At 36.9% G+C, this 72,089-nt stretch overlaps 1 protein-coding gene across 1 annotated transcript; it reads right to left on the bottom strand.

Moving 5' to 3' along the window:
• Positions 1-51,281: 51,281 nt before the first annotated feature.
• LOC127127290 (WRKY DNA-binding transcription factor 70) lies at positions 51,282-53,207 on the bottom strand. Its single transcript, XM_051056443.1, has 3 exons — positions 52,742-53,207; positions 52,088-52,192; positions 51,282-51,979 (listed from the first exon to the last, which is right to left on the bottom strand). Exons 1-3 carry the CDS (start codon positions 53,056-53,058, stop codon positions 51,499-51,501), a joined length of 903 nt encoding a protein of 300 aa, XP_050912400.1. The 5' UTR covers positions 53,059-53,207; the 3' UTR covers positions 51,282-51,498.
• Positions 53,208-72,089: the final 18,882 nt, after the last annotated feature.

Below are 72,089 nucleotides of genomic sequence, written 5' to 3'. Positions count from 1 at the left end.
ATCCCGCTAGATTGAGTACCTCACCCTGGGGAAATCTAGGCAAAAATTAGGGATTTGGCAAGTAACTGCATCCTGACAAGACTTTGTTCTACAAGCTGTCATCTGTCAGAGATTTTTGCTCAGTCATCGTCAACTGAAGCTGCAAATACATGAGATTCAGAGTTGGTGGAGAAATGGTCATTATGTTCAATGTATCCCTTTTCCAATATATATCACCAATTTCAAATTTGTAAAGATCTATGGAGTCTTGCCATTTGCAGACTACCATCCCATCAAATAAATTTGAGCCTTTATCCAATTATTTGCATTCTTATTTGTTTTTATTCAACAAATGTTTTGCATGTTTTAATTGAGAAATATCATTGTTTAAATAAATAAATTTTTCCATAACTTGTTTTAAACAAAGTGAACATTCACAATGATGAAAGGATACTTGGGATGTCTTCAGTGCTCTCCCAAAGATGGTATGATTCCCATTAGGCTAAGACATTTGTTCATATTCCCAACATGCTTGTATCCTCTTCCTCCATAGCCTTTTGTGGTTTTTCTCCCGAGCAGAGTCGTTTGGTAAAGATATTCATCCCTCTTTCCTTCAGCAGAGTAGTGATCTTTCCTCCTCGGCAGATGTGATCTATTTGGTAGTGCAGTATTTAGTGGTGACCTTGGAAGCTTCTGATTGGTGGTCGTTCCCCACAGAGTTCCATTATCCCCTCTGATAATTTCCCTAGTAGAGTTTCTTCTACAACGGAGTTTATCTGCGTGATGATCTTGTCCCTGACTGGGATGACTGATGCTCTTTCCCCTACAAAGATCTGTGTTTCCTGGTATCTCTGGTCCCCATCAGATGGGATGTTCCCCAGTAGGCCTGGCTTTCTCTCTCGAGTTGTAGTCCCGGATGTTTGTCCATCGATCTTTGGACCTGTTTGTGTTAGATATGTCTGTTTGTCAGCATTCATCATACATAAACCATGCATATATGCATATAATTTTAACATTCAGATATTCATGTTGCATTCTTTGCCATATATCTTTGTTTGTCATCTCCTGCTGGTAATATATTTCCCCAAGCAGATGTTTGTGTCTGATCTCCCCATGTAGAGTCAGCCCTCATAAGCAGAAAGTGTTTATCCTTTCTTCCATACTCCCCACTGAGTTATGTCCTCATGGATGATTGTTACTTCTGTTCCTCCCAACACATATATTGGGATGGAGTCCCCCCTGAGTTATATCCTCATAGGGATGAGTTTTTGTTCATCGTGCCTCTCTAGTTTGTTCCTAGATTGGCTTTTTGCGTTTTTCCTTGCTCAGTAACCAGTAATTATCCATCTTTTCCTCGACGAAGTTTGTGGTTTTCTACCCCCATACCGGTAGTTGTAAACCCTATTTTATCCCTTTGCAGAGGTAACTTTGTTTTCGTTCATCCTAATCGATGACGGTTACTCTCCCGTGGTTTTCTACCCAGCATCTGGTAGATGTAATCCCCTCCTTGATGGTTATCTTTATCCAATATTCGGTATTGATAGTCTTTCACCTATCATGAGTATATCTCACAGTAGCTGGTGATATATCTCCCGGATCATTGCCTTTGTCAATGTATCCCCAGCGAGTCGTCTTTCATTTACCTTTTGTCGGGTAATGATTGTTTCTTTCCTTGATTTGGTCATCTCTATACCTAGTATTTGGTATCCCGATGCCCTTTTCCTTCGGTTGATTTATCCTTCATTAACCCAGTAGCCGATTGTGGATAATCTTCCATGCGAGTGTGTTATCTACGTTCTGACGGTAATAGATAATATATCTCATGCACTCTTTGGTCGAAGTCTGTTGCTCTTCCCCTGTCGAGTAAGATTCGTATCCCCTTTTGTGGAATCGAATGCCCATCCTGTAGTCGAGTCTGCTTTTTAGCCCTCTTTTGGATGATGAGTGTCTTGGAAATATTCCCCAATTCACGCTTGGTCGGTCACCTATTATATGCCCAGTAACCGGTATCCCTGGTGTTCCTTCCTCTCTGCTCCCTATTATGACTTTTTGTCCCATGTGGAGTCAGTTTTTCCTGAGTTGAAATATACCTTTTTAGGTCTTCCTCAGATGTTTTTGGATGTTTGATATCTCTCACCCTTATACTGGTCTTAGATATTCATTCTCCCCGAGCATGTTGTTCTTTCACCCTCATACTGGTGTTTTGATCACATGTCTCCTTGAGCTTATTACCCAGTAACTGGTAATACCTCATCCTGGTGTTTCCCCAGAGGAGTTCTGTTTGGACATTCCTCAGTGGAGTCCCTTGGTGGATTTTCCCCATCTGAGTCCGGATTTTCATCCGAAGTATTCTTTGTGGATAGTTCCGCTGTATTGGCATATTCCCCAATACATGCCTCTTTGAGTCAGCTCGAGTCTTTCCATTGATTTATTTTCATGGAATCCCTCTCGTGTCTCAGCAAGTTCTAAGTTGTGACCTGCTCACGCAATTTATCTCCTTTCTTATCCCCATAAGAGTCTCAAAGTCTTTGTCCCATGAAGTGAATTACTCATATGGATTGTCAGTTTCTCCGGATTTCTTTTCTTCTTTGTGGACACATATCCCCACAGAGTATTACCTTTTGCATGCATACATTTGCATCATGAGGTATCTTAGGGACCAAAATTCGTCTCTTTGTTATTATTTAAGCCCATTCTACCTCGTCGAGACGAAGATTTTAACCTTCACTTCTCCGACTAGAATGACCTTAAATAGGGGCATCTGTAAGACCCTAATTTTGACCCTAAGATCCCTCATGACATCATAACATTGCATTTGCATAGCCTCAAGGATCATAAGCATCTTGGTTCCCTTTGCCTTTAGGGTGAGATCTCTCTTGTGAGTGGTTTGAGATCACCAAGCATACTTGAATTGTATATTATTGCTTTTTTCATTTTATTCATTAACCAAAAGCACAAAAATATGTCACTAACATCTCTTGTTTGTAGCTTGAGCAGTCACAAGGTCAAAAGCTTCTAGGAGATCCTATGTGCATTGATATGGTCAAGAGAAGATGAAAGCAAGCATGGTAATGGTTCCCAAAGCTCTCACCCATCAAATATGCCTCCCAAGTATCTCAATTCATCATTTTGATTAAAGCAAATCAAAGGGGCTTGAGGTTTGTTTCCCAAGGAAACCCTAATTCAGCTATTCATCAATTGTGCCTTGCTCACGAAGTTGCCTCAACCCATGGTCAAATACAATCAAGGGAGTTCTTTAATTCATAATTTCATGGATATTTGAACTTATTTGAGTGTCCTCAATCATCAATTCATCAAGATATGAGGTGTAGACTTGAGAAGTTGATCAGTCAATTCATCTTACTATTTTGAAATGCACTGAGCCTAACTTTTTATGTGTTTGGAAAATGGAGATGACCCTAAGAGAAAACATGTTCTTAAGGATAATAGGAACAACTTTAATTTTCATAAAAAATTGATTTGAAGCTTTGAAGGTCATCATCCATTCCAAGACATTATAGGTCCTTTTGACTGAAACCCTAATTTTAGGTCAACTTTCCAAGAACATAACTCATTCATTTTTCATGATTTTGAGTTGGGACTTAATGCATTGGAAAGATTAAGATGTCTAATTCAAATGTTATGTTAAGCAAAATTGCAAAATCTCAAAATAAATACATGTGATAATGCAAAACATTATAGGTCACTTTGGACCAAATGCATTGAAATGTGAAAAAGTCCAACTTCAAGTGTCCATAACTTCTTCATCAAAAATCCAAATGATGCAAAATTTAAGTCCAAATTTATTGACTTGAAAATATATACAACTTTAATGTTAAAGATTTTGTCATTTGGAGCTTGCATCATTGAGACATAAGGGTTTGAACATTGGCCAATTTTGGAAATTTCACATATGCATGTTTTGCACCCTACACTTCAAGTTCAGTTTTCATTAATTTCCAAGGCCCAAATGAAGTTTTGATCAACATGAAATTTGTTCCTTATGCAATAATATTTCCAACCATTACTCATAAGGTTGCATTTTGATTTTGGACATGGCATTTTCGAAGGCTTCAATGTAATAGTGCATTTTGTGAAAATCATTTCAATTGCCATGCATGAGCTCATACAGTCCAATCTGCACGTCCATTTCATTCAATTGTGATCTCAGCTTGCCAAATCAAGTGGAATTGGGCCCTCCATGCGCCTGTACAGGCCCATGCATGGAGGCCCTTTCCATCCATGCAATGCTTTGTTCATGCTTCCATCTTGCCATTTGCTATATATAGGAGTGCTTGGCCTCTCATTTCTTCAACCTTAAGGCGCCCTACATGCTGTGCAACTGAAATCCCACCCTCACACCAAAGGAACTATTTCACTTTTCTCTCAAATTTCAGATCTGAATTTTGATTTCCTCGATTGAAATTTCAGATCTAAAGTTCCTTAGCCTTCTTCTCCTTCATCCATAGAGTGAACTGCAAGCTTTAGCACCAAGAAATTGTGAATCCAAGCTCTTCAAATCAGAGGTTTACTTCTGATTTTAAATTCTTCGAATCAACTCATATGTTGCTTGTTTCTTGTTGTTGTTGTGTTGTCTGAAGTCCTCTTCATAGAGGCAATCATTTCATGCTTTGAATTTTCAAAATCCAACAAGTTTCAGTTGAACTCCATGAAATTCAATCCCTGATTTCTCTCTCAATAGGAATCTAGAGTGAATTTGGTTGGTACAGGAGTGATGTACATCACTCCACCTTTCGTTTGATACCTGGATCTGCATTTTGGTTGACATTTTCTCCTCTGCAAATTTGGACCTTCGCTGGAGCTAGCCAGAGAAGACGGTGGCGCTGACCACCGTTCATTTTCCAGTTTTGATCTAGGTCGTTGATGATGATTCCCAGATTGAATCAGGGCTCTTGGATCTTATGACTTTTTTTAAATGTTTGTGTTATTCAGTTGACTGAGGATCATGATGCGCGCGCATGCCACAGCCGTCTGATGCTCCAGCTCAATTAATGAGCTTGGATCCAACGCGTGTGGATTTTCCATAATTTCTAATTTCTGATTTTATTTTCTTTTATTTTTTTAATTCCATTTCATTTCAAAAATTCATATCTCTCTCATTATTTGTCCAAAAATTATGGGATGAATTGCATTATTTCTCTTTTAATTTCTACTTTCTAAAAATGATTTTTAATATTTTTTATTTTATGATTTGATATTTTTTAGTAATTTTCTCTTTTCTGGTTATTTTTAATTCATTTTAAATAGCTTTTGATATTCAAAAAAATACAAAAATATTTTTCCAACCTCTTTGAATGATGATAGATCTATGAAAAATACTCTCATCAATTTATTAATTGATTTGAGATTTATTTGAGATTTTAGTTCAATTAGGTTATTTTATGCATTTTTAATTGATTTAAAATAGTTTCTGACTTTTAAAAATGCTAAAAAAAATTGTCAAACTTTGTTTGACCTTGTTGAACTTGGGATAATTCACTTGGACTTTTCAAAGTTGATTTGAAGTGAATTTGAAGTTTGACCTTTCTTTATTATTTTAATTCAAGTTTTATTTTAAATATTAAAAATGCCAAAAATATTTTGTTTATTTCTTGACTTCTAATCTTCATTTTGCTTATGTTTTCTATTGTTTGACCTTGATCTTCCCAATCTTTGGTCAACATTTGTTGATTAGTACATACCATTTCCATTTAATGTACTTTAGTATTCTTCATCTTCTTCTTCTTCTTCTTTTCTTTTTGATCAATGAGTTAAAGATTGGTGGTTAGCATTGATACATGGAGGTTTAATCTTCCTTGATTCAAATCTAATTCATCTTGATCATGGATCAAGTGAATGGCTTTGCATTAAGGATAAATTGCTTCCTAAATCATGCAAAGGACCTAAATCAATACAAGATCATTTCTCATCTTCCTTTTGGCATGGTAAGTTGTTGGAGCTTGATTCACTAATCAAGACCTCTAACTTGTGTTGTTTCCTACATTATTATTGACCGGCCTCAGATAGTTGTGACTTCTACATAAGTCCAATTACGATTGCTTAACATAGCGCTAAATTTGCCTTATGGCACACTAACTATTAACACTAACCATTAACCATTAACATTTACTTTTTGCACTTTACATTTATGCAATTTACTATTCTTATACATATTATTCATTTGCTTTTCCCTTTGCTCATTTGAGCACATGTTTATGTTAATGCAATTTGCCTTTTGCTCACTTGAGCACATAATTGTGTATATATTATTGTGCTTGTGTTTTGTTTTAATTATTATGGACCAAATGAAAAGAAATGGACAAATGAACTTAGTTTCTAGGACATTCCCTATGCAAATTGGAGTAAAAGGACCTTAATGTTGAAGATGGATTAGAAGGACCAAGCATCTAAACTCACTCTTGTCCATTCTTGATTGGCTTCATAAAACTTTTTGATGTGTGTGCTTTTGTGCTAGGGAATCCTATGAGAACTCAACTTGAAGAATCATTGCCATGTTCATCCAAAGTGAAAGATACAAGAGACATTGGGGATTTCTAAGAGCTTGTTTGATTATGTTGATTGCTTGAGCTTACACTTATTTTGCTTGCATATTCCAAAGGATGGGGGCTACTTGGATCATCAATATGATCTCAAGAGAGGAACTCCATTTGTGGTCTTGTTTCTTATCCCTTATCTTTTGTATGATTAGGACTTTAGCCATTCTTCTTCTTCCCTTCACTCTAACCTAAGCCAAAACTTTTGTGCAAACATTTAACACTTGTTTTCAAACATTAGAAACCTAAGCCTTATGCTTTTGATTTTCAAACTTTCTTTTTATAACACTCATTTTGAATTGAATCTTTAAATCAACTTTGACCATTTTGTAAATACTTTTCATTGGTAAATATAACTCATTCAAATGCTTTTGTGGTTTCAATGGCCACTTTCTTAATCAAAACTTTTCATAACCTTTAGCTATTAGGTTTGAGTTATCCTTGAGGTAGATGTAATACTCACCTATATCCTTAGTGATGGACAATGAGTCTCTCATGCTTATTATAGGGTTAACCCCTCACTAGCATGTTGAAGCTATCCTCACATGATGGATTTGTGGTTTTGGGTTAAGTTTTCTCCCTCGGATAACAAAAGACCTTAAGGCTTTTGAACCAATCAATTCACCAACTCATTTTGAGATTTTTACCCCGAACTACGAGGTTTTGATCCTAATCTTTTTTAAGATGGTACGTAGGCAATGGGCTTATCCATCCAAACAAAAAAATGTAAATAACTTGTATATTCTCTTCTCATCTCTTCAATCATGTTTGCACAAACATATTTTCACAAAATACCAACCTTACAACAAATGTGAAAAGGGCTCCATAGGACTACCTAGGATGTTTTGGGTGCTTAAAACCTTCCCATTGTATAACCAACCCCCTTACCCCGATCTCTGACATTTTTACTAGTTTTTTATTCGATAAAACTTTTAGGTTTTTGTTCATTTTATAACCATTCCTTTGGATAAATAGAAGTGCGGTGGCGACTCGACTTGTATGGTTTACCTTAGATTTAGTCAATATCTCTAATGGTAACGAATACCCCGCTAAAGGAGCCCTTTTCACACTTGTTGTAAGGTTGGTATTTTGTGAAAATTTGTTTGTGCAAACATGATTGAAGAGATGAAAGGAGAATATACAAGTTATTTACAATTTTTTGTTTGAATGGATAAACCCATTGCCTACGTACTATCTTAAAAAAGATTAGGATCAAAACCTCGTAGTTCGGGGTAAAAATCTCAAAACAAGTTGGTGAATTGATTGGTCCAAAAGCCTTAAGGTCTTTTGTTATCCAAGGGAGAAAACTCAACCTAAAACCACAAATCCACCATGTGAGGATAGCTTCAACATGCTAGTGAGGGGTTAACCCTATAATAAGCATGGAAGACTCATTGTCCATCACTAAGGGTATAGGTGAGTATTACATCTACCTCAAGGATAACTCAAACCTAATAGCTATTGGTTATGAAATGTTTTTGATAAGAAAGTGGCCATTGAAACCACAAAAGTACTTGAATGGGTTATATTTACCAATGAAAAGTAATTACAAAATATGGTCAAAATTGACTTAAAGATTCAATTCAAAATAAGTGTTAAGAAAAGAAAGTTTGAAAATCAAAAGCATAATGCTTAGGTTTCTAGTGTTTAAAAAGAAATGTTAATGTTTGCACAAAAGTTTTGGCTTGGGTTTGAGTGGAGGGAAGAAGAAGAATGGGTAAAGTCCTAATCATACAAGAGATGAAGGAGAAGAAATAAGACCACAAATGGAGTTCCTCTCTTGAGATCATATTGATGATCCAAGTAGCTCCCATCCTTTGGAATAAGCAAGCAAATAAGTGTAAGTTCAAGCAATCAAATCAATCAAGCAAGCTCTTAGAAGATCCCCAATGGCTCTTAGATATCTCTTTTTAGAAGCTCATGACAATGGTTCTTCACTTAGGCTTAACGTTGGAGTCCCTAGCACAAGAACACGACCATCAAAAAGTTCTATCAAGCAAACAAAGAATGAACAAGAAGGAGTTTAGAAATTGGTCTTTTCAAAGTTTTCTTCAACATTTATAGCACTCTAAAGGCCTAATGCCTAGTTGCTCTTTGACTTTTATAGCACTCTAAAGGCCCAATGCCTAGTTGCTCTTTTACTCCAATTTTGCATAGGGAATGTCCTAAAGCATAAGTCCTTTTTGTCCATTTTGGCATTTGGTTCACAACAATCAAACAAAACACAAGCACACAAGTATATACACAGTTATGTGCTCAAGTGAGCAAAAGGCAAATTGCATTAACATAAACATGTGCTGAAATAAGCAAAGGAAAAAGCAAATGAATAATATGTACAAGAATAGTAAATTGCATAAATGTAAAGTGCAAGAATTAAATGTTAATGGTTAATGGTTAGTGTTAGAGTTAGTGTGCCATAAGGCAATTTAGCGCTATGTTAAGCAATCATAATTGGACTTATGCAAAAGTCACAACTATCTGAGGTCGGTCAATAATAATGTAGGCAACAACACAAGTTAGAGATCTTGATTAGTGAATCAAGCTCCTACAACTTGTCATGCCAAAAGAATATGAGAAATGATCTTGTATTGATTTAGGTTCTTTGCTTGATTAGAAAGCAACCTATCCTTAATGGAAAGCCATTCACTTGATCCATGACCAAGTTGAATTAGATTTGAATCAAGAAAGGTTAAACCTCCCATGTATCAAGGCTAACCACCAATCTTTAACTCATTGATGAAAAAAGAAAAAGAAGAAGATGAATATTAAAGTACATTAATGGAAATGGAATGAAATAATCAACAAGCATTGACCAAAGATAGAGAAGATCAAGGTCAAACAATAGTAAACATAAGTAAGATGAAGATTAGGAGTCAAGAAACAAATAAAATATTTTTGGTATTTTTCAAAATTAAAATAATACTTGAATTAAAATAATAAAAGAAAGGTCAAACTTCAAACTCACTTCAAATCAACTTTGAAAAGTCCAAGTGAATTATCCTAAGTTCAACAAGGTCAAACAAAGTTTGACAAAAAATTTCAACATTTTTAGAAGTCAGAAACTATTTTTAATCAATTAAAAATGCATAAAAAATAACCTAATCGAATTAAAATCTCAAATCAATTAATAAATTGATGAGAATATTTTTCATAGATCTATCATTATTCAAAGAGGTAGGAAAAATATTTTTGTATTTTTTGATTATCAAAAACTATTTAAAATGAATTAAAGATAAGCAGAAAAGAGAAAATTCTTAAAAATTATCAAATGATAAAATAAAAAATATTAAAAATCATTTTTAGAAACTAGAAATTAAAAGAAGAAAAATGCAATTGGTCTCACATTTTTTGGACCAATAATGAAGGAGATATGAATTTTTAAAATGAAATGGAATTAAAAGGAATAAAAGAAAAAAAATCAGAATTTAAAAAAATGTGAAAAAGCGTGGAGCGTCTGATGTGATCTCATTAATTGATGTGGACCATCACGTGGCCAGGAAGCGCGCGCTCACCATACACACGAGTCAACTGAATCACACATGGCAAATAAATAAGTCATAACATTGAGTGGACGAGATTAAATCTGGAAAAGCAAATGGATGGTTCAGATTCAATCTGGAGGTTGGACAGTGACCTGCGCCACCGTCTTCTCCGGCCAGCTTCCGGTGAAGATCAAATTTGCAGAGAAATAAATGTGTACCAAATGCCACGATCTAGGTACCAATCGAAAGCTGGGGTGATGTACATCACCCCCGTACCAACCAAATCCATTCTAGATTTCTACATTGAGAGAAATCAGAGATGGAATTTCTATGGTGTTCAACTGAACTTGCTAGAATTTGACAATTCAAAGCTCAAATCAACTGCCTCTATGAAGAGGACTTTAGATCACACAACAATGACAAGAAACAATCAATATATGAGCAGATTCAAAGAAAATAAAGTTTGAAGTAAACCTCTGATTTGTAGAGTTTGAGAGCATAATTTCTTACTATGGATGCTTGCAGTATACTCTAGGGATCAAAGTGAGCAAGGCTAAGGAACTTTAGATCTAAAAAAACAATCAATAAAATTGAATTCTAGATCTGAAAATTGAGAGAAAATTGGTGAGTTCCTTTTGAGTGTGGTTGAGGGATCAGTCGTGCAGCATTTAGGGCGCCTCTAGGTTGCTGAAATGAGAGGCATGAGCATTGTATTTATAGCAAAAGCATGGCTGAAATGCATGATCAAAGTGTTGCATGAATGGAGAGGGCCTCCATGCATGGGCCTGTACAGCCGCATGGAGGGTCTAATTCCACTTGGATTTGGCAGCTAATCATCAGCATATGCAAACTGGACGTGCAAATGGTGTAGTATTGGCTCATGCAATGCAAATTTAAATGGTTTCCAAAATTGTACCAATATGTTCATGCCTTCGAAAATGCCATGTCCAAACTTGAAACACAACCTTATGAGTAATGGTTGGAAAGCTTTTTGCATGAGGATCATTTGTTATGTTGATCAAAACTTCATTTGAAACTTGGAAATTGATGAAAAGTGGTCATGAAGTGTAGGGTGCAAAACATGTACATGTGAGATTTTCAAAAATGGCCAAACTTTAAGCACCTATGTTTCAATGATGCAAGTTCCAAATGACAAAATCTTCAACATCAAAGTTGTATATATTTTCAATAAAATCACTTTGGACTTAAATTTTGCATCATTTGGATTTTTTATGAAGAAGTTATGGGCACTTGAAGTTGGACTTTTTCACATTTCAATGCTTTTGGTCCAAAGTGACCTATAATGTTTTGCCTTATCACATGTATTTATTTTAGGATTTTGAAATTTTGCTCAACATAACATTTGAAGTATAAATATTAAGCTTTCCAATTCATTTTATCCCACCTCAAAATCATGAAAAATGAAGGAGTTATGTTCTTGGGAAGTTGACCCAAAACTAGGGTTTCAGTCAAAATGACCTATAATGTCTTGAAGTGGATGATGACCTTCCAAGCTTCAAATCAATTTTTGATGAACACGAAAGTTGTTCATATGGTTCTTAAGAACATGTTTTCTCTTGGGTTCATCTCCATTTGACAAACACATTAAAAGTTAGGTCTCAGTGTAATTCAAAATAGTCAGATGAATTGACTGATCAACTTCTCAAGTCCACACTTCATATCTTGATGATTTGATGATTGAGGACACTCAAATAAGCTCAAATATGCATGAAATGATGATTGAAAGAAATTCCTTTGATTTCATTTGATCAAAAGTTGAGGTTGCTTCATGAGCAAGGCATAGTTGATTCACAGATGAATTAGGGTTTCCTTGGGAAACAAACCTCAAACCCTTTGGTTTGATTTGATCAAAATGATGAATTGAGATACTTGGGAGTCATATTTGATGGATTATAACTTTAGGAACCATTTCCATTCTTGCTTTCATCTTTACTTGGCCATATCAATGCACATAGGATCTCCTAGAAGCTTTGGATCTTGTGACTGCTCAATCTACAAACAAAAGATGTTAGTGACATATTTTTGTGCTTTTGGTTAGTGAATAAAAATAAGAAAAACAATAATATACAATTCAAGCATGCTTGGTGATCTCAAACCAACTCTCAAAAGATCCCACCCAAAGATAAGAGCCAAGATGCTTATGATCCTTGAGGCAAGATGCAAAATGCAATGTTATGATGCCATGAGGGATCTTAGGGTCAAAATTGGGGTCTTATACTCGTCATCGGTTAGGATGAACATATCAAGGATATACTTTCGGGGGACTCCATTGAGGAAAAAAAGGGTACTTTTGCCGGGTATTGGGCAAGAAGTAACAAACTGCAAACTAAGAAGAATATTACCAGTTACTGGGCAATAGACTCTTAGGGGACCAAAACATCTATCTAGGTAAGAGCTAGAGAGAAAACGGTCAATCAAGACTCAACCCAATGAGGACATAACTCAAGGGGAGTAATTCCATCCAGGAAATTCACTAGAAAGGAAATTGAAATAACAACCATCCACGAGGAAACAAACTTAGTGGGGAAACGGAGAAAGGTTAAAGTCTTTCTGCTTAAGGGGCTGACACTCTACAATTTGAAGGAGGACAGACACTAGATTTGGTATGGGGATAAAGTACCGCCATAACAGAGAATGAGAATCTCAAATAAATCAAATATGAAGATGCAGGATATCCAAATCATGAAATTATATTAATGCATATGTGTATGTATATATGATGATTATGCTGACAAAACGATCACAAAGGATACAGAGGTGTCACAAAGAAATTGAACCACCGGTACAATCCTCGGTCAATCCACAAAATATAGAGACTACTGCCGGAGAACAGAGAGATCAACATCCAAAGGGCTCAACCCTAGCTAAAGGACGGAGGAGATCTGTTGAGGATAGAACGTCCAATATGTGGGGAATTTTAGGTCAACACCATAAAAATGGGAGACAACCCTATAGAGAAAATAACCAACAAAAGATGCTCAGAAACCAGGAGGAAACTCTAACTGGGAGCAAAAATGCAATCTAATGGGGAAGATCAACCAACTCTGAAGATCAACCCTACTAAGGAGATACGAACTTCGCTAAGGATGCACAAACTCCGCTGGGGAAGGCCGAAACTCTTGTTGGGGATAGAGAAAGAAGCTCCACTGGGAATCAAACACTCCACCGGGGAACTGAATCTATCAGTTGGGGATAATGGCACTCCATTGAGGAAATGAATCAACACTAATGTCTAGGGATACCCAAAGAGTTACTGCTTGGGGAACCTCTGATGCTTCACACTTAAGGACTTGCTATTTATTGAAATGTTGTTGATATTCCTTTTACTTGCTTTGGAAAAGTTCTTGCTTTTATATTTTCAAGAAAACTTGATTTTGATTTAAAAATTAATTTCAAAATGATCATAAGAAAAATTTAAAACTATTGGCTGAAGTAAATAAGAGCAGAAACAATTTGGATAAAGGCTCAACTTTATTTAATAGAATGGTAGTCTGTAAATGACAAGACTCCATAGATTTTACAAAGTTGAAAATGGTAATTTACATGGAAAAGGGGTACATTGAATATAAATGATCCTTAATCCCTCTACTAACTCTTGATATCCACTGTGTTCTTGACTGATGCTGGATATGAACTGATGTCAACCCTTGTGCTCAAACAAGCCTTCAAATATATTGAGAGATATGTGGAGTAGAAATTTGAGGTACATGAACTGAGTTGCTTCGATTTGACCTCAAAGCAACTCAATCTTATTGCCTTCATTAGTAGGACTTCAGACAACCAAGGAATTAATTGAATTGAGCAAGAATTTGAGATAATCGAAGAGTTCAAAATTTCGGAAAAATACCTTCAATGAAGGTCTGGATTCAACTGGTCTTGATCTTGCTTGTGATTGGACTCACTCCACTTTCTTGCAGGAAGAGGATTGAATGGTTAAAAAGCTATGGTTTCCTGGAGAATTGAATTCCAAAATAGTGGATATTCAAGCTCAAATTCAAGAGAATTTTTCAGGCTTATCCTTTGAGAAGTGAGGGTTTGAAATAGGGGATCAAATCTGGCGCGATTGTCTGTCCATTTATGAGCAATTGAAGCTCTATTTATTGCTGGAATGGTTGATAATTGCACACTCTAATTCACTTTCCAATTTTGGCAAATGGTGATGCAATGGTGCATGGGCGCGCATAGTCCCATGAAATGATTGCTAGAGGTCCAAAAATGAACATCAGATGCTCTGAAGTAAGCTTGGATTGCAAGGCAAATACACATTGATGTTTGAAGTTTGATCCATGCCAAGTGATGTCACCTTGTTTAATCCATGCGCAACGTATGCATTTTTTATCCAAAATGAATGAATTTGATCTCTTTGGAAAGGTGAGATCAAGAGGAACAACTTTCATGTTCAACACTTTTTCATTTGGAGCTTGGAACTTGGAGAAATTTGAGGTGGAAGTTTGGAAATTTTTGACATATCAAAATTTTTCTAAGTGTCAAGCCATATGTCTCAATATTCCACCTTGCTTAACTTTTTATGGGAGCTTCAAATGAGAAACGTGTCTTCATAAAAGTTGTACCTCTCTCAAATACCTTTAAAAAGGTCACCCATTTCATGTCATTTGGATTTGAAATGATAGAGTTATGCATTTTTGAAGTTTGGAAAAATCACTTGATCAATGGTATAGGTCAAAAGTGACCTATGTAGCCTCATATCACATGCTCAAAAAAGTTGAATTAGCTCCCACTCCAAACATAAAAGTTTAAGTAGACACATTGAATTTGATTGTGCAACTTGGAAATCTTTATCTCATAAAAATTGAGCAAGTTATGGCCTTGGGAAGTTGACCTTCAAATTAGGGTTTAGACAAAATGACCTATAATGTCTCAACAAATAAAATGCTTTTCCAAGAAAAAATAGCTCTAGGTCTCAACATGAAAGTTGTTTGGAATGTCATTTGGAGTAAGTTTTCTCTTGGAATCATTTTCATATGGTGAAAATTGTAGGAGATAGGGTCTAGGGAGACCCAGTTTTAATCAGATGAATTCATCTAGTCAACCACCATCGACCAACTTGCTAATTTCCAGTTCTCTTGACTTTCTTGGCTCATGATAGATCATATATGCATAATATGATGAAATTTGAAGTGTCCCTTGATAAATTTGATCAATTGGTGAGATAGCTTGTTGGAGAAGTTACTCAAGATACCTTCTCAAACTAGGGTTTCTAAGGTAAATCACCCTCAAACTCTTGAGGAAAACTTGATCAATATAACATGTAGAGAACATTGGGACTCATATATGATTCTTATAACCATTCTTGAATCAATTCTTGGTTGTGCTCTTTGTTCATGAGGGTCTCAAACCCTAGATGTGATCTTGATGAATCAATGAGATCATGCCCTTCCTACAAAAGATTTAGGCAAATGCGAAGACATATTTTTAGTATTTTAGTTAGTAAAATGATAATATACAGGTATCATATAATCACAAAGTGCTTGGTGATCTCTCCCAAAACAAACCCAATGAAAGAGGGGTAAGAAGGATGCCAAGACATGATCCCAATGCTAATGCTTATGATGGAAATGCATGAGGGATCTTAGGGTCAAAATTGGGGTCTTACACTTTCTCTATCCCTAGCAGAGTTTTGACCTTCTCTAGTGGAGCTTCTTTCTCTGTCCCCAACAAAGTTTTGGCCTTCCCCAACGGAGTTTATACATCCCTAGCGAAGTTCATATCTCCCCAGAAGGGTTGATCTTCAGAAATGGTTGATCTTCCCCAATAGATTGCATTTGCTCCCAGTCAGAGTTTCCTCATGGTTTCTGAGCGGCTTTTGTTGATTACTTTCTCTGTAGGGTTGTCTCCCATTTTTACGGTGTAAGAATGGTTATAAGCATCATATAAGAGTTTGAAGGTGATTTTCCTTAGAAACCCTAGTTTGACAGGGTATCTTGAGTAACTTCTCCAATAAGCTATCTCACAAATTGATCAAATTTCTCAAGGGACACTTCAAAATTCATCATCTTATGCATATATGATCTACCATGAGCCAAGAAAGTCAAGAGAATTGGAAATTAGCAAGTTGGTTGATGGTGGTTGGCCAGATGAATTCATCTGATCAAAACTGGGTCTCCCTAGACCATATCTCCTACAATTTTCACCATATGAAAATGATTCCAAGATAAAAATTTCTCTAAATGACATTCTAAACAACTTTTATGTTGAGATATAGAGCTTGTTTTGCTTGGAAAATAATTTTCTATGTTGAAACATTATAGGTCATTTTGTCTAAACCCTAATTTGAAAGTCAACTTCCCAAGGCCATAACTTGCTCAATTTTTATGAGATAAAGATTTCCAAGTTGCACAATCAAATTCAATGTGTCTAATTCAACTTTTATGTTTGGAGTGGGAGCTAATTCAACCTTTTTGAGCATGTGATATGAGGCTACATTATAGGTCACTTTTGACCTATACCATTGATCAAGTGATTTTTCCAAACTTCAAAAATGCATAACTCTATCATTTCAAATCCAAATGACATGAAATGGGTGACCATTTTGAAGGTCTTTGAGAGAGATACAACTTTTATGAAGACACTTTTCTCATTTGAAGCTCCCATAAAAATTTAAGCAAGGTGGAATATTGAGACATATGGCTTGACACTTAAAAAAAATTTGATATGTCAAACATTTCCAAACTTCAACCTCAAATCTCTCCATGTTCCAAGCTCCAAACGAAAAAGTGTTGAACATGAAAGTTGTTCCTCTTGATCTCACCCGTCCAAACAGCTCAAATTCATTCATTTTGGATAAGAAATGCATACGCTGCGCATGGCTTAAACAAGGTGACATCACTTGGCATGGATCAAACTTCAAACATCAATGTGCATTTGCCTTGCAATCCAAGCTTACTTTAGAGCATCTGATGTTCATTTTTGGACCTCTAGAAATCATTTCATGGGCCTATGCACGCCCATGCACCATTGCATCACCATTTTCCAAAATTGGAAAGTGAATTAGAGTGTGCAATTATCAACCATTCCAACTATAAATAGAGCTTCAATTGCTCAGAAATGAGAAGACAACCGCGCCAACTTTGATCCCCCATTTCAAACCCTCATTTCTCAAAGGATAAGCCTGAAAAATTCTCTTGAGTTTGAGCTTGAATCTCCACTATTTTGGAATTCAATTCTCTAGGAATCCATAGCTTCTCAACCATTCAATCCTTCTCCGGCAGGCAAGTGGAGTGAGACCAAGCACAAGCAAGATCAAGATCAATTGAATCCAGACCTCCATTGAAGGTATTTTTCAGAAATTTTAAACTCTTTGATTCTCTCAAATTCTTGCTCAATTCTATTGATTCTTTGGTTGTCTGAAGTCCTACCAATGTAGGCAAGAAGTTTGAGTTGCTTTGAGGTCAAATCGAAGCAACTCAGTTTATGTACCTCAAATTCAATTCCATGTATATCTCAATATACTTGGAATTGGAGTGAATGGAGGTCAGATTCGAGCTCAGTACCATTTTTTCTTCAAGATCATGTCCTTGTTTTTCATTATGCTGATGGTTTATGGTGGACCAGTCCGGCGAGGTCCACCGGAGAAGATGACCGGAGCTCTGGCTCCGGCGATGAGTTGGCTAGCATCTGAACCACATGATCCATGTGTTTCGTTTTAATCTTGATCGTTGGTTATAATTACCAAATCTGCAGCGCTGTTGACTCAAGTCCATGTGGAACGCGCGCTAGGGACCATCTGATCTACCACCTCAATTAATAAGGGAGATCTAATGGTCTACCTATTTTTGATTTTCTGAATTTCTATTTTTATTGCATTATTTTCAATAATTCATATTAAATTCAATATTGATCCAAAAAATATGGGACTTTCACCAAAAAAATTCAAATATTTTTCTCTTTCATATTCTGAATTAAAATTATTTTTTGGATCATTATTAATATTTTTCATGAATTAATTGATTTTGAATTTGTTTTTAATTGTTTAAAAATATTTTTAAATGTCCAAAGATTATGAAATTTTTTCTCCAAGGTCCTTTGACCTTGTTTGACCTATGATAAATCTCATGGCCATTTCTTTGGTGTTTTGATGAGATTTTAGGAATTGGACAAACCATATTTGATTTAAATGCATTATTTTATTATTTTTAATTGAATAAATGCCAATTAAATTTTGTTGACCATTTGTATTGACTTGTTTGAGTTTGCTTATTGTTGTTGGGCCTTGGTCAAGGTTGATTTGACTTTGACAAATTAATATCATTGGATTTAGGGGATTGATGGAATGTACATTCCATCTCCCAAAATGAATGAATGATATTAATTCAATAAAAGTCCTCCTTTGACCAATTTGTGATCTCATTCATACCCTTCCCACTTCATCTCATTCCTCTTCTTAATTCATTCATTCCATTTGGCCTATGACATCTCAAAGTCCTAATGCTAGTTGATTGAAAAATTGACATGAGTATGGATGAGATTAGGCCACACCTTTTGCATATTCTTTTTTGTGTGTGGAATGTTTTATGAGCATAGTCCATTATACTATGTCTCTAACATGAATTAACACCAAAATTCTATTGCCCGACCTCAAATAGTTGTGACTTCTACATAAGTCCAATTACGATTGCTTAACATAGCGCTAAATTTATGACATAAAAGGCATAAGCATTCTAGTTAGTGAGATTGTAAGTCTCCCCTCTTTCATGGTATTGTGTGGAAACTTGGCCTTCTTTCCTTTCTTTGGAAGATGTTTGGCTCAAGGATCCATGCTTGTGATAAGTGGGTTAAGTGTTCTCCAAAGAATGTCTTGAAAAGCAAAAGCAAAACAAAAACTAACCTCTAACTTACTAACTATTAAATTTTAATTTCAAGATTTTACTTTAATGCAATTTACTTTTAGCACTTTATTCCATTTGTCATTGTTCATATCATTCTAATTGTTTATGTTAATGCAATTTTCACTTTGTCCATTTGGACCATATTGTGTGATATATTTTGTTTGTGTACTTTGTTTGTCCGTGTGGTCTTTGACCATTAATGTACATAATAACAACAAAAACCCTAAAAAAAACTTTTGTATGGACCGTTGGCTTGATCTTAGACAAATGGACTTAGAATCTAGGCAACCTTCCTATGCTAATGGACTTGGCCAATGCCAACTTGTTGAAGAACCAAGTGCTTTCAATTTGAACTTCATCTGATACATCTTTGAAGATCTCTCTAAGATTCATCTGCAACATGATCATTGTGAAGTTGTTATTTTGAACCTATGACTTGTGGATTTCATTTGTTACATGGGATATTTTTGAAGAAGATCATGGAATGGATAAGCTTGGATGAGGCCATCTCTATTTGATGCCTTGCTCCTCAAGATAATATAATTGTGCATTTGTGTGTTGCTTGATTCTAAAAGTCCAAAGGAATTCTGGGTTTCTATTGACATTTTTGTCTATTGGATTGCTACCCATTTGGTCAGATATTTTCAACTCTAAACTTTTAATTTTGTACATAGGGTAGTCTCTTCATCTTCTCCCCATTTCTTTAATTTCAAAATCTCTCCCTCCATTTTCAAAATCTTCTTTGTGTGAACTACTTTTGTTCTAAACTTTGACCACTTTTGCAAAAACATAGAAACTTTGGCCTTATGCCATTGCCTTTTCAAACTCATTTTCTTAAATCAAACTTGTAAATAAACTTAACTATACTTGACTTCAGCTTTCAAAAAGCCAAAAAGAACTAACTCATGCAAATCATTTTAGGCCTTTGTGCCTTTCAAACTTAAATTTTGTTAAAAGCAATGCATCCATTTTGAGATTTGTATCAAGAACTACGAGGTTTTGATCCCTCATTTTTATGTTGGTACGTAGGCACAAGACCGAAGGTCTTGCCAAACACAAAAATATAATTAATGAATTCTTTTCTCACCCCCTCATTCTATTTTGTTTGTAAACATCACTTTGTACAAAATACACATGCACACAAAAAGGGCTCCCTAGGAGTACCTAGGACACTTTGGGTGCTAACACCTTCCCTCTGTGTAACCAACCCCCTTACCTATGATCTCTGACTTTTATTAATCTCTAGCTTGTCAATAGCTTGATGATCATGAATTTCCCGCTACACTTACCATAATGTCATCCTCACCCTCGACAACAACTAGTTTATCATCATCTAAGAATTTCAATTTTTGGTGGAGCGTTGAAGTGACTGCACCAGCTGAATGGATCCAAGGCCTCCCAAGCAGACAACTGTAGGCTGGATAGATATCCATTACGAAGAAAGTGATAAGGAAAGTATGGGGACCAATCCTCATAGGCAAATTCACCTCACCGAATACAGTCCTTCTAGTCCCATCAAATGCTCTTACTATAAGCTCACTTGGCTTCATAACGAGTCCTTCAATAGTTAGTTTAGCAAAGGAGCTCTTAGGCATCACATTGAGGGAAGACCCAATGTCTACCAAAAATCTTGATAGGACTGTGTCCACACACTCAATAGAAATGTGGAGAGCCTTGTTATGATTCCTCCCTTCGGCGGGAAGCTCTTCATCACTGAAACCCAAGCTTAAGCTAGTAGCGATATTGTTAACTACTCCTTCAAACTGACAAACAGATATCTCTTGCGGTACGTGAGTTGTCCTCAGAAATTTTAGCAAAACATCCCTATGGGCCTCCGAGCACATTAATAAAGACAACATTGAGATCTTCAAGGGTGTCTGGTTAAGCTGATCAACTACTTGATAATCGTTCTTCTTGATAATGCGTACGAACTCGTCTACTTCATTGAAAGGTGCAGGTTCTTGTCTTTGTTGAGCGTCATCAATTTATTTGCCTTTGTCTGAAGTTGAAGGATTGATAGTTCCAATTGGAGTGGGTGTCGGTGCAAATATCCTTCCACTTCTTGTGATTCCGCTAGTGCCGGTGATATTGATCATTGGATCACTAGACTTTAACGGTTCTTCTTGAATCTTCTGACCATGAACGTAGACTGAGGTGTCATACATCCATGGGATTGCCTTGGTGTCAACATATGGGAATGGTGTGGGAACTGTTATTATGATTGGAGTAACAGGATTTATCGACAAAGTTAACTGAGAGAAGTCATATGGAATTTGCAGAGGAGGGACTTCGTTGTATGGTATCTCGAGGGTAGACACATCTTCCTTTGTGGACGGGCAATCTACCACCAAGATCCCTTGCTCCATTAATTGTTATATGACAGACTTCAACATTCTACATTGTTCTGGGTTAATCAGGCAGTGTTCACAGTCATTACTACAGATGGGAAAGGCATTATCCCTCATTAAAGCATTCTTGATCTCGATGAGTGGTGTTTTTAACTCGTCCACACAGGACATCAATCTCCTTCCATTGTCAGCTTCCATCATATTCACAAATGCATTATTGTGAGAGGCCATCGGGTTATTATTTACATTCGTCCTCTTGGGGGTGAACGTGATTGCCTTAAAATCAATAAGATCTTGAACCTTGTACTTTAATGTTTTACAAATCTCTATCGAATACCCAGGAGCGCCAGAATGAAATTCACAGCGGGCACTTGCATCATAATCGAGAGGAAGAACCGATGGTGGGGGTTCTAACTCCCTTAGTTGTACAAGTGATCCCCTCAATAAATATGGTAGAATGTGGCTATAAGGCATGAGAACTGTGTCAAATCTTCTCTCGGGCCTTCACATCATGTGTTATTGTTGTTGCTGACGTTGCGGTTGTTGTTAATATCGTTGTTGCTATTGAGTTTGAACATGAATTGCAAATACTTGTTGTTGACTTGGTTGGACAGGAGCTATGGAGGCTACTTGTGGATAACTGGGATTTCTTGTTCGAATGATGGAGGTGGCATTGGTCTCTCCTTCTCGTTTTTTACCGTAGGGAACAAAAGGTTTCTTCGATGCACTAGAAGTACTGGCAGAGTTCTGGATCTTTCCCATTTTAATCATATTTTCTATTCTTTCACCGGCTAAGACTAGGTCGGAAAATCCCGAAGAGGTGCTCCCTACCATTCTATCAAGGTATGGACCTTGCAGGTTTCCCATAAACATGTCTATCAGTTCTCTTTCTAGCAATGGGGGTTGTACCCTAGCAGCTAATTCCCTCCACCGCTGGGCATACTCTTTGAAGGACTCCTCAGACCTATGAGTCAGAGTTTGCAACTGCGTGCGATTAGGTGCCATATCAGTGTTGTACTGATAGTGCTTGAGGAATGCCTCGGCCATTTCCCTCCATGTGTGAATATGGTTGCCCTCAAGTTGCATGTACCAATCCAAAGATGCCCCACTGAGGGAATCTTGTAAAAATGCATTAAAAGTTGATCATCGCTGGAATAGGTAGCCATCTTTCGGTAGTATGCCCTAATGTGCGTCCTAGGGTCGCTATTTCCCTTATATTTTTCAAAGTCCAGAACTTTGAACTTGGCCGGAATGATGACCCCAGGTACCAAGCACATTTCTGCCGCATCAAGGCCCAAAACATCAGTGTTCCCCATTGCCTTGAGCTTTTCCTTGATAGCCTTCACCTTCCTTTCCACCTCGTTGGTTGCTGAACCGAAGGCGTCATCCTGAGAAGCATCCTTTGGGTTGAAGAATGCATCGTGTTGGTCGTCTATCTCAAAACCATGAGGATGAGGATTGTCGTTTGGAACACCGTCGGGTGCATTAATGCTAATTGGAGGATCAACTTGAGGAACTGGAGTCGGAGTCTCGACCGATGGAGGGGTAGGAGGATTGGTAGTATTCGCACGTTGGTTCATTTCTTCTTGCATTTTTGCCATAACCTCTTGCCCTCTTGCGACTGCTTGAATAGTCTCCATCAACTGCCGCATTTGGGACCACATTTGGGATACTTCTTCCTGAAGGACAACTTGGTTCTCTTGAAGTTGCTCCATGACAGCTTGTTGACATCCTCGTGTATCGTACTGAAAAGTCATCTTTGGAGACTGGTTCTGGTCAGAAAAAAGGATGGATGGATGAGTTTTTTATGTTTTTGTGTTTTGAAAGATGCAGATGATGCATGGATCCTTTGTGTTAAAGAAAAGCTCTTTTTAGTTATTCGTGTTTATTCATTGCAAAAACTACTTGACTATTCACGTTCACAATCATAAATAAAGGAAAACACAATAGAGAAAAATCACAACTTTCATTCATCCTTTGAAGGGAAAATAAACTGCAATACATAGAAGTTTCAAAATACAAGTAATGGAAGAAAATAAACCAACTAGATATCCATCCTAACAGTGACCCCTTAAGACTTGCGGAGAGCCTCAATGTCGGTGATAAGTTCGGTCATTGTTCTTTTGCAGAACTTGACGAAGTGGTAGACCTCTTTGGGGGTATTATCTGGGCACATGACCAGATCCGCCTCCTTCAACTTGTCGGGAAAGTCTTGAAGGACATAGTTAGTTAATACCGTCATGTTGCTGTACTTGTCCCTCCATTCTTTGTAAAGGGCTTGGAGATTATGGATGATTTCGTCCCTTTGACCAATGGCAGCTTCGAATCCATGGCAACGCTCCTCCCAATGTCTACAATTGTTTTTCAATTCTACATAGGCTTGGTCATAGGTTCCCCTCTTCAAGTTCTTGATTTTCTCCCAAGCTCGTCCAAGGTTGAACTGCTCACGCATGAAGCTTCGGTGAATCTTTTCTTTCTCTAGTTGCTCCTTGGATAGAAAGTCCTTATACTCTTTTAGAGTGGTCCTTAGTTCGAGAATATGGGCCTCGTAATCTTCCCTCTCTTCTTTCTTCATGGCATTAGACCTCTCGACAGTATTTTCAAGGTCCTTGATGATTCGGGACGCTCGATCCAACTCTTCGTTGCGGAAGTCTAGCTCAGAATTAGCTCCTTATAAAGCTCCACCAACCCAAACTCTTTGTCCCTCGGCTAATCAGAGTCTTTTCTTGCTATCTTCAAATTTTTCACAGACTTGCTTACCCTTATCCTCCAAGACGTGGTTACGTTCCTTGGCACGATTCAGTTGGACTCGTAGTTGAGTGTTTTCCAACTCGAGCTCTTTGATTTGGCTGGTAAGTTTGTCCATGTCCTCTTGTAGGATAGGCTCAGGCTCGGGCATCAACGGGAATGAAGAAGGATAAAAAATAAACGACATCTTAACAATCCTAGCCTTCTCTTTTACCCACACATAGTAGGGTTCCTTGGCTAGGATGTTTTTCTTACCCCATTCATGGTCAATACAAACTATGTTTGTCCAAGCTTTTCTCACTCTTTTCACATTTGAATCAAGTGGATCCACGGTATTGATGACAAATGGAATGAAATCTCTTTCCTCGGGGGGATTCGTCGTGGCGTACCCTAGTTGTCTCTTGAGTATAGCAGGGTTGTAGTTGATGCAACCTTGCGTTCCTATTAAGGGTATGTTAGAGAATTCTCCACATCTTGTGATAACGTCCTTTGTATCCCATTCCCTCTTGTACCATAGAATTGAGTTGGCAGAGAGAGATGCGAATCTTTACGGCCATGTCAGTTTGTTTTCGGCGAAGGGTCCACTTTGAGGCATGCGCGCCCTCGTCCAAAGATGTAGCATAAGAGCGCAACAGAGGAAAGTACCTCCCTTCTTCTCATGCCTTGTATGGAAGGTATGGTAGAAATCGGCAAGTAAAAAAGGCATTGGATTCTTTGTTAAAAAGACTTCAACTGCTAACTGATCCACAAACTTGTCCATATTTGGTAAGAGGACAATTCCATGAATCAAAAGTGCCAAGGTTGCACTACAAAAGTCGGGTCTTCCTTTTTTAATCATTTCCCAAGCATGGGCTTCTAGGAACTTTTGGGTTAAACCTTTTATGGATCCTTTAACGCCCCAATTGTCCACTAGGTTATTGGCATTGATACCCAAGGTGAGTGAGAGCTCGGTCAAACAGAAGCCTTCTTCCAACTTCGGGAAAGGGTTGTATTCTTTGATTGGTCGATTGAGGAGTCTCTCGAGGTCTTCCAAGGTTGGAGAGATTTGGAAGTCAGGGAAAGTGAAGCATCTTAAAGGGACGTCATAGTATTGTGACATTGTAGTGATAACACCATAGTCAACCTTCTCGATTAGAAGATCTACGATGTTCCCAAAATTGGCTCTAAACTTGTTGTCTTTGAGAGCTACGACCTTTGAACAGAGGACCTTTAATGAACTGATGTCGGGACTCTTGAAGCGGAAAGTACAAGTGTTTTAACTTATTGAAGTATCCATGATTGTGTCGGAAAATAGTCTTGTAATTCTGCGTTCGAACAAACGAAAATTTTAAGAGGTTTTCTTATTATTTTAATGATGAATGAATGTATGAATGAATGATTGGTTTATTATTTCCACAGGATTTTAGGCATGGGTTCATGGTTTTGGACAATCGTGACGAAGCATGGAGTTAATAATGACTGCTTAGTAAGCCAAGGTTCTCGCTTTGTGTGATCTAAGGCTTTTGGAAAATTGGGTGTAAGACACTGCCCCTAGAGTCATGGACTTCCTTGACTGTCAGCCACTTTTATCAATTTACTTGCCAGGCGACTAATCCATCAAAGTCATCTACTCTAAGTGAGATCTTGTTATCGACACTTACGAGGAAGGCACCTCGGTGGCCTATACTACGCGACCATCGGTCTAGGCTAGCCATAGTTTTAAAGGTTATAAAAGGGGTTTAGGGTCATTGACTCTAGTAAAAGAAAAGATGCTTACGCCGAAAGCACGACAGTTATCAGTCCCCTTAAGAGAATCTACCACTAAGTGAGGTTCTCGTACGACCCTAACGAGGAAGGCACCTCGTGGATCAATACTACTCAACCTCTCCTATCTCAAGCAAAACTCTCAGACTCGGGTGGGGAGTCCTCCACACAAGGTTTTTTTTCCTTTGCAATCATTATTGCTTCCAAAAATTCTTCGTCACAGAACCAAAGTTTCGGACCAACAAACAAACAAAGAAAAAAATGTACATGTTAGCAACAAAAGCAGTATATATAGAAAAAATAAATAGATAATAGATAAATCCCTACGTATGTAAAAGAGAAACAACCCAAACTAGGCTAGACTTGCTTAGGGAATTTTGGTTTTCCCAGTAGAGTCGCCAGCTGTCGCTACCGGGATTTCACGATAACGAAACCGGGACTAAAGAGATGCCAAAGAGAGGCAAAGTCAGAAGAGTCGCCACCGAATTTTATTTAGTTTACCTCTATCGGAGAGGAGAGAGGAAATAGTCGATAAAACCCTCGGAAAGGAGACGCTCACGGGAAGCGCTAAAAGAGAATAAGGAATCAGTCTCGCAACCGAGATTTGGGTTCGGAAGTTGGTTACGTAAGGGGAAGGTATTAACACCCCTTACGTCCATGGTACTCCATGGGAACCATTTGGGTTGTTTTACGTACATGAGATTTATCTATCATTGTTTTATTTTCAAAAGAATGTGTGAAAAAGGGGGTGTTTTTGTTATTATAATGCTCGCCAAGGATTGGGACTCTTGTGCTTACGTATCACTCATTCGGGGATGAGGAATCAGAGCTCCGTAGTTCGGAGTAGAAAATGTTTATGTGTTGGTTGATTTTACCTTTGAAAAAAGGGTTTTCGGGATGATGCCCTAAGGCACAAAAATGAGTTTGATGAGTTGTATTATTTTTACCTTGAATAAGGGTTTTATGAAATGGGTGTTTGTGATTATATTGTACTAAAGTCTATGGACGGATGTGATTATTCTAGACAACAAGACAAGCGTCTTGCGTCCAAAATAATCAGAGTAAGGGTAGGAATGCTCCATTCTTACTCATTCTCCACCATTTAAGGCTCGTGGCGCACAATAATAATCGTAATTATTAAATGTTTTGAATTTGACTATGAAAATGCCACTTGACGTTGAATCAATGGTTCATTTTATTTTGATTATGAAATTTGACTTATGCAACATGAATGCAAAATAACCAACGAGAAATTAAAGAGTCTCATTGTAAGGTAGCCCAAGAGAAAGCCTTTTGTGTGCAAAAGTGATCTAAGCTAAACAAAGGATAATGGTCTTACAAACATGTCCCCCTAAGGTGGTGCCATGATGCCATTCTTACAACATGAATGTAAGTTACAAATAAAATCCAACATTTACAAAGTATCACAAAGATAAGGAAAATGCCTCCAAGCAAGGGTCCTAAAATGAAATCCTCTAAGTCCAAGTTGATTAAGAGTGGAATGAATATTTTTGTCTTATCATTTTATCATGTTTTTGTTGTTTTTAATGTTTGATGACAGTAAAATAAATAACAAGTAAATAAACATGCATGATAAATTAATACAATGATGATGATGATGAGTACTTTAATGTAAATTACAAGGTAATGACATAAAAGTAAATTACAAGATAAAGAAATAATATCACAATAATAATGGTTAGTGAATATAAATAATATAAAACAAATATAAGTCAATAATACCAAAATCACAATAACAAAGGTTAATGATAAACAAAATTAATGAAGTACAATTAGTGGTTAGTAACATGTACAAAAATGAATATTTTTTAAGACTATTTTTCTAGGTCAAAAAGACTTAAAATATGACACATTAAGGGATAGCTTATCATTGACGCAAAGTATTGAAGATGATTTAAAAAATCAACTAACAATAGATTTGTAACAAAGAAAGTTATGCAACCTTAAGTTCATCTATTAATATTTTTAAAAAAGTGATTTGTTCTCTTTCTTTTATTTTTACTCCTCTTTTATTTAGGAAGATAATAAGGTAGTAAATAAATTAGCATAATGTAATGATATAATTAGACAACAATAAACATAAATATAAAATACTTGAAATAAAGTGAACAATAAAATAAATTGTAAAAAAAAATAAAGTGCAATAATATAAATGTTAGAAGTTAGTAGTTAATGAACATAAACATAAAGTAAATGAAATAAACTGAACAATAAAAAAATTGCAAGGAATTAAAGTGCAATAATATAAATGTTAAGAGTTAGTAATTATTAGTTAGTAACAATAAGAAAATGGATTAGCAAGTTAATGTAAAAACATGGTTTCATCTATGCATCAAATGACCCAAATATGATTAAAATAGAGGCAATCTATCAATGTCTCAAAGTATCATGAATGATCTATTGATCAACCATTAATTTGTTTGAAACATTGAAGATTTAATCAACTCTAAACAACCATGATCATGATCTAATAGACCTCATCAACCAAACAAATACAACAACAAATCCACAATAAAAGAAAATGATAACACACACAAATCAACCACAAAAAGGTGAACAAAAAGATAGTAAGAGTAAAAAATCTATTAAAAAAATGAGTAAACCAAAGTTAATCATTTTTTCAAACTTGAATCTAAATCATCTCAAAAGACCAACCAAGAATAAGCAACCATTTTTAATCAAAAAAACAGAACCCAAAAGTTAAAAAGTTTAAGTTAAAATCATTACTCAAAAAATGTGAAAAAATCTAAGTAGAAATGGTGTTGAGCTTGAATGTGAAGTAAGGGGTTTGGGATGAAAATATTTGTGGTGAAAGCTTAGTAAAAGGGTTGGGCTATGAGTGTTAGAGAGTGAGAAATTTTGAGGAAAAAATATAAAAATGGGAAAAAGTTGGTGGTGGTGACTTTTGGGAGAGAAAGGTTTTTTTTTGTTTTGATTTAGGTTTGGAGAAGAGGGGTTGGATGATATTTTTTCAGAATTTTTGGGGGCTAGAAAGCATGAAAAATGAGGGGTAATAGTGCATCTATTTATAGGGAAAGCAAGTGGGTAAATGGGGGGAACCAAATATCCTTTGTGCAAAAAAAAAGACTTATTTTTGGTGTCTGCGCAGTGGAAATCGATTTACCTAATTGGGTAAATCGATTTCCCTATTTTTTTTTTTAAATTCATGCCTTGAGCCCATGCAATATGCCTTTGGTTATGAATGTTAATATAATTATGGTGATGGAGCAATGAATAAATGTATGCGTAATAGGATCATAGATTTGATGAAAGTTGTTTCGGGGTAGGGTGAATTTTGGGGTATGACACTAGGGAGCCCTTTTTTGTGTGTATGTGTTTTTAGTTGAAAATATGTTTGTTGAAAATTGAATGTAGGGATGAGAAAATAATTCATTTATTATATATTTTTGTTTGACAAGACCTTCGGTCTTATGCCTACGTACCAACATAAAAATGAAGAATCAAAACGTCGTAGTTCGTGTTAAAAATTTCAAAGATGGGTGAAATGATTTTAGCAAAAGCTTAAAGATCTTTTGTTATCAACATGAGAATACTCAACCAAACATACATCGATAATGAGTGCTTTAACACATTTAAGAGGGAGGGCTCCAACTTGGATTCAATCAACAAGTATGTCTCTAACCCCTAATAAATGGAAAGTCTTATAATAAATATATCATGGAATGGGAGAATTATATCTGAACCAAAGATAACTCAAATCTAAATGCTCTCTTTTGAAAAAGTTTAACAGAAAAAGGCGCAAAGTGGCCAAAAGGATTAAATGAGGTTGTTATTTCTTTTGTCTTTTTTGAAATTTAAGTCAATACGATTAAGTTTATTGTACAAGTTTGATTAATAAAATATTTTGAAAATCAATGGCATAAGGCCAAAGTTTCCACTCATTAAAGTCTAAGTTGAAAACACAAATAAAGAAGGCTTTTGAAATAAGGGAGAGATTTTTGAAATTAAAGAAGGAGAGGAGGATATAAAGGGACTATCCTAGAAAATATTTAAAAGTTTATAGTTGAAAAGATCTAACCAATGGAATGCATCCACAAGACAAGAGTGTTAGATAGAAACCCATTTCCTTTGGACTTTTAAGCAAACAACAAGCACAATCATCCAAACAATTAATAAGAAGATCAAATGGTATCAAATAAAGATAACCAAACATTCAAGAAAGCACTCCAAAAGCAAGCAGTCTTAAATGTCTTCAAATGTATAAGATGAATATTTCTTGTAGCAAACTCACAAAGACAATTATCAGATAGAAACAATAAGATCAAAATAATAACTTAAGCACAAAGATAAAGTAACAGATAAACCAATGGAGTTCTCAAGGCTTGTGTCAGATGAATGGTATTGACCAAGAAAGGTCTCAAAATAATGGCATTGGCCAAGTCCTTCAAAGCATAGGGATGTTGCCTACTCTATGTCCAAAAGTTCAGGTCAAGTCTCAGATGAGGTCCAACAGTCCACCAATGTATTTTTGTAGGGTTTTTGTTGTTATTAAGTATTTTAAGGTCTTAAGACCACAAACAATCAAAAATCACAAGCACACAATATATACAAGCACAAGATATGGCTCAAGTGAGCAAAGTGAAAATGAATGAAATATAAACATCTTATATGAAATGTAAATGGAAATGAATGATAAAAGTGATAAAATTTAAATTGAATTAAAGGTAAATGGCATTGAAAGTAAAGAAATAATAAAAAGATGTTAGTGAAATGTTAGTGAAGAATACAATTATTTAAGTCATTCTTTGGAGAACACTCAACCATCCACTCACAAGCATGAACATATGAACTAAGACATCATCCATGAGAAGGGCTCCAACTTGGATAAACGGACAAGTATGCCATTAGCTCTCACAAATGGAAAAAAGGTTAAATTTTCACACAATACCATGAGGAATGGGAGACTTACAATCTCACTTACAAAAATGATATTCCTTTGGGACAATTTTAGCTCTATGTTAAGTAATTATGTAGAAGTCACAACTATCTGAGACCGGGTAATAAAAATATTGGTGTTAATGCATGCTAGTGACAAGGTACAAAGAACCAAGCTTCTAAAGCATACTACACACAAAAATAAGATGGGATGACCATATCTCAATCAAGCTCATGTTGATTCATCTGACACAAGGTCATTGATGAATCAACTATCATGTTGATCCTATGAGAAGTCATTGGCCATTGAGGGAATGGGGAAGAAGAGAAGTGAAGATGAGAAGGTGAAGTGAAATTGAGTCCCAAATTGATCAAGGAAGGAACTTCATCTGATCAATACTATCCATTCATCTGGAGGGATAAAGTTTACACTTCATCAACCCCCTAAATCTAATAGTATTGATCAAATTAGAGCTCAAATCAACCAAGATCAAGGCCAAACAGAAGATGAAACAACACAAAGTCAATCAAATAGATCAACATAATTTTTAAAGCAATTAATCAAATTAAAATCAATTTAAAAATGAATAAAAATACATTTAAAAAGGGGAAAAATCTCAAATCCCTTCAAATCACTAAATAAATGGCCAAGGGATTTATCCTAGGTCAAGCAAGGTTAAAATACCTTGGACATTTTTTTTTGGAATTTTTTGAAAGTCAGAAGTTTTTAAAATTAATTAAAAACAAGTCAAAAATTATTAAATTCACTAAAAAGATCAAATCCAATCCAAAAATAATTTTAATTTAGAAAATGGAAAGGAAATTATTTGAAATTATTTGGTGAAAGTCCCATATTTTTTGGATTAAAATTGAATTTATAGTGAATTAAATGAGAAAATGGTATTTAAAATATTAATTGAAAAATAAAAGAAAATAGAAAAAACGAGGGCCACCAGATCTCACTCATTAATTGAGGTGGCAGATCTGATGGCCAAGTGCATCACATCCATCATGCATCTAAGTCAACACACGCGCAAGGATGGTAATCACATTTGATGACTCAGATTAGAACGTGGAACAAGGATCAGATGGCTTGGATAATGCCAAAACATCACCGGAGCCCTAGCTCTGGTCATCTTCTTCGGTCACCCTCACCGGACTGGTCCAACAAAAATGTTCACAAAAATGAAAGATCCATACACTATTTTGAAGAGAAAAATTCCAGGATTTCAAATCTGACCTTCATTTTCTCCAATCCTCACTATATAGGAAGATATGTAGAACTGAAAATTGAGGTATGCAAACTGAGTTTCTTTGATTTGGCCTCAAAGAAACTCAATCTTGTTGCCTACATTGGTAAGACTTCAGCCAACCAAAATTTAATAAAAAAGGTGGAGAAATAAGAGAGAATTGAAGAAGGAAAGTTTGAGAAAAAGGTGGTGATTCTATTTTGTTTATATTTCGAGCATTCTTTGTGCTCGGGTATTTTTCACGCTGCAATAGTATCACGTCAAAGATAGTAGTAGAAAAGGGATTACCTACACTACATTTACCAAGTTTTGCACCATTGTTGTTATCTACGTAGGTCATAAATCCTTTCTTCTTTGGCTTGAAGTCAATGAATAGAGAAATGTCATCTGTCATATGCCTTGAGAAACCACTATCAAGAAACCACATTCTCTCCGTAGAGCCCAAACATTCAACCTATAATGATCAAACAAGAGTGATAGGTACCCAATTTTCATTGGGTCCTTGAGGGTGAGTGGAAAATTTTTCCATTTGGGCAACCATTGAAACAAACCTTTAGGAACCAAAAATCTCCTAAATTTGCATTTGACAATAGTATGACCTTTCTCACAACAATAATGACAAGTCAAGTGATGATGAGAAAGGCTTTTGATTTTAGATTCTTTTATAACAAAATTATACTTTCTGTATGGTTCATATAAAGGTCTTTTGAACTTTGTTGGATCAACAACGAAAGTGACTTTTGGTTCTAAAGCCTTGCTCAATTTGGCCTTTAGAGTATTAACCTATTTTTGCCAAATGTGACAAGTGTCACAACCAAACCAAGAAGGTTTATCATCCTCAGTATTATCCTTTTTAGAATATAACAAGGTTTGCTTAAGAGAATCCATATTATTTTTCCGTTTCAAAATTTTTAGCTTCATAGTATGAAAATATTTTCTTATTTCAAGCTAACCTTTTAAAAGTGTCTATGACTTCACCATATAGATTCTCAAAAGCAGTTTTTAATTCATAATGAGACATTTCATCAATATGTTCATATTTAGAATGATTTACCTTTTTCTTTTTATGATGATGGGCCGTGAGAAAAAGGTCTGCCTCTTCACCACTTTCACTTGAGCTACCTTGACTTGAGGATTCACTATCGCTTTCCCAAGCTATGTATGCTCTTCTCGTCTTTCTAGACTTCTTGTATTTCCCCTTATCTTTATCATTCTTAATTTATTGAAAATTAACCTTGTAGTGTCCGGGTTTACCATAATTAAAACATGAAATATTTGACTTTCCTTTCTTATTCTCATTATGTTTCGATGAGTCAACCTGTCTTATAAAGTTGATAAGATTGTTGTCTGAGTGCTTTACTCCATTTATCTTAATGTAGTTATGATATTTTTTAACAAACAATTCCATTTTCTCATCATCCAACTTCCTATTATCACTAGATCCACTCTCATCATACTTTTTTGTTAAGGACTTGTCACTAGAAGCCACAAGAGCGATGGACTTCTTTTTAACCTCTTTTTCTTTGTTCTTTTCTTTATTAACATTCTCCTCATGCTTCAATAAGATAATGAGATCTTTCTCATGTTCCTCAAGCTTTCCAAACAAATTTGTAGTGTCCAACTTTAATAAATTGATGGCTTCCGTGATGGCGGTGACCTTAGGTTGTCATTCCCTATTAAGACATCTTAAAAAAATCAGTAATATCATTGGAAACCGACTTACCAAGTGCATTCAAACAGTTTATAAGATGAGTGAATCTCTTTTTCATATCATCAACGGTTTCACCTTGCTTCACGTGAAAGAGTTCAAACTCTTGATTTAAAGTATTTATTCTAGCTTGTTTAACCTAATTTGTGCCCTCTTGGATAACTTGTAATAAGTCCTACATAACTTTAGTGGTTTCGCAATGACACAGTAATATTCATCAACTCCTAAAGCGGAGATTAGAGTATTCCCTGCCCTCTAATCAGAAGACCACTTTGGCTCATCTTCTGCATTCCATTGTGCTTCCAGTTTAGGTATCGTGGCACCTTCCAAATTGGTCATAGTTATATTCAAATGTACCATTTTGGATGGCTTTCCATACATTCCTATCATTGGAGTTAATATAAATATGCATACAATCCTTCAAATAACCATAGTTTTTGCCATTGAAAAACGACACTTTATTATACGCCCCCTTCGGTTCGGAAGCCATAATCTAATAAGAAAATTTGAAGCACAAGATTAACCGGTGCTCTTGATACCACTTGTTAAACGAGGGAAACGATCTAGGAAGGGGGTTGAATAGATAGCCTAATGACAATTTTCTTATTAAAATTATGTTTTGAAAATATTTTTCTATAGAAAGCGGAAACGAATTTGGATCGACTCTCGTCTATCTGAACCATTATTGGTAGGAACGAATATGCATACAAACAATAATATAAAGTATGCTAAAGATGAGAAAATCCAATCAACAAGTTCAATATATTTTGTTTGAAACTAAACCACACTTAAGATAGACGATTTCCAATGAGAAGTAAAAATAAATTTGACAAAGGAATTTTGTTGAACACTTGGTGTGCAATAATTTTATCGAACACTTAGTGTGAAATACACCAAGCTTTATTCTCTTTGTGTTTAAGTTGCAACAAATCAATTGCAATAGTTTAGATTGCAGTGGTTTTACACAAATAGTTTTAAAGACTTCAATACAACCAAAATTTTCAATAATTCAAATTACACACTAAGTGTGATCAAAATTCTAAAAGGAAAATTGAGAGAGAGAGAGAGAGAGAGAGAGAGAGCACCAATATATGTTTAGGAATCTCCCCAATTGTCCTCACTATGGGTACGTTTGCCCTCAATTCAAAATCGAATTGAGATATTTAATTAACCTTTGCAATATCAGTTTATAAGATAAGTAGTAGAAATGCAAACCCCAATCCCTCTATTTGATGTTGATCATAGCTCCTTCTCTACCTTTGATCTTAGCGAGATCAAGTCACACAAGATCTCCATTATGATCTTTCGGTTACCACTACTCCCTTGACCAAACCTTACGTTCTTCAAAGCATTTTCCCAGTTGAATCCAAATTGCGAAATATTGTCCCAAGCCTTTCAATTGATCCTCTGATTACCACTAATCCCTTGCAAGAACCCCCATTCTTCAAAGCCTTTTGTCGACCGAACCCAAATTGACAAGACTTCTGCAAAAACCTCCAAATCAACTCTTGATCTTGGAGTAAAAACCCTAAAGGTTTTGTCCTTGACCCCCCCCCCCCCCAAAGAAAAACGCAACCCAATTTGATAACACAATCCTAAATTGGACCTTATCAATCTATTCTTGCCAACAAACAATCAAGAATGATTATGTGTAGTTGATGAATGAGTCAAGAAAGGTTGAATATGATGAGAATTATTTATATATTTCAAGTTTCAATTACTTAGAAATGATGCATGAATGTGTATTTATATGTATGTGTGAATGTAGAAAAGTAATGAGTAAAAACACATTTTTAGCCAAAATGAAATTTTTAAAGTTTGGTATAGAATGTATTGACTCTAAAATTGAATGAGTTAATACATCAAGTGAATGAGTCAATATGAAGCAAATAGAGTCGATAGATTGCAGGTGTCGCAGCCTGAAAAATACAGTGTGCGAAAAAACAACCGGCGAAAGAAAATGACAGAAGAGTCGCCACCGTGCGTTATTCATCTCAAAGAAGGGAAAGGAAACGCTCGAAGTAAACCTGAAAAAGGAAAGGACAAGACGGGGTCTCGCAACCAAATCTTGGGTTCGGGAGTCGGTTATGCGAAGGGAAGGTATTAGCACCCCTACACAAACGTAGTACTCTACGGGATCCACTTTTGTAGTTCTTGTCTAAAGGGTGTGAGTTTATCTTGTGCTGTTTACCAAAAAAAAGAAGGTTAAATGAAAATGACTCGCGCAGATGTCGCATCCACTGCATACGTATCTCATCTGAATATGAGAATCAGAGTCTTCGTAGCTCGGCTGACCTATGGGTTGGGGGATGTGTGCTCGCTAAGACATCGCGTCTTATGCCTACGTATCTCATCTGGAATGAGAATCAGAGCAAGCCGTAGTTCGGCTAACTACGGGGTTATGGATTGGGTTTTGGACGAACGACGTCACTACGCAATCTACCGGATGCTCGACCTTTGGAGACTTACTCGCCTGTAGTAGAAGGAGTTAACATGTTGCTTTGGGTTTTAGGGTTTGGGATGCTCAAGGTCAAAAAGGCAGTCCTTGACGAAGGAACCGCGCTACCTGCAGGGATACGAACACATACAAAACAAACATGTATAAAGTAAATGTGCCAACAAGGGGCTCAGAAGTAAATAAACAAAAGAAAACAAATGCCTCCTATCGAGGTCTTCCAGCTAAGAAAGCGATAAAATGCGGAAAAAAGGTAAAAGTACCACACGGATAAAGATCCGAAGTAACAGCAATTAAAGGAGTAAGAAACCCATGGATCTACCAAGCTAATGCCATCAAAGAAAGGTGAGTCAGTACAGGTAATCGGAATGAACCTCCAGGGGGTATCCACAAATAAAGTGGGAAAACCACGCAAACCATCTCTGCAAGAGTCTGTGAGTCCTCACAAAAACTCAACAAAAGGGTTAGTGAAACACGATAAGCATTTTTTTCATGGATAACAGTATGGTTTCAGAAACCTCAAACCCTGTGGCATACATTTCAGAAATCATGTGATTAAACATTCAAGGCATAGGTTTCACCCATTCATGCATAATTAAACTCGTGGGCAAAAATATAATGAAATTCATCCATCATACCTCATACATTCAGATGATCCAAATTAAGAGCATAAAATTATGGGAATGAGGCAAACCTGATGGGAGAGACCGGTTGAAATCAAATGGCACGGTTGGGTTTGCAAGGCAATGTTAGGGTTTGCGTGAGATGAAAGTGTGTGAGTCAGATTGAATTTTTCAGAGCTGCCTGGGGGTTGCTCTGAGTTCTCTGTCAGGTTTCTCTCCAGGTTTTGTCAAGGGTTTTGTTTCAAGGAAACCTCAGAGTATTTTGCTTCTCTTCCTTTTCTGTCTGATCTCCCTCTTTTATAACCTGATTTTCATGGCTTTGTGGGCTCAAATGAGAGAGGTCCAAGTCCAAGTTTTTTTCTATTATATTTTATTTTTTTATTATTATTTTTATTTATTTATTTATTTATTTATTATTATTATTATTTTTTTATTTTTTTTCGTTTTTTTTTTATTTATTTAATTCTGATTGACATGATGAAATGCAATATGAAATGCTAAATGAATGCATGAATGAGGAGGGCAAATTTTGGGGTGTTACAGCTGCCCCTATTCAATCATCAGCTAACTTGAGTAGGATGAAAGCGAACAGCTTATCAGACAAACGGGGTGAGCTGTGATTGAATACCAAAGACAGACCGAAAATTTGCGCTTCGAGAACACCACAAAAACGCGGAAATACACCGCGCTGTTTATTTTTCTTCTGATCCTCTGGCTGGATCTGAATCAGTCTTCTGGCTTAATCTGGAGTTTCGATCCTCTGGCTGAACCTATACTCAATTTAGTCCTCTGGTTGGATATTAATTTTGATCCTCGGGCTGGATACGATTTTGATCTTCTAGCTAGATCTTCTTCGATCTTCTAGCTAGATCTCCTTCGTTTCGATTCTCTGGTTGAATCTATTTCCTTTGATTCTATGGCTGAATCTACTTCGATCTTCTGGCTAGATCTGAATTGTTGCGATTTTCGATCTTCTGGCTAGATCTTCTTTGTTTCGATTCTCTGGCTGAATCTACTTCGATCTTCTGGCTAGATCTGGATTGTTTTGATGATAAATTCCCATCATTAGGATCCCGCATCTGAGGCATGTGCTGGTTGACCCTCTTTTGAAATCTACACCCGACCTTCATATTAGATATGCAGCTTCGAGAATATTCCACTTTTGGGCTTCGTACATATTCTTCGGGCTAGAACATGTTGTAACGACTCCTCAATTGGGCTTGCTGGGGAAATAAAGCTTGTAGGCGACTTCACTGGGGAATCTTCAAATTAAGCCTTAGGCTGGCTTACTGGAACACGATTCTCAGGCTGAATCTTCAAAATGAACCTCAGGCCGGAACACTGGAACACGATTCTCAGGCTGAATCTTCGAAATGACCCTCAGGCTGGATCACTCACGCTTGATCCTCTGGCTGGATCTCATGACCTTGGTTGTAAAGTAATTCTTCAGTCTGCTTGGAAGAACCTGTTTATCAGCTTATGTGTATGCTTGATATGATATGCATGCAAATGCAAATGTTATGCATGGTGTAAAAAGAAATCTGCTTGGGGAAGCAGACTCCGGTAGGGAACAGATCGCTGTATCAATCCTTGAATGCTCTGTGGGGAATGATCCGTCTGCCGGGACCAATGAGCCACCAAAAATAAATTGGCTGCTTGAAAAGTTGACCTTGCGGGGGGAGTATCAACTATGGAAACTTTGTTCGGCGAGGCTCTGTGAGGAGAGTCTGTGGGGAAAACACTTCCTGGGGAAATGTCGTAGGAAACGACCTTTGCTGGGGATATGAACTTGCTAATCGCCCTCAAGCTGGGGATTAACAAATCTGTTAAAAATAATCTACTGGGGAATGAGATGAACACTGGGAACACCACCCTCTCATCTGTTGGTTATGCAACCACTCCGCTGTTGCTAGGAAGATACAGTCTGACACTGTCAACTCCGCTGGGGATATATAGTCTGGATACTGTCAACTCTGCTGGGGAACATGCTCTGCTGAGGAGAGACTTTGTCAACCGCTTGGGGATGAGGATTCATGACTTGGCATCCGGTTCCTGTGATCTGCAACCAAAAATACACGTATGCCTCGGGGGAATTACTCGGTTTGAATTCACCGTCCGGGATTAAGCACATTCAAAGCAATTTTAAATGTTTTCCTGTGCAAATCATCTGCAAAAGCCACCATTATATTCATATGCAATATGTTTTATCAAAAATTCGGACATTTTTGCAAACAAACTGATAAATGAAAAATAAAAAGGCTCTTTAACTGAATTATTCGACTCTTAATGGGGAGAAAATTTGTGCCAGGAATAGGCGAGTACATCAGGAAGCTGATCCCTGGAAAGAGGCGATTGCTATAATTTGAACAAGAGAAAACTATCCTAATGGCAATGTGGAAACGGGGTCCCACTGAGTTTCGACTCTGCTATGGCTCGTATGTCCTCAAGACGCTCTGCTCATCTTGCTTTCTGAAGTGGATGATTAGTCGATCTTTTACCTTCGAAGATTGCCGGATAGAATGAAACGGTGATATAAAACGGATGAACTCAGATCGCAGTTATTCGCTTATTCCCTAACTTTTGCCTGGATCGCCCCCTTTTCGGGTTTTCAATCCACCGGGATACCCGTTTTTGCCTGAGCCGCCCTTTTGAGTTTTCGACTCATCGGGTGTACTCTTTTTTTAGATCCCTAATTTTTGCCCGAACCTCTTTATTCTTTTTTTTTTGGTTTGTCGGGATGCCCTTTTTTTGCCTGGACTATTCTTTTTATCGTCCAGTGGGTCTATTTTATGCGAAGTACTTTTTTTTTTAACTGCGTCTGAGTTAATAGGGGACGGGAATCCTTCGCCATCCATGGTTGTTAGCATCAAAGCTCCTCCATAGAAAATCCTTTTAACTATGTACGGACCCTCATAGTTCGGTGTCCATTTGCCCCTGTGATCTGTGTTGGGAGGAAGAAATCTTTTGAGTACCAATTCACCGACTTGATACCCTCGAGGGCGCACTTTCTAACCAAATGCTTTCTTCATTCGTCTCTGACCGAGATACGTCAATTCTGGGTACGTAGTTCCAGCATAGCACCATTTCCCGTTGGTTTGATTGATGACCAAAGCTGAATCCCCGTATACATCCAGGGTTTTAATCTGTATATTGACGGCTTCCTCAAGTCTTAGGATACGAGCTTCGTATTCGGCTTCATTGTTGGTGCAGGGAAAAGTTATTCTGGCACAACATGGCATATGAACTCCCTCCGGCGTGATCAACACTACACCAACTCCGTGATCATTGACGTGGACCGCCCCATCAAACATCATAACCCATTTGGATTCAGGGTCAGGCCCCTCCTCCGGGAGTGGTTCCTCTCAATCCTTCGATTTGAGAAACATGATGTCCTCATCAGGAAAGTCAAACCTCATAGGTTGGTAATCATCAATCGGTTGCTCTGCAAGATAGTCTGACAAGACACTTCCCTTGATGGCTTTTTGTGAAGTATATTGGATGTCATACTCTGTCAGTATCATTTGTCACCTAGTAACCTTTCCGGTAAGTGCTGGCTTTTCAAAAATATACTTGACTGGATCCATTTTTGATATCAATAAAGTCGTGTGAGTCAACATATACTGTCTTAGTCGGCGAGCAGCCCATGCCAAAGCGCGGCAAGTTTTCTCGAGCAATGAGTATCTTTGTTCACAGTCGGTAAACTTTTGCTAAGGTAGTATATTGCATGCTCTTTTCGACCTGACTCGTCATGCTGACCGAGCACACAACCCATTGACCTTTCTAACACAATCAAGTACATGATCAACGGTCTTTCCTCTCGGCCTGTAGACTTGCCCCGATCTTGATCTCTTTCTTGTCGTCTGCGGTACCGATGTTGACGGTCTCAATCACCTCCTGATAAGGTGTAATAGCTCGGTCCTCCTGTTTCAACAATCTGGCTAACCCTTCAGGCAATTCACAATCTTCCTCAACCCCTTCTTCGGCTTAATAGATAGGATTGTCGAAGTCATACTTGGCCATAGCAGTGTCGTTAGCAGTGAGATCCGGGTGGTCAGCTCTGCATGATGGAGGATCATGCTTTACCTTAGAATGAGAGATTTTTTTGGAAAGAAAGAAAAAACAAAAAAAGAAACATTGCCATTTTTTTGTAAAAGTAAAAAAAAACTGAAAGAAAGAGAACACAAAATTGTTTGCAAAAGCCGTCCTTTATTGATGATAAAAATAATTGCGAAATGTAACAAAATGGATGGCCCTACAAATGAGCCTTTACACCTTGGGCAAAGTGTAAGACTTTATTATGCATGTAATAAAGGAAAACAATAAAAATCACTCTTTCAGTAGAGTAACCCGGACGGTTTTTTCAGACGACCAATTGTCGAGCTTTTCTCCCGGGACACACGGGCGAATCCAACTATCTAAGTCACAGTCGCTGTCAGCCTTGTCTTCATCTGTAGCATTGACGATGTGGGGAGAAACCAAACCCCCACTGGAGAAAGTACCGGTTTAATTCTTCTGAGATCCCGGAGCATACCCCAATCCAAACTTGTCTTCTTTGATGACTGGCTCCACAAATTTGCCCCAGCCTTAGGCATTACCAACTTTAACCACTTCGACAGCTTGCTTGTATGAAGAGATAGAAGTCCCGACCTTCTCAAACTCAAGTGAAAAGACAGCTTCGGGCGCGACCTCATTGATGTTTATGGCTTCGAAGCCCTGACACAGCATCTCGTGCATCTCGCCATCCATCTCTACATACTTAAATGTAGACAGGTGGCTAACAAAAATATCCTCTTCACCACAGACAGTGACGACCTGACCTTCTAGTTCATATTTGAGCTTCTGGTGGAGGGTAGAAGTAACAGCACCGGTAACATGAATCCAAGGCCGACCTAGCAGACAGCTATAGGCAGGCTGGATATCCATCACATAAAAGGTACTCTTGAATACCTGCGGTCCAATCTTAACTGGCAACTCAACTTCGCCACAAACAACTCGCTTAGAGCCATCAAAAGCCCTCACAACTAAGTTACTTGGCCTCAGGATGGTGTCATCGCAATCCAACTTCATTAAGGCTTTCTTTGGAATAACATTCAGAGAAGAGCCTGTATCAACCAAAACATGGGAAAGCATCACCCCTTTGCACTCCATTGTGATATGCAAGGCTTTGTTGTGATTCCTGCCCTCAGATGTCAGGTCATTATCGGTGAAACCTAGCCCCCGGCTAGCGTTTACATTGGAAACTACTGACTCCAGCTGGTTAACAGTTATCTCCGGTGGAACATGGGCCATATTCAGTACTTTCAACAAGGTTGCTCTGTGCGCCTCAGAGCACAGCAATAGTGAGAGAATGGAGATCTTTGAGGGTGTCTGATTTAGCTGGTCGACTACCTTGTAGTCACTTTTCTTGATAATCCTCATAAACTCATCCACTTCCTTCTCGAATGCGGTCTTAGGAGGATCTTCCTCAGTAGTAACCTCTTCGGCGGCCATCTGTTTCCCTTTAGCCTTGGCAGCTGCCTCGGCTTCAGTATTTGCGCGTAATGTTGATGGTGCAAATAGGCGTCCACTGCGAGTGAAGCCACCAACCCCTCCAACATTGTCTACACCGGAGCTACCAATGTCAATGTCTTCTTCGTTAACTTTCTGCCCCTGGCAGTAGATATCAGCCCCATAGTGCCACGGGATAGCACTGTCTTTCTCATACGGAACGGGTCTTGGTATTGTGATGGTGATCGGACCAACCAAAGTCGGTTGAGGGCTGTCAGAGTAAATTGCAACTGGTGCTGAACTTTCGATGTTCACCGCTGCTGGTTCTGTACTTTCTGGGAAATATATTGTTGTCGGAGCGAGTCTCTCAGGAACATATATTTCTTTAGGAGTGAAATAAAACGTCACCGTCGATACATCATTCTTCACTGGACGGGCCTGATCGAACTGAAGACAACCTTCATCTATCAGTTGCTGAATACCCCTTCTCAAACTGTCACATCCGTTTTCGGCAGCTAGACAATTTCTGCATTCTTCCTCACAGCCCGGGAAAATATGTCATTTCAGAAGTCAGTCTTTAACCACCGATAGCGAAGTCTTCACCTTAGTCACATCAGAAACCAAATTCAAAGTTTCCCCACTATCAACAACATTAATCCTCTGCCCGCCGTGAGCCGGCATCGGGTTCTGGATAACATTAGGCACCGGAGCAAAATTGATATCCTGGGCATCTCTCAAATCTTGTACCTTTAACTGGAGAGCCTTGCAATTATCTGTAGTATGGCCAGGTGCGTTGGAGTGAAAAGCACATCTGGCGTTGACATCATAACCTCTAGGCAAATTATTGGGATCGATTGGTGGGGCCAGAGTTCTCAACGTAATCAGATTCATGTCAATCAGCTTGGGAAGTAATACTGAATAAGGCATTGGGATTGGCTCGATGACGCGGCCCGTCTGCCTTGGACGTTGTTGATAGTGTCTCTGCTGACCCGGATTACCTCCTTGTTGTTGATTGTTGTACCTGGGTTGTTGTTGCGGATGATATTGTGGTTGAGGAACAGGTGTTGGAATAGTGACTGTGGCCACTTGATCTTGATAATAATTAGGGCGTCCTCTACCCCTGCCTCTGCCGGCATACACAACGCTTGCCTCACCTTCTTTTCTTCGCTGACCGTTACCAGCAAACGGTCTCTTGGGACCTGATGAGTTGGAAGCACTATTGTCTTGATTTCGGCCCATCTTCAACAGACTCTCGATTCTTTCTCCAGCAATTACTATCTCTGCAAAGCTGATTGACGGGCAAGCAGCCAATCTCTCAATATAATTGCCTTGAAGAGTGTTCATGAACATGTCCGCCATCTCCCTTTCAGACATAGGGGGTTGGACGGACGCAACAATCTGTCTCCAACGCTGAGCATACTCTCTAAAGGTTTCCTTGGCAGTCTGAGACATACCTTGCAACAAGGTCCGATTTGGAGCCATGTCCAAGTTGTATTGATATTGCTTGACAAAAGCCTCTGCCAAGTCTTCCCAGCTCTTGATGGTAGTACGAGACAAATGAGAATACCATTCATGAGAAGCTCCAGTTAGACTGTCTTCAAAATAGTACATCCACAGCTTTTCATCTTCCGTGTGAGCTCCCAACCTTCCCAGATAAGATTGGAGATGAGTGCGTGGGCAAGAAGCCCCGTTGTATTTCTCAAAAGTAGGGGGTTTGAACTTGTGAGGGATCCTTACTCCTTGAACCAGACCAAGATTTGTGACATCAAAGCCTAAGGAATTTTGAGACTCCAAAGATTTGAGCTTCTCAGCAAGTTCATCCATACGGCGAGTGGTCTCGTGAGCTTCGTCGTGCAACGAGAATTGATCATACTGATAATCTTCAGTAACGGGGCGCCCGTTAATCCGAATTCCTTGATTCACATTGTACCTTCCGCCAATACCATTTCCAACATTCCTTGTGTTGCCAACATTACCCGGGTTTCCATCAGCATTTGTGTTACCCGCGTTACCAGTGTTCACAGGGTTATCAGCGTTCCCAGGGTTACCATGGTTTCCCTCAGCATTTGGTATCTCCACCTCTGGATCGGGCCTCGGTTGCTCAACCAATTCCCTCAGCTTTTCCTGGCCTTCTGCCATACCAGTCATCAATGTCATGAACTGATCCATCCTTTCACGCATATCAGCCAGCTCTTTCTGTACTTGGTCCATCGCTAGCTGTGGACGATTTTCCTTTGTCAGGTACCCGTGGACTCGCTTGGGACCAATAACTGCCTGATACAGGGAACAAACATTAGACACTGCGGTGACACCTGCAAAACAGACAAGGGTTAATATGCATGGTATGCGATGCACTGCTTGTTCAGTTTTAAGGCACCCCCGTTTTGAAAGGGAATACCCTGCAAATGAATAAGCATGAGATGTTGGATGCAAATATGCAGATGATGTTATGCAATGCAAAGGCATGTCAATCAGAATTGATGGATCCGCTTGAACATCTGGAGAGAAATTCACTGAGGAATATAATACAAGACCAAAACTCTGCTCCAGAAAACCGGGTTGGTTGGAGGTTAAGGTTTCCTGAATTTAGCCCGCCCCTCACTGGTAGGTTCTAAGAACAGAAGTTCGTCAGCTTCAGCCCTTCAGTCGCGAATAATACGTTTACCACTGAAGGTTTGGTATTATTACGGGACAAAAGACCTCCATTGACTCCCCTCAATAGGACATCCTAATAGCAAGTTCCCAGTCTCGGGATCCTCGGATTGAGCAGCGAGAATGCACCCACCAGAGCTAACATAATCACGTCTCGGAGGAGAGGCCTCGACTGAGTTCTCGGGAAATGGTCACCAGAGTCGACGATTTCTAGAGGAACATCCTGCCGTTACGGAACACCCGTAAGACATAATATATCCAAAAGAAACCTCGTCTGGGTGTGGTTCTTCACGAACGACTTAACGTAGCAACACGCCACTAAAGCCTCATGATTATCCACTCTAAAACCTGTGTGTACACTCAAGCCTGGGTAATGGGCTTATCTCTCATAGAACATCCCATCCCAACAAACAAACCAACAGATCCAACAGATACAACAAATGCATGCAAGCAGGTAAGCAAATAAATGTACAAAAGCATGAACACCCAATAAACAAGAAATCACACAAGCTAGGAGGGACTCGCTTAGGGAAGATGGACCAGCAAGAGGTCAACTTCTTTCAATCCCCAACAGAGTCGCTAGTTGTCGCAGCCTGAAAAATACAGTGCGCGAAAAAACAACCGGCGAAAGAAAATGACAGAAGAGTCGCCACCGTGCGTTATTCATCCCAAAGGAGGGAAAGGAAACGCTCAAAGTAAACCTGAAAAAGGAAAGGACAAGACGGGGTCTCGCAACCAAATTTTGGGTTCGGGAGTCGGTTATGCAAAGGGAAGGTATTAACACCCCTACGCATCCGTAGTACTCTACGGGATCCACTTTTGTAGTTCTTGTCTAAAGGGTGTGAGTTTATCTTGTGTTGTTTACCAAAAAAAAGAAGGTTAAATGAAAATGACTCGCGCGGATGTCGCATCCACTGCATACATATCTCATCTGAATATGAGAATCAGATTCTTCGTAGCTCAGCTGACCTATGGGTTGGGGGGATGTGTGCTCGCTAAGACATCGCGTCTTATGCCTACGTATCTCATCTGGAATGAGAATCAGAGCAAGCCGTAGTTCGGCTAACTACGGGGTTATGTATTGGGTTTTGGACGAACGACGTCACTATGCAATCTACCGGATGCTCGACCTTTGGAGACTTACTCGCCTGTAGTAGAAGGAGTTAACGTGTTGCTTTGGGTTTTAGGGTTTGGGATGCTCAAGGGCAAAAAGGCAGTCCTTGACGAAGGAACCGCGCTACCTGCAGGGATACGAACACATACAAAACAAACATGTATAAAGTAAATGTGCCAACAAGGGGCTCAGAAGTAAATAAACAAAAGAAAACAAATGCCTCCTATCGAGGTCTTCCAGCTAAGAAAGCGATAAAATGCGGAAGAAAGGTAAAAGTACCACACGGATAAAGATCCGAAGTAACAGCAATTAAAGGAGTAAGAAACCCAGGGATCTCCCAAGCTAATGCCATCAAAGAAAGGTGAGTCAGTACAGGTAATCGGAATGAACCTCCAGGGGGTATCCACAAATAAAGTGGGAAAACCACGCAAACCATCTCTGCAAGAGTCTGTGAGTCCTCACAAAAACTCAACAAAAGGGTTAGTGAAGCACGATAAGCATTTTTTTCATGGATAACAGTATGGTTTCAGAAACCTCAAACCCTGTGGCATACATTTCAGAAATCATGTGATTAAACATTCAAGGCATATGTTTCACCCATTCATGCATAATTAAACCCGTGGGCAAAAACATAATGAAATTCATCCATCATACCTCATACATTCAGATGATCCAAATTAAGAGCATAAAATCATGGGAATGAGGCAAACCTGATGGGAGAGACCGGTTGAAATCAAATGGCACGGCTGGGTTTGCAAGGCAATGTTAGGGTTTGCGTGAGATGAAAGTGTGTGAGTCAGATTGAATTTTTCAGAGCTGCCTGGGGGTTGCTCTGAGTTCTCTGTCAAGTTTTTCTCCAGGTTTTGTCAAGGGTTTTGTTTCAAGGAAACCTCAGAGTATTTTGCTTCTCTTCCTTTTTCTGTCTGATCTCCCTCTTTTATAACCTGATTTTCATGGCTTTGTGGGCTCAAATGAGAGAGGTCCAAGTCCAAGTTTTTTTCTATTATATTTTATTTTTTTATTTTATTTTTATTTATTTATTTATTTATTATTATTATTTTTTTTAGTTTTTTTTAGTTTTTTTTTTAGTTCTTTTTTTTTTTAGTTTTTTTAAAAAAAAAAAAATTTTTTGTTTTTTTTTTGTTTTTTTTTATTTAATTCTGATTGACATGATGAAATGCAATATGAAATGCTAAATGAATGCATGAATGAGGAGGGCAAATTTTGGGGTGTTACAGCAGGCAGTAGCAAATTTTGAGAGAAAAGTGTTTCATGATGAGTCAACTCCAAACACGGGAGAGTCGACCCATCTGCTCAATGTATCAACCAATTTTTCGATTGTATAAACTTATTTAAGGCAGTAGCAAATATTTGAAAAAACATCTTTCAGATTGAGTCGACCCAAATAAGAATGAGTCGACCCATTCACATGATGTATCGACTCATTCGAGGAAGACCCAAATTCATTTGAATGTCACTTAGTATGTATCGACCCATGCATGTATTTTTGTGAAAAATGAATATCTTAGGCATGTGATGGCTTATGTAATCCAATCTTACATATTCTATGTTAATGATGATGCACATTTAAGATTGTAAGGTCTAAATACACAAAGATCTAAGCTACTTAGTTTTGACATCATTCAAAAATACATTAAGAGCATATTGCACTCATAATTCCACTTATAGCAAAGCTTTTAGAATCTATAACAAAATAACTATGACAAATGAAGAATCAATTCATGTTACCTTTGATGAATCTAACCTTAAACATGTAGAAGTAAAAGTTGTTGATTGTGCGGGTACTTATGTAAAGACAAGTATGAAGGATAATCAAGAACTGGACCAAAAGCAAAATGAAAATCAAGTCACATAGGAAGAACCAGTTCAAGATCAAATTCCAGAAACTCATCCATAACATCCAGATCTCCTAAGGGAATGGAGATAGACACAAAACCACCCCATCCTGAATGTCATTTGGAGATATCTCCAAGGGAGTCACTACTTGACGGCTCCTCAATAAGGTATGTAACTCTGTGAATTTTGTTTCATAAGTTGAACCAATAGGAATCGACAAAGCTATAGTCAATGAACATTGGTCTCTTGCTATGCAAGAGGAGTTAAATCAATTTAAACAAAACAACATTTGGGAACTCGTTCCCAAAGCTTTGGCTAATCTAGTCATTGATACCTAATTGGTCTTTCGCAACAAGATGGATGAAGATGGAAATGTTTTACGAAATAAATCCATACTCTTTGAGAAGTGATACCATCAATAGGAAGGAATATATTTCGATGAAACATATGCTCATGTAGCTAGATTAGAAGTCATAATGATGTTATTAACTTTCTCTTGCATCATGAATTTCAAATGGATGTAAAAATTGCTTTTCTAAATGGTTACATTCAAGAAGAGGTATTTGTTTATCAACCTCTAGGTTTTATCAACCCAACTTTTCCATACCATGCTTTCAAGCTTAAGAAGACACAATATGAGCTGAAACAAGCTCCTAGAGCATGATATGACCGTCTAAGTAAATTCTTGCTTGAATTTTTTTCCAAAGAAGACAAGTTAATAAAACCCTTTTCATTAAGAAAACTGAGCATGGAATTTATTGGTTTAAATATATGTCAATGATGTTATTTTTGGTGCTACTAATGAATCCTTATGCAAGGAATTCCTTTAAATTATGCAGAACGAGTTCGAAATGTCCATGATGGGAGAGCTAAAGTAATTTCTAGGACTCCAAATCCATCAAACTAAAAAGGTAACATTCATAAATTAAGATAAGTACTGTAAGAGTTTCTAAAAATATTTGATATGGAGAAGTCCAAAGTAATAGCAACACTAATGTCAACCTCATGCAACCTTGACAAAGACGAAGATGGAAAACCAATTGAAGAAAGCAGGTATAAAGGCATGATAGAATCACTTCTCTACCTAATTGCATCTCGTCCTAATATAATGTTTGTTGTATGTATGTGTGCACACTTTCAAGCATCCCCGAAAGAATCATGTCTCAGTGCGGTCAAATGCATTATGAGATATCCCTCTGGAACATAACACATGGGTTTATGGTACCCCAAAGGAGTGGATAATGACTTATTTGGGTACTCCGACTCCGATTTTGCTGGGTGCAATATTGGATAGGAAACGTACCAATGGTATGTGTCACTTACTTGGGAATTCGTTTCTCTCATGGCACAACAAAAAACAAGCAAGTGTCGCGCTATCCACAACTAAGGTAGAATACGTTGTTGCGCTTAGCTATTGCGCTTAACTTATTTGGATAAAACAACGTCTCAGTGAATACGATATTAATCTTGGAGTTGTCCCAATAAGATGTGATAACACTAGCGCGATAAACCTCATAAAAAACCTGATACTTCACTCTCGGTCTAAACACATTGATGTTTGATACCACTTTATTAGAGACCATGTTGAGAAAGGAGAATGTGTACTTGAATTTGTAACTTTATCTAATCAACTTGTAGAAGGAGTATTTATGCCAATTGATTGATTCATTAATTCATCCCGTGGATCATTTCCTTTTTTGGTTTTTCCAACTCCTATATAAAGAAGGATCCCCTCCTCTTCATTTCACGCCACTTTCCGATGATTTACATTTTCGTTAGAATTTATATATCTAACTTATTTCTCCCTCTCACTCTAGAAAATATTTCTTTCACTTGAAATTGTCTTAGTGCTTGTAAGTGAAACTTTGCTTGTGAGAAAGAATTTTTTGTAAGTGGTCGTACTATTTGTTTAATTCTTGAGAGTACGATACTCTTAAGAATTTAGTTTGGTTCGTGAGATAAACTAGTCTTAAAATCTCTTTTATGGTTTATTGAGCTTTGCCATACAAAGTTCTGTTTTTTGTTATTGAGATCATCCTGAAAATCTCTAAGAATGTTCTAACTTAGTATGTGGTAAAAACTATTTGTGGTTAGGGATAATCCTGTAAAAATCTCAATATCAACTTGTATAAAGATTCGTGGACATAACCTTCAAAAACTCAAAGTTTATAGTCAAACTCTTAAGAAGATTTCTTGGGGAGAGGATTAAGCCAACATTCGGCCAAACCTATATAAATCTCTAATACAATCTTTCTAACCCTATCATTTTAATTTATGCTATTTATTTTTGATGCAATTCACTCATACAAAACTACTAGCATGATCTTAATTGAGAAAAGTATAAAAGTAATTGAAAATTTTAAATACCACAATTCAACCCCTCCCCCCTTCTTGGACTTTAAGTCATTTGTCCAACATACGGTATATTTAAGTGAAATATAATACACGGTAAGATACGGTGTGTTTAAGTGAAATATAATATATTATAAGATACGGTGTATTTAAGTGAATTTGTTCAGCTTGCAGCACACATAAAAGGGTTCTACAATAGAATCTTGTGTTGAAGTATTTAACCTTGATAAATTTTGATTTATGAAACCGTATATGTATTTTGTATGTCTCAGAAAGTCTTCGATTAGAACATCTAACGTTGAAATTGTAGACACTTTGTTTGTGTAGATTGACTAAAAATATTGTTGTTCTTTCAATGCTCCTAATTTTTCTTTAAATTCTACATAAACGATTAATTGCCATGATAGATAATTATTTTATCAATGGTCATATTCATTCGTAAATATCAATTTAAGAGAAATTATCCAATCTTTTATACACATTACTACTTGATAAAAAATCATTCTTTACATGTATTAATCAAGGACCACCCAAGAATTTTCTATTGCGTATGCAAAATAAGTTCAAATCAAAAAAGTTAACTATAGATTATTTCTTAAAACTTTGAAGAAATGTAAAACATCCAAATTCTTTTCTTTCCATATAAAGCCAAGTAATCATTATTCATGTGGATCAGAAGTTTGTGGCCATTGTATTTTGCACGCTGTAAATAGAATATATCTCACACACATTCACATATCAACGAACAATCTCCATCACCTTTTTTCTCATTGTACTATATCCCACTCACCCCAAAACAACAAAACAGAAAAACAACAACTCCACATCACATTAATAATACAGACACTTTTGATATTTCCTTCAATGAAACATTGAATCCACCCTTATAACCTCCTCTCCTATAAAGTACTGGTACTATACTACATAATCACTTTGTACGTTGCTTTTATTACTCATACCTGCACGTCGAAGAAGCCATATATTTTTTTCTCAAATAGTTTGAAATTTAAATAAACAATAAGTGGATGTCACGCATTCAAACTCTCGTTCATAAATCTATTTTCTCAACATAACTAGCAACTGAACTGTGTTTATCCGAACAAAAAAGTCGTATTTTTACATCACTACATATATGACACATTTACTTTCTTGATAATTAAAACGGTGTCACATTTTTATTGGAAATGGATAAATACAAAACCATATTTTACATCAAATGAAGCCAAGCTAGCTAGCTAGCAACCATACTAAACTAATCTCTCCTACTTGCTATCAACCATATTAAGCTAAAATCCATAATGGAAAAACACACTAAGACAAAGGAAAATTCATTGACCAAAACATAGTTATAATCATCAAATTTCAAGAAAGAGGCCAATTAAGGACATCATCATACAAGATATCAGGAATATTGACACCTAGTTGATGAGAATCAAGGGTTGATGATAGTGTGACATCCTTTTCTGAATCATCAAAAGTGAGTCCAGAGAGGTAATAATCATTAGCTGAAGATGAATGAGGAGGATAAACAATCTCTTCCTTGCACTCCTTTTTCAATGATGATATTATTGATGATGATGTTGATGGATAAGAAGGTGATGAGAGAAAAGGACAATCTTGTTTGGCTGGTGTTGGGAAAGAGTTGTCAAAGCTAAGGAACATGGAGGAGTGATGAGAAGGAGAAAGTGATGAATCCACAATGATCTCAGGGCTTTGTAAGATTCTACATGTGTGATGGCCATAGTAGACTGTTTTGAAAAGAGATGGATCCTCTTGAATTTTTTGCACTTGTTTTGTTGCTTTGCAACCTTGTTCAATTTTATGAGTGCACCTGTAGTAGTTCCTGCACAACACAAAAATATGTAAATTCATAGCATAGAAGAGATCTATCTAGCACCGAAACCTCAGAAAAAATGTATGTCACGACACGGACAGATATAATGGAACATACCTTGGGAATTTGGTGTTGAGGATAGTTTTTTGGCCATACTTTCTCCATTGATGACCATCTTCCACTAGATATTCAGATTCCTTCTCCCATGTTTGTGAAACTTTTCTGCCAAATTACAACAAAGTCCCTTCATGATATGTGGTTGATATGATGATGATAATAATGAGGAACAATAATTGATAGGGTCCAATATTACTCATATGTAAGGGACAAATAATAACAAAAGTATTAATTAACTTTTAATTATTAGTAATCATGTCAAATAACAAAGTATACATTACCTCATCCAAACTTCAAATATAAGTGAAATTATAAAACTCACACAAGAAATAAGAAGAGAAAAATAAATAATAAATAAAATAAAAATCAACCAAATATACTAAATATCAAAAACCATATGCTTGAAAATCAACCCTTTAAATAGATCTGGTATATATAGTTTTCTTTATGGGTAGAAATATTAATAATCACTTAAAAGTCATACAGAATCGTGAGTATCAAAAAATTCAAACCCTAACGATGGCATCTAATCTACCAATGTTAATTTCTTTCAGAATTTGCGGACAAACTATATATACCTTTATCAAAGAAAAGAAAAGCGATATGTGAAAGAAAAATTAGTAACTAGTAATAAAAATAAAATTACGTAATTACCTTCTTTTGTAACAACCTCTTCGTTCCTTAACAATGGAAGTACTCTTGCAATTACTCTCAAGAGAATCTTCAGATTTGGTGAGTTGCACATCAGAGACCTCAGAAGTTTGAGTATTATTCAAGAACAAGAGAGAATTGGTAAAGGTCATAAGCACTTCCTTCAAAAGATGTTCAGCAAATGGTGTTGTTGATCCATTATTATCATCAACATCACCACTTTCATTGAGGATATTTCTAAGTTGATTTGCAAGTTCACGTCCTCTTAATAACTCATCAATCACCTTCCCACGGCCATGACCTAGATTTTCATTTTCCATTTTTGAAAATTGAATCTAAGGAAGATTTTGGTTTGGTTTTGTGGTTACACTATTTCTTTTTTCTCTATCTTAAAAAATACACACTCACAAACACTGAACTCTTTAATATATAGGGTGTAAATGTAGGGTTTTATATTTTTATGAAGAAAAAAACAAAATGAGAAAACAAGTTGTTGTTATATTATTAAAAAATAAAAAATAAAAAAGTTGTTGTTATATTTGCACATGCGTCGAAGTGAAGTGGAACCTTGGTATGAAAATTCAAACCCTTTTAACATGTTACTTAAACTCACACGCGCTGCTTGAGAGAGTATTGCGCACAGCGGTGGAGGATGCGTAGCGTGTAACGTGTATGGCTTTGGGTTCTTCTGTGGGAGATGGAAAAGAGGATGGCGCGTGGGTAGTGAATCTTACGAATAGTAATGACGTCATTAAGTGATTAATGATTAACGTCATCATACAGGTGGCGTTCCTTGATTGGATTTCGTGCGAGTGAAAGTCGCCAACGGCTTACCTGGTGTCGAATTGAAATGCCCATTGTATCCTTGGAATCGGATTTTATGCATTATAGAAGAAACACTGAGGTACAGACAAGGAAAGAGTAGTTTAAGAAAAGATGGAGGCATTGTGTAACCTTGGATAAGGATCAAAATGGAAAGCATCTATATCAGATTTATAAATATGAATTATTATTTAAGAAAAAGTATATTAAAAAAATAAATTAAATATATCATCCAATCACATTTAGAATTTTACGTGAAGGTGATGATTTTGAAACCACTTGTTGGACCAACTGAACGGAATACACCGAGAAATAAAACATTACACTTAAAAATGAGACGCCATATATCTCAACAATAGATAAAACAACCACATACTATAAATAGTTGAATGAGAAAAAACAAAATTTATAGATCATAATACATGGTTAGTAGGATATTTTTTTCAATCACTACCGCACTTTTTAAATTTTAAACATTCATTCACCAAATTAAATCTATTTTATGCATTTTATCTTCTTTATTTACTATTTTATGTATTTTTTAAGTTTATAGTTCAATTTCACATATTCATACTTAATGTTTTTTTGGAGTAATCAAGAAATCAACAATTGAGAGATAAAGTTCCTCTCATGTCGCAATCGTTTGAAAAAGAAAAAACAAAATCAATGTTGAGAGCTATCCGTTAAATCTTGACTAAACTTCCAACGTTTGATAACAAATTTGGCACACTCAATAGGACACTACGACCAATATCACTAGAAATTTTCAATCATTAGGTCGCGCATACCTTAGGATGTCAAGCCAACAATGACTAGATGAACATTCCCAATCAGTGAGTATGCTAATGACAATGTTTATTCTCAATGTGTCTAGAGTTGCAACAATTGTTTCATCAGAGGAAAAAGTTTTAATGACTACGTATTTCAATAAAAAAAGTTAGATATGGGATACATGACCTCTTGTATCACGTATTTCAACAGATCTCTGACTCTGTAAGATCAATGTTTAACATTTAGGTCCAATAACCAAGGAATCTGGAGACAAGACGAGTCAATTCAAATGACACTTCTATCACGTGAACTACACAAGAAGTTCAATAAAACCATGGTCTAGTAGGTGCTATTATCCAAGTTATTCGACTAACACGAGAGTAGGTTATTCCAAGTCCAACTGACTCTTATACAATGAGTATATTTTATTCGTTATTATTCTCAGCCTAGTACTTTTGCCATTATTAAACACCCCCCCCCCCCCCCCCTCATGGAACCTAATGGCAGGTGTTACATATGACATAACTAATCTTCAACTTGGACATGTACATATGAAAAATAGACATCCTGGGGTAGTGGGACAAATTGGTATGCTGCAAGTATCGCATTATGGAAGTACTATGTAAGCGAACAACATGTATTACACTAGAGGACATACCTTCAGCCCTACTCTTGCGCCGCAAAAATTACAGAGTCACCACCGAATTTTATTTATTCAAAAGGAAATGGAAAATAGCGATAAAAGGCCAAGAGAATTGTTTTCGCAACCAAGAGAGGATTCAAAAGTCGGTTATGCAAGGGAAAGATATTATCACCCCTCACATCAGTTATGCTCAATGGGAACCACTGTGTTTGTTCTTCATGAGTATGGATGTTGTTATCTGAAGGTCACTTGCTATCGATTAATGGAGAGATATGAGTTTTAAATTAGTGGGAAAAAGAAAATAATTATTAATGTACTCGCTAAGGATTCGATCTCTTGGGCTTATGTAGGATTCGATCTCTTGGGCTTATGTATCATCGTTCCTGCAATAAGGAATTCAGATCTCCGTAACTGCGATCATAAAACAGAGTATTAGTTGATTGTTTTTAGTGGACAATGTTAACGTTCGCATCCTAGAGTTTAACTTTGCTTGTTTGCTCACGTCATAGGAGGCTTAAGTGTTTATTTGTTTGCGGTAGAATGGATGCGCTTGGATCATATTCTAGTAGTTAAACATTACTTATGCACTCGCATATGGGAGGCTTAAGTGTTTGTTTGTTTGCGGTAGAATGGATGCGCTTGGATCATATTCTAGTAGTTAAACATTACTTATGCACTCGCACATGGGAGGCTTAAGCTTTGTTCACAGTAGAACGGAAGTAACATGCCCTTTGTGAAGAAAAGTTTTTTGAAATCCCTAAGGCAGAAAATGGGATTTGATTGGTGGTGGTTGATTTTAGTACAAAGGCAAGTACCAGACCATAAGCTAGATACGACCGACGATCTGAATAATTGGGAGTTGAGAGGATAATTTCATCCTAACCCGTCTTTTTCATCCACAAGAGTTTTGATTATGAAACTGGTTTGGCGAGTTTAATCATTGGTACTTAGAGGAAGACAAGTATCTAACCCTTGGCTAAGTACGACTAACAATCATAATACTCGGGAATTGAGAGGATAGTGGCACCCTAACCACTCTTTTTCTCTCTCGGAGCACCTGATTGAATTCGTTTTATTGTTAAGTGTTTTAGATAGGAAGTCAAGCATTCGGGCCATAAGCTAGGTATGACCGACAATCCAAGTACTTGAGTATAGTGCACAAGTATATACACCCCATTTTTGCATTCCAATTTATTGAGAAATTATTTTGAAAAGGCACTTGACGTTGGATCAAGTGTTCGGAATTTATTATAAAAAGGTGTGTGAAGAAAGAGATAGAGATAGGTTAAGAAGTGAAATGGATAATAGAATGGGATGGATAGTGATGATGAGATACTTGACGTTGGATCAAGCACCCGCGTTGCTTTGAAGTGAGTTTGATTTGGAAAATACTTGACGTTGGATCAAGTGCGCTTTTTATCTTTTGATTTTAATTTTTTTGTTAGCATGCAATGGAAATCATTACAGGAAATTAAACCTAAGTTATTACAAGTTTATGGGAGTGAGGGACATATGACCCACAGTGGGGGGACAATACCAAACAATACAAGGGATGAGAGTGGAATCATACAAGTTACAAACCAAGTGTCATGCCTAAAATAATCAAGTGGCAAGGTATCCTAAAGTGTAAACAAACAATTCAAGGAAAATGAAAAGTGCAAGCAATTGTGATAATGGAAGACATTATGAATTAGGATTCATGCTTGAAGTCAAATGATCAAAGTAACCACACAAGGCAAATGAAATTAGAATGGGATCCAAGTTGTATAGAAAATGCCAAAAAGTTAAACATATTCAATGACAAATTTCAATCAAAATAAATTGAATTTAACATGGACAATTAATGAATATTAATCACATTAACAAGATGTGACATGATATACAGAAGGCATACATCAAGGCAAATTGATTGGCCATGGTTCTCGATGAAACTAATGATCCAAGAAACCCTTGTTTATGAATCTTTTGATTTTATACCTTGACTCATTTGATCACCCCATCATACCAAACTTCACTTACATTCAATTGAAGTCAATTTCAACCATAATTCTCCAATCAAACACCCATTCAACTCATGATACAAGTACTTGGTTTGGTCATGAACTTTGAAGTTTCAAGGCATTGAATTCACCCATGGACATGACCTAAAATCACCCCACAAAGACCCAAGCCTCATTTTACATCATGATATGATCATTTGAAATCCAAACATCCATCATTGTACCTTAAAAATCAAGAAACCACAAAGTGGCATTTCTAGGTCATGTTGTTTGGTCACATTTTGGCAAGAATGGCCTATGATTTGGTCTAAAGTCCATAACTTTTTCACCTTTAAATATTTTTAAAATCTTATTTGAGTCAAATGTCCTAATTTAATCCTTTTTCAACTTTGTTTCAAGGTCCAAGACCTAATTCGTTAAGCAAGGACCTCAATTTATTCATTGGCCAAACTGGTCCAATGGCCTAACATGACCTAAAATCAGGACCAAGACCACCACTTTACCACATTGCCATTTCCAAACACAACTCCTTTTTACCTGGTTCCGTTTGCACTTAATTAAGGACATGGCAAAGAATATTTGGCACAAATTTCATGCAAGATGCACGCTCCAATTTCATTTGGCCCTAGTTCAAAATTAGGATTTTATCATGATGCATAGGCCATACCACAACCAGCCAGAACTTGCAATTTCATGCACCAAGTCCCCAAACCATTTCAATCTGACTCCATTTGACCTATAACATGTTACACAACATATCAAGGCACAAATGAAAGTCCAATTGGATGTGGAAAGCTCACAAATCAGAAAACCCGTGCCATGTGCAATTTTCAGAATTTTCCCAAATTGGTTAAAAGCCAAATGCATAGCAGGTCAATCCAAAGCCTCTTGTTTCACTTGTTTGGTGTTAAGGACCAAAACTAAATGGTTGGTGAAGTGAACCAGGCCAGAACATGTTGTAAAACCCCAATTTTGACCATAAGATCCTTCATGTTATCTCATCATTTGCATTGGCTTTGGGATCACACCTTGGTATCCTCCTCACCTCTCATTCATTGGGTTTGCATTGGGAGAGATCACCAAGCACATTTGTGATTGTGTCATATTTTTTTTCTTTGTTTACTAACCAATATACCAAAAATATGTCTATGTGTAGCTTTATTTCTTTTGTAGGTAGTGTGTGCATCCATCTATGCCTTATCAAGCTCACATCTAGGGTTTGAGACCCTTAGTGCAAGAGATCAATCAAGGAAAGGTTCATATTGGTTATAAGCATCATATATGGATCCCCATGTTCTTTAATTTTCATTTTTATCAAGAATTCATCAAGATTTTGAAGCTTGTTTGCCTTGGAAGCCCTAATTCATTTGGGTATCTTGTGTGACTTCCTCAATAAGTTTCTCCAACATTTGGTCAAAGATCTTGTGGGATACTTCATTATACTTCATCTCAAGCATATATGATCCTCCATGAGCCCCAAATATCAAAATAACTTCAAGTTTGAAAGTTGTTTCAAAGAGGTTGACCAGAGAAAGTCAACTAGTCAAATCTAGGGTTCCCTAGACCCTATCTCCTACAATGTTTGTCATATTAAAATGATCCCGATATAAATGTTACTCTGTATGACATTCCAAACAAGTTTCATGTTAACATTAAGAGCTAATTTTTCTTGGAAATGCATTTTTTGTGTTGAAAGATTATAGGTCATTTTGTTTGTGCCCTAGATGGAAGGTTAACTTCCAAGAACCGTAACTTGCTCAATTTGTATGATATGAAGTCCATCTAAGTTTCATTATCAATTTCAAGATGTGTTCTCCAACGTTTATTATTTGAGAAATGTCAAATTCTACTTGCAAGGGAATGTACCAAGAGGAAACATTATAGGTCATTTTGGGTCATCATCATTGAACAAGCAATTTTCCTCAACTTCTAAAATCCATAACTCCCTTATGCATGATTCAAACGGTGTCAAATTTATGACTGCATTGAAGAGGAATGAAAAAGCTACAACTTTGAAGAAGGAACCAAAGTCATTTTAAGCTCATAGCAAAAGTTATTCAAGGTGGAAAAAGTGGTCATTTAACTTTTAACTTAAAAAAATTTCAACTATGTTTAATTCTTCAAACTTCCACCTTAAAATTCATCATGATCCAAGCTCCAAATAGAAAATGTTTCAATAACAAAGTTGTTCCCCTTCATGTTAGATTTCCAAAAAGTCTAAGATCATGGCATTTGGATTATTTTTGAGTGACTTGCGTATGGGTGTAATGCATGGCCCTAATTGGAAAGGTTCATGATCATTTTTCAAATTCAAATTGCATGGCTTCATGTTAAAGTTGCAACATCATTTGAGCATGAATTTGGACCTGTTTACGTCATTTCATAGGCCTTGTGCACGCCCATGCAAGCATTCAACCTCACATTGCTATTTTGGGCATTTGTTTGAAAGTGTGTGAAAAGCAACCGAATTGGCTATAAATACATTGCCCTTATGCTCATAATATGGACCCTTCTGCCTAAGCTTTGATTCTGCAACTCTCCCACCCTCCATTGATAGGATAACCTTGAAGATTTCACTTGAAATCGAGCTTCAATTCCCCTTCTGTTTTGGGATTGAACCTCCAAGGATCCAAGCCATTTGATCATCTCATTCACTACCTACAAGGCAAGCCAAATTGGAAAAGAAATCGAGCTCAATTGCATCAAACTGAAGGTGATTTTTCAGAATTTTATCTTCTTCGATTCTCCCTCAATTCTCCACCATTTTTCTTGATCTTTGGTTGTCTGAAGACCTACCAATCTAGGCAGTAAGATTGAGTTGCTTTGAGGTCAAATTGAAGCAACTCAATTCATACTCCTCAACTTTTAATTCCACATATCTCTATATATAGTGAGAATTGGGAAATTTTAAGGGAAAATTCGAGTTCCTAGCGTTTTTCTCTTCAAATTAGTGTATTCATCTTTAATTTTCATGAACGTTAGTGGTGGACCAGTCCGGTGAGGTCCACCGGAGAAGATGACCGAAGCCCTAGCTCCGATGGTATGTTGGCTTAGTCCCAACCATGTGATCTTGATTTCACGTTCTAATCACATCCATTGGTTTTGATTACTCGGTTTGTCACGCATTGACTGAAGTGCATCATGGACACTAAGCGCGTGACCATCAAATCTGCCACCTCAATTAATAAGGGAGATCTTATGGCCCATGTGTTTTTCCATTTATTTTATTATTCTAATTTTATTTTTTATTACTCTTATTTTGTTTAATTCATTTTTAATCCAAAAAATATGGGACTTTCACCAAAAATCTTTAAAGATTTTCCTTTTCCATAGTTTGAATTAAAATATTTTTTTGGATTAATTTTGATATTTTTTGTGAATTAAATTATTTTTGACTTATTTTTAAATATTTTCAAATACTTTGGACTTTCTAAAAATTCTCAATTTTTTTTCTAAGGTCCTTTGACCTTGTTTGACCTAGGATAAATCCCTGGGCATTTATTTGGTGATTTGAAGAGATTTGGGGTTTTGTCCTTTTGAAAAATGCATTTTTATTCCATTTTTAATTTGATTTTTAATTGCTTAATTGTTTAAAAATATTTTGAGCCATTTGGTTGGCCTTGTTTGTTTGATCTTTTGTTTGGCCTTGATCATGGTTGATTTGAACTTTCATTTGATCAATACTGTTGGATTTAGGGGGTTGATAAAATGTACATTTCATCCCTCAAAATGAATGGATAATATTGATCAGATGAAATTCCTCCTATGATCAATTTGGGTTTCTATTTCCCCTTCCCTTTTTATCTTCATCCCTCTTCTTCCCCAATCCATCATTGACCAATGATTTCTCTACAAGTCAAATGCTAGCTAATTCATCAATGACCTTGTGTCAGATGAATCAACATGAGCCTGACTGAGATAGGTCCCTCTAATTTTATTTTTTGTGTGTGGTATGATTTAGGAGCTTGGTTCTTTGTACAACGTCTCTAGCATGCATTAACACCAATATTTTCATGACCGGCCTCAGATAGTTGCGACTTCTACATAAGTCCAATTACGATTGCTTAACATAGAGCTAAATTTGTCCCAAAAGGCATATCATTCTTGTAAGTGAGATTTTAAGTCTCCTATTCTTCATGGTATTGTGTTAAGACTTGACACTTTTTTCCATTTATGAGAGCTAGTGGCATACTTGTTGATTTATCCAAGTTGGAGCCCTTCTCATAGATGATGTCTTGGTTCATGTCTTCATACTTGTGAATGAATGGTTGAGTGTTCTCCAAAGAATGACTTGAACAAATTGAACTCTTCACAAAATTTGACTAACTTCCTTTATTATTGCTTTGCTTTTATGTCATTTACTCAATGCAGTTTAAATTTCAGTATCTTTATCATTCATTGCCATTTACATTTCATGCAACTTGTTTATGTTTCAGTCATTTTCCCTTTGCTCACTTGAGCCATATCTTTTGATTATATATAGTGTGTGCTTGTAACTTTATTCTGTTTGTGGTCTTAAGACCTTAAAATACTTAATAATAACAAAAACCTTAAAAAAATATCTTGGTGGATTGTTGGACTTGATCTGAACTTTTGGACTTAGAATAAGCAACCTCTCTATGCTTTGAGAACTTGGCCAATGCCACTATTTGAGACTGAGCTATCCTTGATTGTGCCTTTCATCTGATGCAAACCTTGAGTGCCCTTGGTTCGTCTGTTACTTTGTCTCTGTGCTTAATTGTTATATTATTATTATGATTGATGTTTGATGATTGTTTCTGAGAGTTTGCCAAGGAATATTTTTATCTGATACATTTGAAGACATTAAAGACTGATTGCTATTGGAATGCTTGCTTGGATTTATGGCTATCTTTATTTGATTCCTTGGTCTTCATATTAATTGCTTGGATGTTACTTATACTTATTGCTTTCTCAAAAGCCCAAAGGAAATGGGTTTCTATATGACATTCTTGTCTTGTGGATTGCTTCCCATTGGTCAGATCTTTTCAACTCTTAACTTTTAATTTTTGTCTAAGGTAGTCCCTTCATCTCCTCCCATTTCTTTAATTTCAAAATCTCTCCCTCATTTCAAAACCTTCTTTGCTTGTGTTTTTCAACTTAGACTTGTTTTAATGAATGGAAACTTTGGCCTTATGCCATTGAATTTTCAAACATTTTCTTAAATCAAACTTGTGAATAAAATTAACCATATTGAGTTTAATTTTAAAAGACAAAAAGAACTAACAACCTCACTTGAGTCTTTGGCATTTTTTGCCCTTTTCTTTTAAACTCTATTAAAATCAATCCACCAATTGCTTTGAAATTTTTACCACGAACTACAGGGTTTTGATTCCTCATTTTTATGTTGGTACGTAGACATAAGACCGAAGGTCTTGTCAAACACAAAAATATAATTAATTAATTCTTTTCTCATCCCCCTAATCTATATTTTATCAAACATCTTTTCAACTAAAACACTTGCACACAAAAAAGGGCTCCCTAGGAGTACCCAGGACACTTTGGGTGCTAATACCTTCCTTATGTGTAACCAACCTCCTTACCTGTAATCTCTGACATTTTATTAGTTTTGTTTTGAAAACTTCTTATCTTTGGGTTTTGTTCGTACTTTTTCCCTTTTCCTTTGGAAACAATAAAAGTGCGGTGGCGAATCTGGTTTTATTGACGTTGAGTTTATCCATAGCTCGATGGTCATGAATTCACCGCTATAGAAAAAAGTGGCGACTCTGCTGGGGAGTAGTCCTCAGTGGGTTTAGCCTACTTTTTTATGTGCAATATTTTATTGGTATTTGATGTTTATTTGTATATACTGTTTGTGTGATACTTTATCTGTTGTGCTTGGTGATCTCTATATGGTGAGATAAGTTCTATACCTGAATTTGAGTGCAATTTAAGATAGCAGGGTGGTATAGTCATGTTGGCTTTGAAGGAGTAGTCCTGAAAGAGTTGACATGATATCCCCCGCTCAGTGGAGACCTATTTTGAGTTATTGATGTCACACGGGTAAGTCGTGGATAAACATTACTTTCTCTAATTTGGGGGTCCGAGAAGCTGAGGACCGTAAAACATTTAACCCAACTTGGCCTATTTTAGGACGTAGTGCGGAGACTGTTCAAGTGTAGACTTGATAACAGTTGTTACGCAATACTACACTCAGACGAGTTTCTCTTGAGAATACTATGGGTTGATAAGTCATTCATCCTAACGTATAGTATCTGATAGATGGAATCACGACTCTGGGAACTTTTTAGAACATGATCTATAGGTTTTTATCCTTAGTACACTTCTTTGGGATGGTTCTTAACCCGACTCCATGCTCGTGACTCACAACAAACCCTTTGATTCTTGGTAGATCCGATCAGTCTCATCAATATCAATGGAACTTGGGCGTTGATAAGGTGAAAACCATAATCCACCAAAATAGATGATTGATCTTAATGATGACTTGATCCATCCATTGACCTTTGTTTGTGTTTGCCTTGTGTGTGATCCCTTGTGTGTGATTGTTGCATTTATGCATACATGCACATTATAACATTCATCACAACAATAAATTTTCAAGGAACTAAGATTGTATTTGCAAATATTTTCAGACCATAGATTGTGGACGAAGAAACACTAAGAAGTACAATTTCAGGTGTCCCGACTTTAAAGAGCTAAGGAAGTTGTCATCCTTTGTATTAGATCCCTTGGACTTCAAGCAACGTCATTAGGAGCTTTTATCCATATTGTCTACTGATGTGGTTGAAGGACTTTTGAGTGTTTTGGTGCATTTTTATGACCCTCTCTATCGGTGCTTCACTTTTCCTGATTATTAGCTTGTGCCCATGTTAGAGGAGTATGCCTGTCTCTTGGGTATGCCCGTATCTAACAAGGTACCTTTCAGTGGATTGGAGAAGATTTTGATATCTCAAGTCATAGCCGAAGCTCTTCATGTGAAGACATCTGATATTGATGCCAACATGGTGAAGAAAGGAGGGATTCTAGAGTTGACTTCCGAGTTTCTCATTGGTAGAGCTACTGCTTTTTCTCAAGCCGGTAGCATGGATGCTTTTGAAGCTATCTTTGTCTTTATCATCTATGGTCTAGCTTTGTTCCATAACATTGACAATTTCATTGATGTTAATGCCATTAGAACATTCTTGATTGGGAATCCTGTTCCGAATTTGTTGGGTGAGACATATTTCTCTTTGCATTTAAGGAATTATAAGGGTGGTGGGACCGTTGTGTGATGCATTCCTTTTCTATACAAGTGGTTTATTTTGCACTTGCCTCAGACGTGAGCTTTCTTGGAGAACCGACAATGTCTACGGTGGTCTTAGAGGCTTATGTCTATCACTAATGATGATATTGTTTGGTATGCTTCTGCGTTGGGTAGCTTGGATATTATTGATAGTTATGGTGAGTTCTCTAAGGTTCCTCTCATTGGTACACAAGGAGGAATCAACTACAACCCTGCTTTGGCCCGTCGTCAGCTTGGGTTCCCCTTTAGAGATAGGCCTAATAACATTCAGTTAGAGGGTCTATTCTACCATGAGGGTAAAGATCCCCAAAATCTGAAGAGCAGAATGGTGCGATCTTGGCACAATTTTCATAGGAAGGGTAAATCCGAGCTTGGTCCGTGCAACTGTGTAGCTTTGGAAGCTTACACTATTTGGGTGAAGAAGAGAGCTTTGAAGCTCAAGATGTCGTACGCTTGCGAGAGATCTATGTTTATGGTTATGGTTGAGCCGTCAAATCCCTAGCCAAGATGTAGAGGAGTTGGAAGATGCACTTACCAGGATGAAGCAAGAGAGAGACCTTTGGGAGGAGCAGTTCCATGCTTTGAACCGAAAGCATGTAGAGTTGTAACTTGAGTCAAAAGATTAGGATGCACTCATTGAGGTTCTTGAAGAGCGTGCAGTGAAGAGACAGAGAGAGCCAGAGGATTTATTTTCCTCGAGTATGCCTCAACCTTCCGGTGCTTGGAAGAATATTGTTGATTGACTCGTCCTCGAGAAAGCTCAGATGCAGACAGCTTTTGAGTCAAAGATTCAACGCATCCGAAGGAAGTACACTCCTTTGGCCAGTTCATCTGATGTAGTTTCTAGGCATCCTTAGGATGATAGTTTCATTTTCTCTTGTATTTGTATTTTTGGTTTCTGAAATTGTACTCAGAGTAATCCTTCAAAGTTTATATGAATAAAAAGAGATTTCATGGTCAATTGAATTGTTATTATTATTGATTACTATTATTAATTAAAAATATTTATAAATAGGACTTTGTATGTTCCTTGAAAATAAAATCAAAAATATTTCATGCATCATTTGCATAACAGGTTTCTTCAGCCATATGTCTTATGTTTCTTCAACTGTGTATCAGATAAGCTGACTCATCACTATAACACTCGAGCTAATCGTCAGAGAAGAATTGAGCATCTTGAACAAGAGAACAGAGAGCTTAAGGATGAGATTTCCAGACTCACTGCTTTGATGGAGCCTGTCATTTCCACTCAGAATCAACTATCTCCTCCTCCTGCAACTCCTCCTCCTCAGAGGATGGTTATCTTTGAAGTTGTCTTTGCATCAGTGCCTGTAGTTGCTACTAGCCAGTCAGTGCTAGCCATGCCTGCCGAATTCCCGTGGGGAATGCCGCCAAACTTTGTGCCTGAAGGGTATGCTCCAACGTTTTCTTCTATGCCGACATCTATCCTGGTCCTTTATGTTCCTCCTCCTATTGTGCATACTTTGCTTCGTGTTGAGGAAACCATCTATCACTCTAAGCCATCTGAAGGCCCCGATGTTTACGAGAAGATGGACGAAATAAAAAACCAATTCCTTGAGCTAAGAAAGGAATTAAATACCTTAAGGGGGACATATTTGTTTGGTAAGAGTGTGTAAGACCCCAATTTTGACCCTAATATCCCTCATGTAATTTCATCATAAGCATTAGCATTGGGATCATACCTTGGCATCCTCCTTACCCCTCTTTCATTGGGTTTGTTTTGGGAGAGATCACCAAGCACTTTGTGATTATATCATACTTGTATTTTATCATTTCACTAACCAAAATACCAAAAATATGTCTTTGCATTTGTCTAACTCTTTTGTAGGAAGGGCATGATCCCATTGATTCATCAAGTTCACATCTAAGGTTTGAGACCTTCATGAACAAAGAGCACAACCAAGAGTTGTTCCAATAATGGTTATGATCATCATATATGAGTCCCAATGTTCTCTACATGTTATATTGATCAAGTTTTCTTCAAGAGTTTGAGGGTAATTTGCCATGGAAACCCTAGTTTGACTGGGTATCTTGAGTAACTTCTCCAACATGCTATCTCACCAATTGATCAAATTTATCAAGGGACACTTACAAATTCATCATCTTATGCATATATTATCTACAATGAGCCAAGAAAGTCAATATAATTAGAAGTTAGCATGTTGGTTGATGGTGGTTGACCAAATGGATTCATTTGATCAAAACTGGGTCTCCCTAGACCCTATATCCTACAATTTTCACCATATGAAAATGATTCCAAGAGAAAACTTACTCTGATTTACATTCCAAACAAGTTTCATATTGATACCTAGAGCTAGTTATGCTTGGAAAATCATTTTCTATGTTGAAACATTATAGGTCATTTTGTCTAAACCCTAATTTGAAAGTCAAATTCCCAAGGCCATAACTTGCTCAATTTTTTTGAGATGAGAGATTTCCAAGTTGCACAATTAAATTCAATGTGTCTACTTCAAGTTTTATGTTTGGAGTGGGAGCTAATTCAACTTTTTTGAGCATGTGATATGAGGTTACATTATAGGTCACTTTTGACCTATACCATTGATCAAGTGATTTTTCCAAACTTCAAAAATGCATAAATCTATCATTTCAAATCCAAATGACATGAAATGGGTGACCATTTTGAATTTCTTTGAGAGAGCTACAACTTTTATGAAGACACTTTTCTTATTTGAAGCTCATATAAAAAGTTAAACAAGGTGCAATATTCAGACATATGGCTTGACACTTAGAAAATTTTTGATATGTCAAAAATTTCCAAACTTCCACCTCAAATTTCTTCAAGTTTCAAACTCCAAATGGAAAAGTGTTGAACATGAAAGTTGTTCCTCTTGATCTCACCTTTCCAAAGAGCTTAAATTCATTCTTTTTGGACAAGGAATGCATAGGTTGCGCATGGCATGAACATGGTGTCATCACTTGGCAAGGATCAAACTTCAAATCAAAATGCATACTTTCCTTGCAATCCAAACTGAATTCAGACTATTTAACACTCATTTGTGGACTTATGGCAATGATTTTATGGGCCTATGCGCGCCCATTCACCCATGCATCATCAATGACCAAATTTGGAAAGTTAATTCAAGTGTGCAAAAAGCAATGGATTCAGCTCTAAATAGAGCCTCATATGCTCAGCAATAAACACACATTCGTGCCAACTTTGATCCCCCATCTCTAACACTCACATTGCAAAGGATAAACCTGAGAAATTCACTTGAATTTGAGTTTGAATTTCCATTATTTTGAAATTCAAATCTTCAGGAATCCACAACCTTTTGAGCATTCAATCCTTCTTCTGCAAGCATTTGGAGTGAGATCAAGCACGAACAAGAGCAAGATCAGTTGAATCCAGACCTCCATTGAAGGTATTTTCCAGAAATTTTGATCTCTTTGATTCTCTCAAATTCTTACTCAATTCTATTGATTCTTTGGTTGTCTGAATTCCTACCAATGTAGGCAAGAAGATTGAGTTGCTTTGAGGCCAAATCGAAGCAACTCAATTCATGTACCTCAAATTTCAACTCCATGTATCTCTCAATATACTTGGAGTTAGAGTGAATTGAGGCCAGATTCAAACTCAGTGCCATTTTTACTTTGAAATCATGTCCTTGTTTTTAATTTTGGTGATGGTTGAAGGTGGACCAGTCCGATGAGGTCCACCGGAGAAGAAGACCAGAGCTACAACTCTGGCGATGTGTTGGCATCTCTCACAACCATAGGATCCATCCAATTTGTTTTAATCATGATCGTTCCTTTTGAATACCAATGTTATGGCGCCCTGACTCATGTCCATCGTGGATAGCGCGTTTTTGGCCACTTGATCTGCCACCTCAATTAATGAGGGAGATCAAGTGGTCCACGTTTTTTCTGATATTTTAATTTTCATTTTAATTGCATTATTTTCAATCATTCATATTAAATTCAATATTGATCCAAAAAATATGGGACTTTCACCAAAAAATTTCAAATATTTTTCTCTTTCATATTCTGAATTCAAATTATTTTTTTGGATCATTATTAATATTTTTCATGAATTAATTGATTTTGCATTTGTTTTTAATTATTTAAAAATATTTTTAAATGTCCAAAAATTATGAAATTTTTTCTCCAAGGTCCTTTGACCTTGTTTGACCTATGATAAATATCATGGCCATTTATTTGGTGTTTTGATGAGATTTTAGGAATTGGACAAACCATATTTAATTTAAATGCACTATTTTAGTATTTTAATTTGAATAAATGCCAAATAAATTTGTTGACCATTTGTGATGACTTGTTTATGTTTGACTCTTGTTGTTGGGCCTTGGTCAAGGTTGATTTGACTTTGTCAAATTAAAATCATTGGATTTAGGGGATTGATGGAATGTACATTTCATCTCCCAAAATGAATGAATGATATTAATTTGGTAAAAGTCCTCCTTTCACCAATTTGTGTTTTGATCCATTCCCGTCCCACTTCATATTATTCCCTTTCTTCATTCATTTATTCCATTTCGCCTATGATATCTCATAATCCTAAGGCTAGTTGATTAAAAAATTGATATGAGTATGGATGAGATTAGGCCACACCTTTTGCATATTCTTTTTGTGTGTGGTATGTTTCATGAGCATAGTCCATTATACTATGTCTCTAACATGCATTAACACCAAAAATTTATTACCCGACCTCAAATAGTTGTGACTTCTACATAAGTCCAATTACGATTGCTTAACATAACACTAAATTTGTTACATAAAAGGCATAAGCATTCTAGTTAGTGAGATTGTAAGTCTCCCCTCTTTCATGGTATTGTATGGAAACTTGGCCTTATTTCCTTCCTTTGGAAGATGTTTTGGCTCAAGTATTCATGCTTGTGACAAGTTGGTTGAGTGTTCTCCAAAGAATGTCTTGAAAATGAAAAGCAAAAGCAAAACAATACTAACTTCTAACCAATTAACTACTAACTTTTAATTTCAAGTCCTTTACTTTAATGCCATTTAATTTTTGCCCCTATTCATTTGCCATTGTTCATATCATTCTAATTGTTTATGATAATGCAATTTTCACTTTGTCCATTTGGACCATATTGTGTGATGTATTTTGTTTGTGTATACTTTGCTTGTTTGTGTGGTCTTTGTCCATTAATGGACATAATAATAACAAAAATCCTAAAAAACTTTTGAGTGGACTGATGGCCTGATCTTGGACAAATGGACTTAGAATCTAGGCAACCTTTCTATGCTAAAGGACATGGCCAATTCCAACTTGTTGAGAAACCAAGTGCTTGCAATTTGAAATTCATCTGATACATCTTTGAAGACATCTCTAAGCTCATTTGCAACATGATCATTGTGAAGCTGTTATTTTGAACCTGTGACTTGTGGAATTCATCTGTTGCATGAGCTATTTTGGAGAAGATCATGGAATGGATAAGCTTGGATGTGGCCATCTTTATTTGATGCCTTGATCTTCAAGATAATATAATTGTGCATTTGTGTGTTGCTTGATTCTAAAAGTCCAAGGGAATTCTGGGGTTCTATTGACATTCATGTCTATTGGATTGCTACCCATTTGGTCAGATATTTTCAACTCTAAAACTTTTAATTTTGTGCATAGAATAGTCTCTTCATCTTCTCCCCATTTCTTTAATTTCAAAATCTCTTCCTCCATTTTTCGAAATCTTCTTTGTGTGAACTACTTTTGTTATAAACTTATACTACTTTTGCAAAAAGATAGAAACTTTGCCCTTATGCCATTGCATTTTTAAACTTTTTTTCTTAAATCAAACTTGTAAATAGACTTAACTATACTTGACTTAAACTTTCAAAAAGACAAAAAAGAACTAACTCATTCAAACCAATTTTAGGCCTTTGTGCCTTTCAACTTTAATTTTTGTTAAAAATAATGCATCCACTTTGAAATTTGTATCATGAACTACGAGATTTTGATCCCTCATTTTTATGTTGGTACGTAGGCACAAGACCAAAGGTCTTGTCAAACACAACAATATAATTAATGAATTCTTTTCTCGTCCCCCCATTCTATTTGTTTGTAAACATCACTTTATACCAAGTACATATGCACACAAGAAGGGCTCCCTAGGAGTACCTAGGACACTTTGAGTGCTAACACCTTCCCTTTGTGTAAACAACCCCCTTACCTGTAATCTCTGACATTTTATTAGTTTTGATTTGAAAGTTTCTTACTTTTGGGTTTTGTTCGTACTTTTTTCCTTTTCCCTTGGAAACAATAAAAGCGCGATGGAGATTCTTGTTATTTGATCTCTAGCTTATCCATAGCTTGATGATCATGAATTTCCCGCTACAGAAATTAAGTGGAGACTTTGCTGGGGAGTAGTCTCCAGTGAGTTTAGCCTACTTTTGTGTGTGTATATATTTGTATATGTGATGTTTGTATATATGTATGTGTGATATAATCTGCTTGTTGTGCTTGGTGATCTCTGAGTGGTGAGATAAGTTCTAATCCGAACTTGAGTGCAATTAAGATAAGAGGATGGTATAGTCATGTTCGACTTGTGCGGAGTAGTCCTTAACAAGTTGGCTTGAGATCCATCCGCTCAGTGGAGACTCCTTTGGATTTGGAAATGTCACACAAGTATTTGTGGTTAGGCATTACTATTTCTAATTGGGTCTGAGAAGCTGAGGACCTTAGAACATTTAACCCATCTTGGCCTATTTAGGACGTAGTTCGGAAACTGTTCAAGTGTAGACTTGATAACAGTTGTTACGTGATACTACACTCAGACGAGTTTCTCTTGAGAATATTATGGGTCGATGAGTCAGTCATCTTAACCCATAATATCCGATAGATGGAATTAAGACTATGGGAACTTTTTAGAACATGATCTACAGGTTTTTATCCTTAGTTCACTCCTTTGGGATGGTTCTTACCCAGACTCCATGCTCGTGACTTACAACAAACCCTTGATTCTTGGTTGATCCAATCAAGTCTTGTCAATATCAATGGAACTTGGGTGTTGATAAGGTGTAAACCATAATCCACCAAAATGGATGATTGATCTTGACAATGACTTGATTCATCCCTTGACATTTGTTTGCCTTATGTGGGATCCCTTATTTGTGATTGTTGCATTCATGCATTCATGCGCATCATAACATTCATCACATGAAAATTTCAACGAACTAAGGTATCATTTGCAAATATTTTCAGACCATGGATTGTGGACGAAGGAACACTAAGAAGTACAGTTTCAGATGTCCCGACTTGAAAGAGTTAAAGAAGCTATCATCTTTTGTATTAGATCCCTTGGACTTCAAAAAACGTAATGGGAAGCTTCTGTCCATCTTGTCTGCTGACGTGGTTAAAGGACTCTTAAGTGTGCTAGTGCAGTTCTATGATCCTCTATACCATTATTTCACTTTCCCAGATTTTTAGCTTGTGCCTACCTTGGAGGAGTATTCTCATCTTTTCGGGATACCTATTTCTAGTAGAGTGCCTTTTAGTGGGTTAGAGGAGATTCCCCGATCTAGTATTATTGCTGAAGCTCTTCACTTGAAGAAGTCTGAGATAGAGGCTGATTGGGTGAAGAAAGGAGGATTATTTGGGTTTCCATTTGTTTTCCTCATTAAGGAAGCTACTACTTTTTCTCAAGCTGGTAGTGTGGACGCTTTTGAAGCTATCTTTGTGTTGCTCATCTATGGATTAGCTTTGTTCCCTAACATTGACGGTTTTGTTGATGTTAACACCATTAGAATTTTCTTGATTGGGAATCTTGTGCCTACTTTGTTGGGTGATATGTATTTCTCTTTGCATCTAAGTAATTCTAAGGGTGGTGGAACGATTGTCTGTTGTAT

This window comes from Lathyrus oleraceus, chromosome 3, assembly GCF_024323335.1.
Source record: "Lathyrus oleraceus cultivar Zhongwan6 chromosome 3, CAAS_Psat_ZW6_1.0, whole genome shotgun sequence".
In the NCBI taxonomy this organism is placed as follows: Eukaryota; Viridiplantae; Streptophyta; class Magnoliopsida; order Fabales; family Fabaceae; genus Lathyrus; species Lathyrus oleraceus.
The sequence above is the reverse complement of the archived record's forward strand: the minus strand, read 5'-3'. Positions and strand labels throughout refer to the sequence as shown.

Bases quoted from the DNA above. Each gene is read 5' to 3' on its own strand.
- LOC127127290 (XM_051056443.1), bottom strand. From the start codon at position 53,058: ATGGAAAATGAAAATCTAGGTCATGGCCGTGGGAAGGTGATTGATGAG. The intron at 52,193-52,741 runs GTAATTACGTAA...GTAATTTGGCAG, and splicing joins AGAGGTTGTTACAAAAGAAG to AAAAGTTTCACAAACATGGG. The intron at 51,980-52,087 runs GTATGTTCCATT...TGTGTTGTGCAG, and splicing joins CTCAACACCAAATTCCCAAG to GAACTACTACAGGTGCACTC.